The 66,332-nt window shown below is 35.2% G+C and overlaps 5 protein-coding genes and 1 non-coding gene across 6 annotated transcripts; 4 read left to right on the top strand and 2 right to left on the bottom strand.

Annotated features, from left to right (window-relative positions):
* The first annotated feature begins 11,205 nt into the window (after nucleotides 1-11,205).
* LOC143645170 (olfactory receptor 51G2-like) lies at nucleotides 11,206-12,153 on the top strand. The gene has a single exon (XM_077114743.1). The coding sequence runs from the start codon at nucleotides 11,206-11,208 to the stop codon at nucleotides 12,151-12,153; it is 948 nt and encodes a 315-aa protein (XP_076970858.1).
* Nucleotides 12,154-16,615: 4,462 nt separating this feature from the next.
* Nucleotides 16,616-16,806, bottom strand: LOC143645433 (U2 spliceosomal RNA). The gene has a single exon (XR_013157142.1). It is a non-coding gene; the product is annotated as a U2 spliceosomal RNA (small nuclear RNA).
* Nucleotides 16,807-23,726: 6,920 nt separating this feature from the next.
* On the top strand, nucleotides 23,727-24,686 carry LOC143645169 (olfactory receptor 51G2-like). The gene has a single exon (XM_077114741.1). The coding sequence runs from the start codon at nucleotides 23,727-23,729 to the stop codon at nucleotides 24,684-24,686; it is 960 nt and encodes a 319-aa protein (XP_076970856.1).
* A 17,179-nt stretch (nucleotides 24,687-41,865) lies between these two features.
* Nucleotides 41,866-42,807, top strand: LOC143643543 (olfactory receptor 51L1-like). Its single transcript, XM_077112160.1, has one exon. The coding sequence runs from the start codon at nucleotides 41,866-41,868 to the stop codon at nucleotides 42,805-42,807; it is 942 nt and encodes a 313-aa protein (XP_076968275.1).
* An 11,541-nt stretch (nucleotides 42,808-54,348) lies between these two features.
* On the top strand, nucleotides 54,349-55,293 carry LOC143645168 (olfactory receptor 52B2-like). Its single transcript, XM_077114740.1, has one exon. It carries the CDS (start codon nucleotides 54,349-54,351, stop codon nucleotides 55,291-55,293), a length of 945 nt encoding a protein of 314 aa, XP_076970855.1.
* A 4,200-nt stretch (nucleotides 55,294-59,493) lies between these two features.
* Nucleotides 59,494-60,453, bottom strand: LOC143645167 (olfactory receptor 51L1-like). The gene has a single exon (XM_077114739.1). It carries the CDS (start codon nucleotides 60,451-60,453, stop codon nucleotides 59,494-59,496), a length of 960 nt encoding a protein of 319 aa, XP_076970854.1.
* Nucleotides 60,454-66,332: the final 5,879 nt, after the last annotated feature.

Raw genomic sequence — 66,332 nt, 5'->3', positions numbered from 1 at the left:
TAAAATAAATGGCATATTATTGGTTTGAATGAAACTAGAGCTCAGATAATAGAAAAATGATTTTCTAAAGTGCTAATAAAGCCAAGCAATTATTTTATGCTGAATCTTATCAATGTATCTGAGTAAAACTGGCATCCTTGATCTGCTCTTAGAAGGACCCCTTAAATTTTGTATTTATAAAAGTAAAACTACTTGACATCGTGCAAATAATTGAAGGTTCTTGAATTATTTATACCACAACTGAACTCTCATTTGTAAAGCAGGAATTAGGTAGATACTTACCTTTACTAAATTAGATGGTTCATGTGATACCAAAAATGCATAGATGACTTAAACTAAATCCAACACAATGATACAGTGCTGAGTTTAAAATGTAACTTTCATTCATGAATTGATTTTCCCATTCCCCTCGAATTACGCATACATTTATATAGCACTTTAAAATATGCACACAATACTTCTCCATGTTCTCATTTTCTTATGTGCCTCATTGCCATTTTACTTGTATCTATCATAACCATTATGTTTTCTATCTATCAATTGATATATTTGAAAGCTATTGGTTAGACAAACTTCTTTGAGATTTTCTCGTTCAAAACACTGCCCGTTACCATTCATTACTCCCATATGTTATTAACCCACTATATATAAATACTTGAAGATAAATGGTTGACACTCTTTGGCTGCAAAGAAAAAGAATAAAACTTCCTGGTTTACATTGCAATATAGATTGGAGGCAAAAGGAAATTTCAGGTGAAATTCCTAGCAAGGTTTTCATTACCCCACTTAATTGTCATATATATATTGCCAACCTTTTCATCTTTGTTATCATATTCATAATCATGAACATGTTCAGAATCACCACTATCATCATTGCAACTAACTTCACCCTTGATAAAAATCATCCTTAAATTACTTATTTTCAATATTGAATGTCATGGATAATATATGGAAGAGCTGCCAAAAATATAATAAATAATTTTGGCGTCCCAGATTTTTTTCATGTTTGAAGTTTACTAAAAGTGATCAGTTTCAAAATGAAGACTTTTGAAACAGACATAGAATGGTTCATGAAACAAGGGGCTCACTGATACTCTAAATATTCACAAAGACTCTGTCTGGCCACTTGCTTTTCTGAATTACATGGGATGTTAGGCTGGATAAAGTTTAAAATGACTTCTATTTTATGATTTGAATGAATATATATTGAAAAATGGAAACACTCCAGTACATTTAAATGGTTAAAAATGGACTATTTTTTTCCTTTGTCTATGGGAGCAAATGTTTTGGTTAGGGAAGTTTAGAGTTTTGTATTTCATCTTGGAATGGGTGAGAAAATGTTTATTTATCTCATTTTTATTCATCATGAAATTATATCGGTAATTTCTATCTGAATCCATTGTAGCTACATTTCTATTGCTAGACCTAAAAATCATTATTATCAGAATTACTATAATCTCTAAATCATCTATATTAGCATGTAGCATAATGCCCTAACTTTCAACCTGGTGTCTCACTGACTTCTCAGCATCTTGAACTCGTTCTTGCGATCTCTAGTCCTAACCCTTCAAACTCTCACCTTTCTCTAAGTCTATGTGTCTCATATTCATAAAGCACCACTCATACTACATAAAAATCACCAACAATATTAATGATTTCTTGATTTTTGTACCTTTTAACTCTAAACTTAACTTTGGAATCAGTTTAAATATTTTTAACTTTTATAATCTTACACTTGTATTTTTGAGTTCTAAATAAGAATACAGCTAGACTTTTTTATATTGAAATGACTACAAATTAATGACCTCTAATTCATTTGACCTGTCAGTGGCAGCAATATATTGCTAAAACCTTGATGACTGTCTTTAATCCACAGCTATAATTTCAAACTTTAACATATCTCTCGAAATCACCTTTTCTACCTTGTGTCTGATGCTGCTTCTTTTATCTACCTTATAACAGATGAGTAAAACATGTGGATTAAAAATAAATAAATTTTAAATAAATAATAGGGGGAACAAATGTTAAAATAAATTTAGTAGATTGAAATGCTGGTGATCGGTAAGGGGAGGGAAAGGGGATATGGTATGTACAAATTGTTTTCTTTTTTCTTTTTATTTCTTTTTCAGGATTGATGCAAATGTTCTGAGAGGTGATCACAATGATGAATATTCAACTATGTGATGATATTGTGAGTTATTGTTTATATACCAAGAATGGAATGATCATATGGTAAGAATGTTCATGTTTGTATGTTGTTATGTTTAAAAATAAAAAATAAAATATATATACAGTGTCAGTGATTGATCCAGGAGACATTAGACTCAAAAACATATTTTTTTCAATTAAAGATATCCTTTATATTTAAAAAAAAATCACCTTTTCTTACCACCATTCCCTCTCTTTACTTTCAAAGAAATAAATGTCAATGATGATTATTTGGAGAAGACATGACTTCCCTTCCTGCTCCCATCTCATCTATTTCTGGATGTGTAATCAAATTCTTTCTTTCTTCCCATTTCAAAGAGAGAATTTTAATCACCTTTATTCAAAGGGCGATAATTAAGTTACTTCTAAAATCATGATACTTTTTTGATCTTTCCCTCCACCTCTCTCTCCTTTTGTTCATATTATTATTACCTTTATTAGAAAATATTTCAAGCACTCGAAAGATACAATATACAAATCAATAGTCATGTGTTGTTCCACCTGGTTCTATTGAATTGTAATGTTTTTGTTCACTTGAGTCCTATTTTTATAAGTAAAACACACTATAATAAATGAGAAAATTTCTTCATAATTCATTGAACCATGGACTTCAAATTCAATCCCTGAAGGTAAGTACACAAATTTAAATTTATTGTATAATTTCTTGTGATGGTTAAGTCCTGGTGTCAACCTCGACAGATGATGCCCATTTGTCTGGTCAGGCAAGTATTGGCCTAACCATTACAGCAAAGATCTTTTGTGGCTGGTTAATAAACTGGAAGGCTGGTGTATTAAATTATCAGTCTGTTAATTGCAGCTGTGGCTGATTACATCTATAAGAAACTAAGGTTGTGTCCCCCACAAATGTGATAATTCATCTTTGATCCAATCAGTTGAAGACTTTTAAGGGAGAAGAGGGAATTTTTCAGTGTTTCTTCTTCAGCCGCGAGCCTCTTCTGTGTAGTTCGTCCACACCCTTCATTGGAGTTGCCAGCTTCACAGCCTACCCTATGGTTGTGTGAGACACCTTTATAAATCTCATATTTACAGATATCTCCTGCTGGTTCTGTTAATCTAGAGAACCCTAACTAGCACATTTTTCTTCTTTGTTTTATGTCACATATATATATTATTAAACATATATATAATAAACATGTGATATGTAACAATGCTTTAAATGCTTTCTAAAACACCATTAATTCTTTTTTCTAAAATGTGCATTTTTGAAATTACACATATGCTAGATAAAGCTTAAGGATAATTATTTCCATTGCTGTAAATCATTTCATTGCTGTCTAGACAATAAGAAGAACCTTTGGATTCTGTTCCTTAGGCAATACTTCCCTCTTTGCTCTGCCCTATTCATCACCATCAATAGGAATAAAAGAACGTTCCAGACTCCACATATTTTTTCCTTCCCAAATTCTATGGACTCAGCCACACACTCTGAGATCTTGTAGAATAATTTCATCATATCTTCTATTCCTTCGGATATGAGACTCTCAGCTCATCCCCTGACTATACTCCTCATGTGACTGAATAATATCCATTTTGACCTGTATTCTACTGCTCTTACCACCTTTTTAAACTTATCCTTCTTAAGTTTTAATTTCTTCCTCTAGTAGGCTGAATAATTGCCCATAAAAATGTCCACATCTTAATCTCCATTACATGTAACTATGTTACCTTGTATGGCAGAAGGAACTTTGTAGGTGGGAATTAAGTTAAGGATTTTAAAATATGGAGATTATCCAGGAGGACTTGATATAATCACAAGGGCCCTTTTAAAAGGGAGGCAGGAGTCAGAGAAGAGAAGATGCATGCTGTTGTCATTGAGGATGGAGGAATGGGGCCATGAACCAAGGATTACAGATGACCTCTAGAGACTGAAAAAGGCAAGAAAAAATATTCTTCCTCAGAGCTTCCAGAAGGAATTCAAACTCCTGACACTTTGATTTTAGCCCCAGAAGACTCCTTTTTAACATTTTACTCCAGAATTGTATGATAATAAATTTCTGTTGTTTTAAGCCACAAAGTTTGTAGTAATTTGTTATGGCAGCAATAGAAAACAGCTTTCTTAGAAGCATGAACTTACTATATTCCTTGCCTAGAATGAATTTTCTTCAGTCACTCCTACTCTACTAGCTGTTCTGCAAGAGTTTAAAATATGTTTAAGGTGCTCATTTCATAAAATAAGCTCTGATTTATCATACGGCCAATTACTTGGTACTTATTCTATGCTTTTCCTTTGGCTCATAATCAAGCTATTAGAAAAATAATGTGCACTCATTGTTTTAAATTTCTCTCTGTTTTCAAGTTTCCTTTTTGAGCTTTTCATAGTGGGTTTTTAAACATATGCAAAATCTACATGGGCGTGAATGTGTAGCTAAATACATTTTTGCAAAACGAGCATCCATGTAAATATTACCCAGGCAAAAAAAAATAGTAAATTATCAGAACGCACAATTCCCCAGACAGAAGTCTTTCCTGAACACAATTTCATCATTCCCACCACCTCAAACCACTCATCTGAATTTTACATGTATCACTTCCTTGATTTTCTTTACAATGTTTTTACTTAATTATGCATTCCCAAACAGCAAAGTTTAGTTTCAATTCAAGTAAAATGAAAATTCTTTTTCTTCAAACTCAATGAAATCAAAGTATGTCCCTACAATTCCATTGACATTGTGTGGGTAAAAGTCACCAATGAACTATTAATTACCAAATTCAAAAGCCTATATTCTGTATTCTTATTACAGGACTTCTCATTAATATATGAAACAGTTTACCACTTAACCTTAAGCATCTGTTCTTCTTTGGCTTTTCTTATACCTCTTTATTCTGGTTATCCTCAGGTATCTCTGACTAGTTATATTCATGGCATTTGTTGGATTGACTTCCTATACCAAGCCTCTGAAAAATGGCTTTTGCCCTCTTTTCCTCTTTCCCTGATGATAATTATCTAATCTATATTCCAAACTCAACCTCTCTACCAAAGTCCAGAAAGGTTCACATTTCACTCCTGGATAATTCCCTTTGCATTCTGCATGGAAACCTTAAACTTAACAGTTCAAAATAAAGCTTATTGATTCCCAGTCCATCCTTAACTACTACTCACTCCTGTTCCCACTTTTGTGCTGCTCATTTTTATGAACGGTACTTCCAGTTATTTCCTCATCCCAAACAGAAATCTGAAAAATGTGTCAGGTATATTTCTTACTCTCCCTAATTCCCAATTCCTAATCATTGCCTAATATTATAGATTCTACTTCTTAAATATTTTTCCTATCATTCACCTCTTTTACATTAACTATTGTCCCTGACTGAATTTTGACCTTATTAAGTGTAATATTTTGCATTTTGCTAAACGGCATCATCTTTATTCCCAAACCAACTCCAAACAGAATGGAAAATAACTTGCAAATTCTAAGCCTGGTTATGCTGCACACTCGTGCAAGCTTTCCCATTCTTTCTCTTCACCTTTAAGTTAACATCTATGCTCCTACCTATCACTATTATTCCTTATTGCTGTTTTATTTCTGTCTCAAATATCCATCTATAGTTATAGTCTTTCATGCATGCTTAATGAAAAGATTTCTAATGCATGTCAAGTGAGGATATTACATTCTCTAAAAATGCACAAGAACCTGCAATAAAAAGGAGTTAATGCAACAGATATGTTTTACTTTGCTCTTGCTTATCTTTATGGCCATGTTGATGACACTTGATGAAGCTTTGAGAACTAAGCTCTTGGATGGTTCACATAGTTACTGAAATTTTATGTTATATGTATGTCCAAAGCAGAGGATCAAGATGAATCAGGTCGGTAGTATGTGTAGAGAGAATATGAAACATATGATGTGTACCTGGTGCTTGGTTTGTGGTCTGCACCAGGGCTGGTCACATGACAGATTTGTGCTTATGTGACCAACTCTGGACTTCAGAATTCAAGTGTTTTCCTTGTATGGAGACATCTCCTGTGTCTCTGAGGTTTGCAACTATGGAAATAATTGAATCTTGTGTGACCCTTGCAGAGAGAGAGGAAATACTTAGAAGTCTAAATTCGCTCTCTTGAAACTTAACCTATATATACCCTTTTCCTGCTTCCTGTGCACAGTTGCCCTTTGATACATTAAATCTTAGTCATATGTATAAATTTATATTAAGTTGTATGAGTACTGCTAATGAAACACTGAATTAGTAGAGGCTCATTGTAACCCTCAGAGGACTCCAATGCCTCATTCTTAACTTGGTCCCTATTCAACTTCTCCAGGCCATTCCTGTACATCTCCACACCTACTGTAGCCAGAATGGGTATCTTATATCACTATCTCCTCTGCTTCAAAACAAAATTCAAGTTCAATTTATGTGCTCCAGGTGAAGCCTTTTTAATCTCCCTTATAATCATTACTCAGAAAACATGAAGAATTTACCTTAAGGAGGATGGAAGAAGATAAGGGAGAGCACCAGTGAACAGGTGGGAATTGGCTGCATTTGAAGGAGGTGAGAATTGGCTGTATTAGGAGGAGATAAAGGATTATATGCCATAGAAATATAAACGCAATGCAGGATGCCAGGTGTTTGGGGTGATGTCTATCTGCAAGAATCTGAGAAGTTCCCAGGTTGGAAACAGAGGAAAAGAAACTTGAATCAAAACTAGTTCCTTGTTCTAAACATATACCATGTGTCCCTATAGAGATTTGGCAAAGACCTACAATAATTAGTAACAGTCAGATCTCTCTGGGACATATTACTTAATGCTGTTCTGAGAGTCTCTACCACAGGAACTGGGTGTGGGCCTCTAGGGAAAGACAGGAGTAGTTCTTTATAAACCTGCTCACTTGGCATTATGCTCAAGGCAGGGAGCCCCACAAGGCCCCAGCTCACAGCCATCCATAGAGCTTTTGTCCCTGTCCTAGCGTCTGGTGAGTGCTGAACATCTTAGGCTAGGCTAGATCAATTCACAGAGACTTTTCCTTGGTCTTTGTGGAATATGATGTACCTGGGGTAGAAGGCAAGAAGAGTCATGTGTTGTTCCATATAAAGATTCATACTCTATGAAGATCTCTGAGACAGTAAGAATTTTTGATGGAGGTATATATATCACCTTTACTCCTTTGGTGTGATATATTCCATAGTTTTGAGAAACAATACCTGGCCTTTCTTTACTCACTTAACAATCAATTCTTGGTCTTAAATTTTAAGATCAACTGCACGTCCAACTACATTTATTTATGACACATATAAAGGGAAGAAGGGAGTAAGGAAAAAAGAAGGGAAGGCAGGAAAGAAGGAAGAAGGGAAGGTAAGAATGCAGGAAGGAAGGAAGAAAGGGTCAGTGTGATATGATTTCTAATTTCCACAGGCCATTGTAGCAAAGGCAATATCAAATATTTATTTACAAATGAGGACCCCAGGATAAAGTGCTATATGAAATTCTTGTCTTGAAATGAATTATTTAAGGGGAGTTTAAGTTATAGAATTAATTTTAAAAGCATAATGTCTGCATTAATCTCTAAAGAAATGATATGACTTAGCTTATGTAGTGTTTCCCAAGGCAGTGTAAGAAACTCTGGGGCTCCATTTTTGTAACCTTGGCACATGACATAGCCTTAAAAAGTTTAAGGAAAAGCATAGCCAAGAAGATACTGAGATGGACAACATAGTGACTTAAATCTTAGAAAGCTGTACGTTTTCAAAATAAGACTCCTATAATTCATAAAAATTAAAGTTTTCTACAAATATCTGTCACTGTTCAACACAATGTCACATATGCAAAGAGCATATGATGACGAGGCAGTCAGAGGGGAAACTGTGGAGGGATCATTATCAAGGGAGAAACATGCATGGTCTTGCATTGCAAACTCTGCCCTTTGTACAAAGAGGTCTCCTGCCTTCCATTTACCTGCCATTTTACTTTTAGCATTTCTGTGCAAGCAAATCCAGACAGTTTGTAATGTGGGTCTCTTCTCCATGTATGGATGAATACACCTATAAAGTTGTATAGCTGTTTTATTACTAAGTATTAAACATTTTATAAAATTTCTTTCAGGACCAAAGGAAAAGATGAAATTTCCAGATGGCTTATTTTATAAAACAAAGTAGGCTAGAGGTCTTTAAGGCAGTAAAGACTCCTGACACTGAGTCCTTAAGTAGGAACTTAGAACACCTGTCCAGCACGCACAAAATGCATTGCAGGAGGGTAAAGTTCTTAATAATCTAAGTGTCACAATAAAATGAGCTACCTCCTAAATCATGACGTTGCCCATTCTTTTCAGGGATGTTGCAGGGTTATCAGCAGGAGTTGGAGAAAATAACCTTGAAGAAAGTCAACATTTTCTCTGGGAAAGCTCAAATACAGCAAATTAACAGGGTTTTCTCTGCTTACTCTGACTGAAAATATCATGTCTAAGTTTTATATGGGAGGAATAATTCTCCCATCTGTTCACTCTTGGCCCTGGAAAGCATCAGGGAAATAGCCAGGCAAATACATGTTTCTACCTCTATTTGATTTATTTACCAAGTCCCTAAACACTGAACACCATGAATAGGCCTCCTGGGAATACCCTATCCCTATCATTATTCCCAATAGCTAACACAGTTAATATCCTATGTTTTGTTAGAATTTGCCTTTATATTCACCATTTCCTCTCTCCAGAGTCTATCAGTGAGTCTGGCATGTAGTAGGCATTTCTATTTTGTGGAAAGAATTAGTTTTCACAATTCACAGAATACAGTGGTCTCTGCTATATTTCTGTCGCCCCTGCTTTCCTAACTCCGTTAATTCCCCACATCATTAGTACCCCTACTTCTGTCACCCAAGTTCAGATTTTGTGGGACTCCTTCCCCTTGTGAAGATGGCAGTTCTCTTTCCTGGTGTGACTAGTATGTAATATATGTGTTATAGCTCAGGACACATTCTCATACAAATTCAGGCATGGAGGATGAATTTCTACCCTGTGTTGATGTTTAAGAGTTTGATGGTAACAGGTGCTCTTTTCTGACTTCCCTAGGAAGTAGAGTCAAAACAGTGACTTCCAAGTGATCCCTAAGGCTTTTCTCATTTGTGAATTGATCACCAATTTGTCACATGTCACTTTAGGCAAGTCTTTGGCTTTGCCTTCTAAATATCAAATTGTCTTCTTTCCTACTCTTGTCATACTTCAAAAATGGGTGTGATATTTATTCATACAAATTTGTTACTGTAGTATCCAAGGAACTGTAATGCTTAACTTTTCAGAGTTTTTATTAATGCATTGGAAGATTTTCTACACTCATGAGGATTTCAGTCTATTGGAAAATTTTTTATGGAAATTGGTTTTCCCTTGCTTTTGAAATCACACTGTGGTTAATAGCTTAGAGGCAGACCTTTTGAAAGGAAGGTTGATAGGTATGAAGTCTACTCATTTCTCACCTCTACCTCCGTAACCAATATTCAGAGAGAATTCTTGTCAAAGCAACACAGATAACTTCTGAAAATCATCTGCCTTTGCCCTCTTCAAAGATAGACCCACAAAGAAAACTCAATTTTCCTAGTCTTATACTCCCCTTTTCTATTGTTTCCTTTCTAAAATCCCAAAGGCCTGCCTCTACTTTTTTTTCTTGGAAGTGATTATGATTTTTCTTTCTCCACCACTTGTTCTATAATCACTGTCAATATTTGCTTACTGTTTGATAACTCTACTTGCTTAAATTCTGACATCTTTGTTCACCCTTTACAGAATTTCTATGGATTTTCCTTAGACCAATGATTTGACCAACATGTGAAGTGGGGACTGCAGATATTCATGACTTAAAAAGCCACACACAGCAGAAGGTAGAAAAATATTAGAATATAATGAAGATTGTTCTTCATCATATTCATGTAAGTCACATAATGGTCTTCCTTGGAAGATATTGAAATTTCCACTGTTAAGAAAATTTCCCTAAGATGCTGAGAAAGGAATATAAACATTTAATATTAACTATACATATATAAAAATAGGTAATATATATGACCAAATAGATCATATATATATGTATGCCAGATTTCTCACATCTCTATGTACTCAAATTTCACACTTCCCTCTATAACGTGTCCTTGAGGTATCCAGGACCGTTCATAGAGAAGAGGAGTTGCATAGGTCAGAAAGCAAATGACTGTTGAGATCTTTTATCAGTTTCATGGTCAATGCTGTCCTGAAATACATTATGGATCTATTCTATGTTTACTAGTGCATTACAAAGGCAAATGCTATATATTACCTGTCATTGTCCCTAACATTGATTATATAGCAAAAGCTCAGTAAATGTGTGATGCCATTGAGAATATAATATTGTTTCCAATACAAGTTCTGTGTAGTCTTCACTTTCTTCCTCTCACTTATCCATACCATCTCTGCCAGCAGTTTGTAGACCACAGCTTCTTCCAAAAATTGAGAAGGAATTTAAATTCAGTAAAGGCACTCGTCATCCCAAATGCACCTTGATATCCTTCCCCAGTTTTCACTTTTGATGTTCTTGGCCCTTTTCAGAACAGAAGATCAATCTAGCAAAATCAGGAATTCAGGGTCAGTGATTATGATTTTATACTTTGCGTTCTAACTCCCAAACCGCTGCATACAATCTCCTTATCCAGTTTTCTTTAGAAATCTTATATTTTGTAAGCAAAAGTAGTCTAACTTATGCACATGGGTCCTATGCTCTCAACATGGAGTTGTCTTTTGTATTTTTAAATGCATGCACTGTCTTCAGGATGAGGAATGTATTTTCTCTATCTGAATGGCTCAAATATGCTGCTGAAACCTAAGGAAAACCACCACTAGTATCAATATCATCCTCCAGTGGAATTCTTAAAAGAGAGGAGGTTCAGTACCATGAGAAGAGGTAAAGAGGAAGGGCAATTTTATTCTGTAGGCTTTGCCCTATGGTATGGCATGATTGAAAAATGCTGTGAATGAATAACTCTTTGCTTTATTCTCAATTTGTCCAGAGCAAGCCCTTCCCACAATTACTATGACAACTCCTAACAACATCAATACCAGCAGCTTCTACTTTATACTGATGGATCTCCCAGGCCTGGAAAGTGCACATTGCTGGACAGCTATTCCTATCTGTTCAATCTTTATTCTTTCTGTGATTGGAAACATCACCATCATATACATTGTCAAGACTCTGCCTAGCCTTCACACACCTATGTATCTCTTCCTGTCCATGCTCTCAATGGCGGACCTGGGACTCTCAGCATCTACACTGCCTTCCATGGCAGCTGTCTTTCTCCTAGGCCAGAGGAAGGTGGAAGCCTCAACCTGCTTTGTGCAACTCTTCTTCATTCATACTTTTTCAGTCATTGAGTCAGCTGTGCTGTTGGCCATGGCTTTTGACCGCTGTGTGGCTATCCGAGAGCCATTGCGTTATGCCACTATTCTCACAACCAAGTGCATTGGGACCATTGGGCTGGCCATCATTGCCCGTAGTGCTGTCCTCCATCTGCCCTTACCTGTGCTTCTAGGACGACTGCAATTCCAGCCTGTGAGTGCTCTGTCTCATTCCTATTGTGTTCACCCTGATGTTCTAAGACTGGCCAGTTCCAACACTCATGTGAACAGTGGCTTTGGCCTCTTCGTCATGCTCACCACCCTGGGGCTGGATGCTATTCTCATACTTCTCTCCTATGTGCTGATCCTGAAGACAGTGTTGAGCATTGCTTCCAATGCTGAGCGCCTGAAGGCCTTCAACACCTGCATTTCCCACATCTGTGCTGTCCTGTTATTCTATACACCACTAGTCAGCCTGTCCATGATCCATCGCTTTAGAAAAAAGAAACTACCGGCTCAGGTATACATGCTTCTCTCCTATCTGCACTTTCTTGTGCCTCCAATGCTCAACCCAATTGTCTACACTGTCAAAACTAAAGAGATTCGAGTACGTATCCTGAAGATGCTTCACCGCAAAATGCTCTGAGCTACAGGGACAAAATACTAGTGATAACATCTTGATCCAGAGCATAGCTTCTATCTGATCTGTGTCAATTAATTATCCAAAAACACTGACTGAAGGACAATGTGGTCTTTCCCAAGTCATCAAGGCAGTCCCTGTTCAAAGGGGAAAAACATTTTGATTGTTCTGCAAAAGTCAATCTCAATCTGTAAAGGACTGAAATTATGTTTTGCTTTGTTAAGGCTGCCAAAATGCAATATATCAGAAACGGACTGGCTTTGAACAATGGAAACTTATTAGATTACAAGTTACGTTTCTAAGTCCATGAAGATTTTCACATTAAGGCATCAGCAGGAGGATACCTGCTCTGAAGAAAGGCTGCTGGCATGTGGGACCTTTGTCACATGGGAAGGCAAATGTCTGCCATCTTCTAGTCCTTCTTTTTGTTGCATTTAGCTTTTAGCTTCAGAGGCTCTCTAACTCTCAGCTCCTCTGGAGGCTTTTTCTCTGTGAGCTTTTCTTTCTTCCTTTTATTTTTTTTCTGTCCTGTATGCTCTCATAAAGGACTTTAGTAAAAGGATTAAGATTCACCTTGAATGGAGTGAGTCACATCTCAATTGAAATAACCTAACCAAAGTTTCACACCTACAATAGAACATAGCCTTTTCTGGGGTATGTAACAGATTCAAACTAGCACAGGTTATTCTAGGGGAAACTGACAGTCTTGTAAGAGAATATAATTTACAGGTAAAAATAAGATCACAAGAGTAGGACTCAGTGATATCTAAAATGTCTTCTAACTAAAAACCTAGAATCCTACAAAAATTAAGTAAAAAGGGTCTCACTTTGTTCTAGTTCCTGAAAATTTGGCAAATATATAAAATCAGAATGTTTTCCTTCTGACCTGCATAATAAATGTGGATTCCACTGGAAAAATATAAACCAAATAATAATAAACTTCAGAATATTTAGATACATTTAAGAAAATAAAAGTTGTAATAACTGCAGTGCAATGACTTCTGATATAAATCTTACGCAGCTCATTATTTCTTTAAGCTACGGTATACACAAGAGGTGGACATATCCTGCAATATTCTCTAGGCCTTTGGATGAAGTTAAAGCAGTTTTCTTCACTTTCTGATAAATATATGTAAAATTCTGTGTCTTTGTTAAACACCATGAGTAGCCGTACTTTTTGAATGTGAGATTTTTAAATACAACTCAATGTCCCTTAACTCTTTAGGGAAGATTTAAAAAATAATCTTGGTACATAACTTGGGAGGTCAATTTTGTGAAAATTTTCTAGGATCTCTTGAACAAGGTCAGACTAGAGAAACTGATTTCAACACTCTGTCATGACTTTCCTTCTGAACTGAATGTTCATGTAGCTTCTCTGAAGAAATCACTCTATTAAAAATATAACCAAGAAAAGGTCAAGTAAATCTTTCACTTAAATGGAAATACTCTGGGTCAAATTGTATTGTAAGATTATTTACAACGTTGGCATGAAAAGAAGAAAGAAAAGGCATTGTCAGTCTTTGATTCCCCCCCTAAGTAATCGTTCATTGAAAACATATTTGTTCAACTACCCTAGACCACCTCTTATTAAAAATATAAATAAAACAAAATAGAATATAACTTCCTCAGGGTGAAGAGTTTAAATCGATTAGCAGAGTAGGAATGTAAACATAATTCTCCATTGTGTGACAGGTATTTTGGTGGCAGGTGGCACTGTTTACAGGGAGGATCCATTTGAATTGTGGGATTTCTAGAGACACATTGAAATGATCAGTTTTAAGATGAGACAAGAAAGTAAAATTATTTAAACACAGCAAATAAAGCCTTCCTTGAATGGTTCATCTCTCAACAGAGCCTGCCTTAATTTTTGCATTCCAGAAGCACAAAAATAGTTGAAATGCCTTGCAGTTTTTGGTATCTGACCATTAGTTTATCCTATGACTCTGCTTGCAATGCCTGATACTTTTCTTTCTTTGACACCTTCCCAATACCCCCACCCAAAATATGCATTTAGCATTGCCACACTGAAAATGCCTCTTGTTACTCTACCACCACACTCGCTGTTGAACTAGGTGACTATCCTTCATGCTCTAATAATATCTCAATCACACCTCTTTTACTAAGATCTTTCACTCAAGATGATTATATTGAGATTCAACCACGTTTCAATAGTTTATTCCTTTTTATTACTGAATATATTTAATTGCATAAATATAACACAATTCATATTATATATCAAATTTTCATATGGTTAAATGATTAAAAGTTAAAAAATATATCTACCTCCATATTTATCTCATGTAATACTCTGTATTCTTAACATAGGTCCAAATTTATACTGGATAATATTTCCTTCACCTTGAAGATCTTTAAAATTATTTCTAGTGTAGCTTTGGTAATTATGAATTCTACTATTTCATCTTCAATTTTGAAATGATTTTTACTTGATTATAATTATACCTTGGAAGCTTTTCTTCTTATAATAATTTTGAAATATCATTTCTTGGTTATAACTTCTTTATCTGACAGTAAGAAATCTGAATCCTATTATCTACAATTTATTTTTGAATCCATTCTTCTCTAGTACAATATTAAATAATTATTAAGAAATTAAATAACATTATTATTCTATTATAACCCAAAGCAAAAAATAAATGTCTGTGCATGAGCCCATACTGATATAAAAAAGCAACTAAAGAAATAAATGGAGAGAAGGAATAACTCTTCCTTGTAGAAAAAAATCCAAATAATAAAAATGAGGGAAATATAAAATTAATATTACAACACCACAATAATAATTGCTGCAGACATGATTTACTGAGGAAGGCTAAACTAATAGGTGAAACTTTAAGAAGAAATAGGATATTTGCATCGTTCAATTTACCTTACTGAAAAATTTAGTAATTACTGTACCATATCAAATTCTTTGATCCTTCCGGAGGTGGACTTAAATTCTCCTCCTCTTGATTATAAGTGGGACTCAATGACTCTTTTCTAACCAACAGAGCACAGAGGTAAGACAAACAAACAAACAAAAACTTTGTAATGAATAAACCTGGCAGTTACCAATTTAACCAAATAATCAAGTTTGCATCACCTGTAATATGTCATGTTGACATCATGTAGTCACTGATATAATGTGATGAGTAATATCCTTGTCCTAAATTCATACTCCAGGTTATTATGAAAAATATTAGATAAACCCAAATGCAGAGATATTCTACAGGATAACTGATAAGTATTTGTTTTTTCAAAATGTCAAAGTCATGAAAGAATGAGGAAAGAGCAAGAAACCATACCGAAGGAGACAAAAGTAACATGATGAAAAAAATGAAAGTTAGTATTCTGGATTGAGTTGTGGAAGAGAAAAAAAGATATTATTGGAAACCCTCGTGAGATTAGAAGATAGTCTGTAGTTTAGTTAATGGTTTTGTACCAGTGTTAATTTCTTAGTTTTAGTAAGTTTATTATGGCTAATTTCTTAGTTTTAATAAGTTTATTGTGGTAATCAAAAGTGTTAACAGGATAAACTGGGTGATGGGTGTACAACTCTCATGTAAATTTAAAATATTTCAAAATAAAAATTAAAAAATATAAGAGAAAAAGCATTCCACCATTTGAAGCCATGCATTATTTTTGTCATGAAAATACAGAGTCCATTCTTATCACTGTTCTCTAGTCCATAGTATATATTTACTCTCTAGCTGCTTTCAAGATGTTTATATTAGTCTTTGATTTTTAGCTGTTTAAATTTGATGTGTCTAGGTGGAATTTTTTCATTGCTAATGACCCTTGGGAGCATTATTATTTCTTGTGTATTCTTGTGTATTCAATGACCTTGAATTTGTGTATTATTTCTGTTTGTGGAATAATGGAAGCTATTCAACTATTATTTCTAAAACTTCTTTCCTGCCACAATTCTCCATTTTTTTCCTTCTCTGACTATACTCACATTATTGTTTGATTTAATATTAGTATATAGTTCATTGAGTACCTGTCAATATATTTTTCAGTGCTTTCTTTCTTTGCCTTGGTTTGGAATGTTTCTCTTGACCTGTCTCCATACGTCACTGAAATTTGTTTATTTTTCTTCAGTTCCCAACACGTTGATAACATATTATAATCTTATGAAGTGATTTTTTTCTTTTAATTCAGGTATTATATTTTTCATTCTGTAATTACCATTGGCTTCATTTATATAGTTTTCATTTCTCTATTTCCTATCTGGTAACTATGTCTATATTTGTATTTAAGTGTCTAAATATATCTATCATATCTGTTTTGAAGTAATTTTCTTCTAATTCAAAAATTTTGTGTTCATCCTGGATCTCCTTCTATGGCTGTTTTGTTTTATTTTGACTCTGAGCAATGTTTTTACTTCTTTATTTGTCTATTTTGTGTGTGTGTGTATTGGGTATCATTGATACCATTTATTGGTAGTCTGGATCATACTATCTTTTTCTTTTTTTTTTTGTGCACTGTTCCTGAAAGTACTGCAATACCAGGTCAATACATGGAGTGGACGGAGCGAGCTCCTATTCCACCTCCCTGCTCCAAAAATTCATTCAATACATTCTCCTTGGACAGAGGACGCATCAGTTACCAAACTGATAAGAACAGATACTACACTTGATCTTAGCCAAAAGGCAGAGAAGCAATGGCTCATATTATCTTATATAAAGGGAGTCAAGATTTGTTCTGGCAGTCAGTAAACTTACTGGAGGATCATTTTGATGCTTTTGCATTTGGTTTTTAAGTGTTATAAGGGTGGATAATTATTAGTCCTTACTCTAAGTTTCAATAGTCTTACTCTTACGATGTGGCGTTTCTAGGATTTCAAATCAAAACCTACAGTATTCAAAGACATCTGTCCTTGGGATGCAAGGGTAGTTCAGTGGTAAAATTTTCGCTTGCTATGCAGGAGACCCAGGTTCAATTCCTGGCCCATGAACTCCCTCCTCCCTCCCAAAAAAGACCAAAAAAAGTCTGTTCACTCTCTCTGCAAAAATTCCAGTGTTCCTCCTGTATTGTATAAAATCTAGACTCTCCATTCAATTTATAGCCCATCCTTGCCTGCCAGTAGTTGTTCTCTGCCAAGTCTTCTGGAGTCATGCCCTATGGATTTGCATCTTAGCATTTTGTCAAAAATGCAAGTGAATATCTAAGTAGGGCTCCTTCTTCTGCAGTGACTTCCTATCCAGTAGTTGCTCCAAATTTTAATTCATCTTACTGTATCTGAGATCTGATCTCTGTCCTCTGTGTCTTCAGCAAAGGGAGATTGCTCTCTATTGCATCCAGATTTCCTTTTTAGGCTAGTAAAATGCTGATAGGCAGAAAATTGGGGTGACTATTGAGTTCTTATTGTTGAAAGCATTCTCAGGTCTCTGTATAGTATCACATTCATCCTTTTGTTTTACAAAGGACTGTGTCCACAAAAACAGAAACTGTTATTTTAGTTTTGCTTTACAACTATATGGTGAAACAGGTAATTTTTACAATACATTATTTTGGAGGGCATGAATTGTCTGCCTTGGTAGTCAATGCTGTGGTTAGTATTTTGTTATCTATTAAACTACAGAAACATGTCTTAAAAGCTGGAAAGTCCTTAATTTTACTAAGCTTTTATTATTTCTGATGCAACCAGAGGAATTTTATTTATTAGTACTTGTATGAAAGTTGTAATAATTATTATGGAATAAATAAACAATGTGTACTTTTTGAACTATGGTAAATGATTTACATATATTAGTGTGTGAAACACAATATTATTGTTTCATATAATTTTATTGCATATGAATTATATTTCACATAAATATTAAACATTAGAGATAACTATGTAAGTATTGCCAGATATTGTTCCAAATTCTTTAATGAATTATTCCATCTAATCCTCACAATAGTCCTATGCATTGGTTTCTCTCATCCAAATCTCAAAGATGGGGAAACTTGTGTCATTGAGACGTTAAATAGCATATTCAAAATCTCAGAGTTCTTAAGTGACAGAGTTGAGATTCAAGCCCACACAATTTACCCAAGGCCAATATTCTTTTTTTTTTTTAATTTTTTATTAATTAAAAAAATTATAAGAAACAAACATTCCCAACATATACACTTAGCAATTCACAATATCATCACGTAGTTGCATATTCATCATCATGATCATTTCCCAGAACATTAGCATCAATTCCAAAAAAGAAATAAAAAGACAACAGAAAAATATAACAAACAGAAAAAAAATTTTTTTGCAGGCCATACCTCTACTGATCCCTTTCATTGATCACTAGCATTTCAAATTAAATCTATTTTAACATTTGTTCCCCCTATTATTTATTTTTATTCCATATGTTCCTCTCATCTGTCGACAAGGTAGATAAAAGGAGCATCAGACACAAGGTTTTCACAATCACACAGTCCCATTGTGAAAGCTATATCATTATACAATCATCAGCAAGAAACATGACTACTGGAATACAGCTCTACATTTTCAAGCAGTTCCCTCCACCCTCTCCATTACATCTTGGATAACAAGGTAATATCTACTTAATGCATAAGAATAACCTCCAGGATAACCTCTCAACTTTGTTTGGAATCTCTCAGCCATTGACACTTTGTCTCGTTTCACTCTTCCTCCTTTTGGTCGAGAAGGTTTTCTCAATCCCTTGATGCTGGGTCTCAGCTCATTCTAGAGTTTTTCTCAATCCCTTGATGCTGAATCTCAGCTCATTCTGGGATTTCTTTCCCACGTTGCCAGGAAGATCCACACCCCTGGTAGTCATGTTCCATGTAGACAGGGGGAGGGTGGTGAGTCTGCTTGCTGTGTTGGCTGGAGAGAGAAGCAGGGCCAATATTCTTAACTATTACATCCATTTCCTCCCAATGCTTATACTAGGATATTTTATATCCATGAAACATGAAGCTCAGAGAGCTTATTCAACCTGTATAACTGCAAGTGGTAGAGACCATCTTCAACTCAGGTCTCTCTAGTATTGTACTTTATATTCCCAAACACACCAGTTCTTTTTAACTATAAAGGAAGGAAACTTAGCAACCAAAGAATTCAGACTTGTACTGGGCCCAAGGATTTCCCAATCACAGTGGGTGTCTTTATAATTTGTTTGGCAGAGACATGGTTAAAGTCAGTTTCTGCCCCAAAGCCCATGGTGCCTGTTAAGCTCTTCAGGGGATGATGCCCGGGACGACTGGTTTACTGTAAAATTATTCCCCATTGAGGAATCCCTGCAGTTGGACTCCTGAGAAGGGAGAGAAGTGTTTTCAGCCTTTATCTCTGCGTGGGTGAGTCAATAAGGTGGGTTGCAAAGTAAAGAGCAAAAGCCATCTGCCAAAGTTCTTGTTAGTACACTTTTAAGAAGAGTGTTAATATGTTTTCAATTAGGACCCTGAGAAAGGATGGTACAGCAAACATTTAGAGGGAAAAAAGTATCTCTTCACCTTCAGGTGTTCTCAGAGTTTAAATTTTCTGAAGACTTCATCAAATATGCATCATGACAGGGGACACAAGTAAATGTTGAAGTGGGAGATGGACTGTTAACTCACCATTAAAAGTTTTCCACGTCTTAAATACATCCTGATATATGAGTACTTGACTCTCTGGGCAAACTGATTCTTTGCCACTGAAGGGAAAAAAGTTGAGATGAAGTAAAGTTTGAGTAACAAATGGCATAGGGAGTTGCTGGTTTGTTTCAGCAAATTTTTGTTTCAAAATTTGTTTCAGCAAATATTTGAAAAGATATTACCTTTCTTCTTGCAAGAAGGAAGGTGCGAAAGATATAATCTTAATTAATAAACCTAAGGTGATTAACCTTAAATATAATTATTTGTAAGTCTTTGAGGAATCGTCCTTGAAACAGCTCTTAACATGTTGATCATGGTAAGTACATTTAAGAATAATTAAAGAACAGACAAACATTGACAATTGCCATTACTTTTCTAAGTGCTTTACAGGATACTAGAAATTCTCCACCCACTGTTATAGTGTATCATAAAATAAATCTGTGATATTGACGCGCTATAAAAATTAGTACAACTACCTCACTCCCCTTTTTTAGAAGATGAGAAAACTGAAATCAATGTGGTATATGTGAGTGTATGTACATAATGTGAGAAGAGAATCTTTTGTGAATGAAACCCAGTGTCTTATCACTATCACAACTTTCTATGAGCTCTTTATACTGTTGATTGAATCTTAATGCGATTTCACAAGAAAACAGACATTGACATCAGAAAATCCAGGACAGCTTCCTTCTTTCTCTGCTCCATGAACCCAGATATTTGTAGAAATGTTTGAAAAATCTGTTTACCAGCCAAAAGAAACAGCTATTGTATGCCAGAAGCTTAGAGTATGTTGTGAAATAACTCATGCTTAATCCTCTGTCACTGATGTTCAACTGTTCTTAGCAGATTGGATATGAATATGTGAATAAATTAAGGATAAAAATATATTTGAAGTTGATATTTTACTGTATGCCAATTTATGGAAGTTCTGAGTTAAGGAATTTGTCCAAGAACCCTCCACCATACACACACTGAATGGTGTAGTTAGGACTAGCAGGTGCCTGCCTTATCAACCACACTATTACACTTATTATCATTAAATTCCTTCATTCAACAAGTATTTCTTAAAAATTAAAACAAGGAAAAGTGTCACATCAATACCACAAACACAAGCTCACCAAGATGAGTATGAAATATAAAAAAATGATAATTGAGACATATTTCAAATTTATGAACATCTCAATACTTTTTTAGCATATTTCTTTTTCTTGAAGCCTTAGTAAATGCAATAAATTAGAAGTCCTGATTCTGCTCACACTAAGAGCATTTGCTCTGCGTGTAATATCTCTGCATGTGATATCTTTGGGTGAAGCAAGGAACATTTCACTTTATTAAAGAAATGTTAAAGATTTTCTCTGGGTTTGAAAAAACTAAAAATTGAATGTAGGATGGGAAATTCATAAAGAGCATTCACAGACTTAATTTAATTTGAGTGTATAATTCTCAACCAAAGTCTCAAGTTATTTCTTTACCTTGTTTCAGATTTTTTCCATCTGTCAGTAACTAGAGATTCATAAAGCTATATTGAGGGTAAGACAACTTGCCCCACTTCCTAGAGCAGAAGAGGTTAGCCAGCATATTTATTAACTTAGTCCTTTGCCCCAACAAACTACCAGCTACAAAAAAAAAATGTAGTCCTGGTATTTTACAACTGCCATGTATTTTCAGTTCTTTAACCATCTGTGATTACATACTTTGGGGCATCCCAAAGAACATGTTTTTGCATCTAGCTATGCTTGCACCATGTCACAGCTGAGCACTGAAGAGTGAGGTTTCTTCTTTGTCTGAGACATTCAGAGTCACTAGATATATATTCAGTACAGCAATGAATTATGGTATTTTTGTTTTGTTTTGTTGTGTTTGTTTTCTTAATAAGTGAAATGCAATTTTCTTAAGTGATTTTGTTGGTTCTAGTTCTCTCTGTTCTCTAATCTCTTATACTTCTATCACAAATTCAGTTATAGCTATAGCTTATTAACTCAAGCGCTAATAATTTGAGTTTTTACTAACACTTCCCTACAAATCTCTTACCAATCATTGACACACTCATACATGCACACACATCTGCATTTTTCTGGCTCCTTCTTGCTGTTAATGTTTATCCCAAATGCCATTTCCTCAGAGACCTATCTCCTAAACTCTTAGTCTAATATAATATCACCTTCTCTTTCTACATTGTTTTATTTCCTCACATATATAAAATAAACTTGACTCTAATACTTCCTTTATTATTGGTGCCTTAATACTCTTTCAAATCTTCTATTTATACTTGCAGAACAGTGCCTGTGACCGCTTAATTATTCAATGAAAATACAGACATCTAATATGGATATAATATGGTAAATTGATAGAGGAAAAACCAAAAGGGACCAACGTACAAGATATGACAAATTAAGAATTATTGGCAGTCTTCAGTTTTTACTTTTATATAAGGATGAGGTCTGTGAACCCTTCATCAAGAACCAGTTTTGTCTTAGCTACAGGCAACAATATCCAGAGTGCAAAGCTCTGAGTCAGCTGGAATTAGGTTTCCCTTTATGACCCCTGTAGCTTTGGGAAAGTTATATACTGGAGTTCTTATAGACTAAGTTTCTTATTCTTGACATTAGATATAAAAACAAAAAAACCTCTGTCAATTTCTGAGTGTTGAGATTTTTTAATTATCTTCATAAAGTGCTTTAAGTGAAATCCAAATGTAATGCATTGTGCTTAAGACATTGTTACCTGCAGAAGAGAAGTGGCAGGATCGACTATGTCAGCCTACTTTTAAAGACAGGAAAACTGGACTGTGTATCTTAAAACAGATTGCCAGAAAGGGAATAAAACAGAGAAAACCAGTGTCACCTCAAACAAACAAAAAACACAAAAATCTTCCAAATATGTATTTAAAATCCCTCAAAATTAAATCTTCCTTACTATTTATTCATTAATATTCCTAGAAAACTCCAGAAATCTTCTGTGTTTATGATTAGGAGGAAAGAGGAAAAGCTTTCTCATGGAATTCTCCTATACTGTGTCGTCAAAAGAGAAAACTCATACTTGATTAAACCTCAGGGAGGTGGCTGAGACAGCAGGAGATGAAATAGTATCCAATGAACAAGAGAGCAAACATATAGAGGCAAGAATATCAAACCCCAGATTGTGGTATTATAAGTGAATCAAAACCACGATGCATTGGCAAGTAATTGTCCATTTCTAATTTCTGGATTCTTATTAGTAGAATCCTGGATAGTTCAAGATTAGCTTTAAGGCACCCACTTTGCCATTCTATGAGTTAGGAATTATTTATTTTACTCATGTACCACATAAAGAGATCCACTCAGAGAATTAGAAATACTTAGATAATGTATAAAATATTTGTTATTGGTTGACTTTCCGATTGTGTATGTGTATTTGTGTGCTCATTTCCAATTGTGTACATGTATTTGTGTGCTCGTACAAGAATGTTGTATTGGTGTGCTCTCACAAAAATGTTGACATACTAAAAGAATTATTTTTTAATTATGACAATGTCTGCAAATTTCTCTTATTTGCCACATGGTATGAATACCTATTGAAAGGCAGTGTAAAATGATGAAAGGAGAACATGACAGGAAGCGAGGACTCCTGGATTCTTACCCCAAGTTTGAAGTTTTGTGTCTGAATTTAAAATTCATTTCCCAATATGTATAATGAACAGTGGAAACCAAGTCTGTCTCAGTCACTTTATAGAACCATGTTGCAAACTCTGTGATGTGGGGTATGTTTTTTTGTGTGGCTCCTGAGCCAGGCTTACCATGTATAATACAAGATTTCATCTAGCTGTACAAACATGCCTTTATTTAAGGACCTCATCTATGGACCAGGAAGACTTCTTGGGCAAATTATAAGGGCATGGATTTTCAAAGAGCTATTTTGGGGAGTTTTGTAAAGAATGGGCTGCTACTACATGTCATGACTCAACAATTCATTTCATTGTAGGATCTGTGAATACACTAAAGTTTGGAGTTCTGCCCCTCCAGATCAATATGTCATCTTCCAACCACACCGGCAGCTACTTCTTTCTCACAGGCCTCCCAGGCCTTGAGGCTGTGCACACCTGGCTCTCCATCCCTCTGTGTGCCATGTATGTGGCATCTCTGACAGGGAACAGCCTGATCCTGTGGGTGGTGAGGTCAGAGCCCTCCCTACACCAGCCCATGTATTACTTCCTGTCCATGCTAGCAGTGACCGACCTGGGCCTGTCTGCTTCCACACTGCCCTCCATGCTCACCATCTACATGCTGGGCCTAAGGGAGGTGGCAGTGGATGCGTGCTTGGCTCAGCTCTTCTTCATACACACCTTCTCCATCATGGAATCCTCTGTGCTGCTGACAATGGCCATGGACCGTTTTGTGGCCATCAGCAACCCGCTGCACTATGGCACCATCCTTACGAGCTCCAGGATCACCAGCTTGGGCCTGGCCATCATGGTGCGCAGTATCGGTCTCCACATCCCAGCCCCCATCATGCTCAAGAAGCTGCCTTACTGCCGGAATCACCAACTGTCCCATTCCTACTGTCTACACCCAGACGTTATGAAGTTGGCCTGTGCTGACACCCACATCAATAGTGCCTATGGTCTCTTTGTCGTGCTTTCCACTCTGGGCATGGACTCAGTGCTCATTGTGCTCTCCTATGGGCTGATCTTACAAACAGTGCTGTCCATTGCCTCCAAGGCTGAGCGCCTCAAAGCCCTCAACACCTGTGTCTCCCACATCTGTGCTGTGCTGCTCTTCTACACACCTATGATTGGCCTGTCCATGATGCACAGATTTAGGAAGCAGGCTTCCCCATGCAGTCACATAGTGCTCTCCTATCTTCACTTTCTCACACCTCCAGTACTCAATCCAGTTGTTTACACCATCAAGACCAAACAGATCCGATTAAGGATGCGGCGCCTCTTTCAATTGGGTGGCGTTGGTATCAGAGTCAGCCAGCATCATTAAATCTTTGATGTACTGAGAAAAGGCTGGATAGTCTCTAGTCATAATTGCTGTGTACTGAGCCACTGAGACACAGCAAGCCACGTAGTGATGAAGAGACTGTAAAGAGGTGACACCATCCTTTTCCATGTGAAGTCATCTCACTCTTGGTAAAAAAATGATCTGCCTTCTCATTTATTTAGTCTTTCATTAAACAAAGTTTAATTGAGCATCTGTCATGCTCAATACATTATTACAGGCCTTGGAAATAGAAATATAACTAAGATATGTTATGAAAATTACAGATACATATATATGAAAATATATATATGAAAATATATATATATATATATATATATATATATATATATATATATATATGTAGGATAGGCTCACTTAACTTAAATTTCCATAAAGGAAGCTACTATACTAAGTAGAGATGACCCATTAAACATTTTACTTAGGATCTTTACAAATGTGTAAATATACACATAGTGTTTTGCCTTAGAGCTGAAGAGAAAGAATTTTTGGCAAAGGGAGATGATTGGCAGGTTTGAGATTCAATAACAAAAGAAGCATTTTGGAAAACTCCCACTAAAATATACTTCCCAAGCAGACAGGGATTCTTTCTCTCTTGTTCACCATTTCACCCCCTCTTCTGGATGAAATACTTTGCATATATTAGGGTTTACGGTTGTATTTTTTGGATGAAAGAATGAATAGAAAAATGAATTATATTTAAATTTTTTTTATTAGATAAGATTCAGTCTTACAGAAAAATCATGCAGAAAATGCAGAGTTCCCATATACCCCCATCATGAATGCAGTTTTCCATATTATTAATACTTTGCTTTAGTGTGGTAACTTTGTTACAATTAATGAAACAATATGATAGTTATTATACTATTAACTGTAGTCTATAGTTTACATTAGGGTTCACTATTTGTGGCCTATAATCCTGTGTGTTTTTTATTTTTAAATTTTTATTCTGATAACATGTGTACAACCTAAAATTTACCCTTTTAACAAAATGTAAATATATAATTCATTATTGTGAGTTATATAGTTTGAATTATATATTGTGTATTATATATATTCGTAATTCATTAGTCACAATGTTGTGCTACCTTCCCCATTAGCCATACCAAAACTTTTCCACCACCCCTAACAGAAACTCTGTATCAATTAAGCATTAACTCCTTATTCCCTTGCCTTACCCTGCCCTTGGCAACCTGTATTCTACTTTCTGATTCTTTGAATTTGCTTATACCATTATATTATGAAAAATGCAAAATTATATTATGAAAATGATCAGTGCGATCATACAATCTTTTTGTTTTTGGCTTATTTCACTCGGCATGATGATTTCAAGTTTCATCCACATTGTTGCATGTATCAGGACTAGATTCCCTTTTATGGCAGGACAATAAGACATTGCATATATACATCCCATTTGTTTATCCATTAGTCTATTGATGGACACCGAGGTTGCTACTATCTTTTGTCATTTATGCATGATGCTTCTATGAAAATGGTATGCAAATATCTGTTTAAATCCCTGCTTTTGATTCATTTGGGTATATACCTAGAAGTATGATTGAAAAGGCACATGGCAACTCTGTACTTAACTTTCTAAGGAACTGCTAAACTCTTTTCCAGAGCACCTGCAACATTTTATATTCACACCCAGAAAAATGAGTGCTTCTATTTCTCTACATCTTCTGTAACACTTCCTTTTCATTTTTTAATAGTAGCCATTGTGTGGGTGTGAAATGGTATCTCATTGTGGTTGTGATTGAATTACTAATGATGAAGAGCATGTTTATGGTGCTTATGGGCCATTGGTATATTTTCTTTGAAGAAATTTCTATTTAAGTCTTTTGCCCATTTTCTAATCGAGTTGTTTGTTTCTTTTTGTTGAGTTGTATGATTTCTTTGTAAAATCTGGATTTTTAACCCCTATTGGATTATGAGGTTTACAGATATTTTCTCCCATTATATAGATCGTCTTTTTATTTTCATACTGAAGTCCTTTGATGGGCAGTTCTTTTTTTTTTTTATTTTGATAAAGCCCTTTTTAAATTATGTTTTATTTTTGTTTTTTTCTGCATTTGGTGTAGTATTTAAGAAACCACTGCTTTAAAAAAGGTCCTGAAGATGCTTCTCTGTATTTTCCTTTAGAAGTTAATAGTTTTAGTTCCCACACTAATGACATGGTAGGCATGATCATGATTGTGTCTTCACGTTTTAAAGCCAACTCAGGACATGACTCCCACAAATCTCAAAATAATGGGGAATTTCTATGTCTCCTGTACACAGTATTTTAAGTAAATGGCCATATGACCCTTTTCAGGAGTACTGTGCATAGGTGTGAACCACTATAATTTTCTTCCTCCTGGGAATTCAACTTCTTCTTTGCTCAGTGAGTGCCAGGTCCAAAAGCTGGTTGAAATCTAAAAACCAAGCAAAATACTATGCTTTGTCTGGGGGACATTATCCTCAGCCATCCTAATTCTCTACTTTGATACAAATTGGAGATGTTACAAATTGAGTAGCATTCTTTTGGAAAGCCCATTCATTTGTCTCCTTGGGGCACTATGTTATATTAACAATTTGCACAATTCTCTCTGAACCCAACTCCCCTGGGTGCTTGCCCTTTATTATATAATTATATCTACCTATGTCCTGATGGATTAGTACTAGCAACTGGCACTGTTTCTGTCCTATCATTACCACACAGCCTACATCTGCATCAACCCTATACATAAAATCTACCACTGAAGTCCTTAGAATATTTGTATTTCCCTCTGCAGAGCATTTATTATGTACTTGGTTATAGGGAACACTCCAATTCTTAACATTGGATAGAAACTTATAGCAAGTTTACTAGCAGTACCTACATGTCTACTTCTATAAACTTTTTCATTGTTTGTTCCAACTCATGCCCCAGAAGTTCAAGCATTTCAACCTTGTTTAGTATGAGCCATCACATTCCCCTGCTCCAATGAGTCATCATATAATTGTGTTTGCACCATCTTCTGAGGTCCTTGCCCTCTAATATATGAATCTAGGGAGATTGAGCTCAGTTCAATAAACTCTCTCTTTCTAATTGTAGATCCTTCATCATTTGGTCAAACACCTCAGCATACAATCCCTTACATAACCTGTGGTTCTCACCAGGAGATGTTCCCTAGGTCTTCAGCAGGTAATTGGCTGGATTACAGTGTGACTTAACTATAGTACAGATCTAGAGACCAAGAAGGACATTGGTGGAATCAGGGCAAGATGGCCACACAGTGAGGTGTGGAATTCAGTTTGTCCTCCAGAGCAGCTATTAAATATTGAAGAACTGTATGGAACAACTGCTGGGGGGGCATCAGTAACTGGACACACATCATACAACAGTCTGGAATGTGGGGAACAGGTGAGATCTCAAGAAAAGGGGGTATATAGAGCCTGGGGATACATAGAGCTGCACACTAAACCAAGCTTATGATTGGCAAACTTGGAGTTCAGGCATCTGGCTCTCAAAGCCTTTTCCCTTTTTTTTTGTTTTTTTTTAAATATCTTAACAGCTCATTAAATTTCAGGCTCCAGAATTTCTCTAGGCAAGGGCCTAACTAAGGCATGTCTGAGAGACAGGGTAACTCATCAGATGAAAAAGAGTTATTTCCCTAAATTAACAATTGGAATGGAGGCCCTCCTTCAGGAAATTTAGGCTCCAGGTACTGGGAAAACAGAAGAAATAAAAGCTCACCTACTACTACTCGAAAACATTCCTGGCAGGGAAAGTCTGCTGAAATTAAAGGCACTGAATCACTTTACACTGGTGGAAAGCTGTGGACAGAGAAGCACAACATGCTAGGCAGGATAGGAAAAGCATAGAGTCTAGAGGTTTCATAGGAAAGTTTGACAAGCTGCTGGATCTCACCTTCAGGGAAAACTGATGCTGGCTATTCTCTCTTCTTGAGATGTGGGACTGTCTGGTCTGGGAAAATCTGATTGAGTTTGATAACATCTAATGAGACTCTAAAAAAAAAAGAGCCTCCCTATAGGCAAGGCAAGAAACAGAAAAACAAGAACTAAAAAATTCTGATCAGTTAAAGAGAATGTATGCTAGAGGTCCAGAACAAGTTCAACTGAATGTCAAAGAACAGATAGAAAACAAAGCCATCCAGCAAGAAAATCTTAGGTAAAAGAGTGAAAGCAATGCCCCAAATAAACTAAGAAGATCAAATGCCTAGACACCAGCAGAAAATAACAAGTCATACTAGGAAAATCACAGATATGGCTCAACAGTGGAACAGACCAAAACTCCAAATGAGATTCAAGAGTTGAAACAACTAATTCATGACGTTTCAACAGACTTGCAAAATCTCATCAAAAATCAAATCTATGAGTTGAAGGAGGTTATAAAGAAGACATTCGGTGATCATAAAGAAAAACTCAAATTTTTAAAAAAACAAATCACATAACTTATGAGAATGAGAATGAAAGGCACAATAGAAGAGATGAAAAAGAAAAAGGAAAACTACAACAATAGGTTTGAAGAGGCAGAAAAAAGGATTAGTGAACAAGAGGATTGGACATCTGAAATCTGACCACAAAACAAAATATAGGGAAATGAATGGAAAAAAATATGAACAGAGTCTCAGGGAATTGAATGAAAACATGAAGTGCATGAATATACATGCTGTGGGTGTTCCAGAAGGAGAAGAGAAGGGAAAAGCAATAGAAATACTTTTGAAGGAAATAATCAATGAAAATTACTCATCTCTTATGAAACATAAAAAATTACAGATACAAGAAGTACAGCATAGTCTGAACAGAATAAATACAAATAGACCTACTCCAAGACATTTATCACTCAGATTTTCAAATGTCAAAGACAGTGAGAGAATTTTGAAAGCAGAAAGAGAAAAGAAATCCATCACTTACAAAGGAAGCTAATAAGTCTATAGGTACATTTCTCAGCAGAAGCCATGGAGGTGAGAAGGCAGTGGTATAATGTATTTAAGGTTCTGAAAGAGAGAAACTGCCAAACAAGTATGCTATACCCAGCAAAACTGTCCTTCAAAAATGAGGGGGAGTTGGTATGAGGGCAGTTCAGTGGTAGAATTCTCAACTGCCATGTGGAGGACTCAGGTTCAATTAATGGCCCTTGCACTTCTCCAAAAAACAAACAAGAAAACAAAACAAACAAAAATTCGACAAATGGTGCTGCAAAGACAGAATACCCACATGAATAAAGAATCAAATGTGACCCCTGCCATACAGTATACAAAATATAAAATCCCCAATCAGAACACATAGACTAGCAGAATAGATTAAAAAAAAAAAAACAGGAGCTATCTATATACTGTCTACAGAAGACTCACTTTAGATGCAATGACAAAAATAGGTTGAAAATGAAAAGTAAGGAAAACATATTTCATGCAAACAACAATAAGAGAAGAGCAGGGGTAGCTTTATCAATATTTGACAAATTACACTTCAAATGCAAAACAATCAAGAAACAAAGAAGGACACAATGGATTAATTAAAGGACAAATCAACAAGAAGATATAACCATCATACATATTTAGATACTGAGCCAGAGTGCTCCAAAATACATGAAGCAAACACTAACAACATTGAAGCAATAAGTAAATACCTCTTCCATAATAGTTGGAGATTTCAATTCTACACATTCATCAATGGCTAGAACTTCTAGACAGAGGATCAATAAGCAAACAGAAGATTTAAATAATATGATAAATGAGCTAGACTTAACACACATTAACAGAACTCTTATAGACCATATGCCGGTCAAAAAACAGGTCTCAATACATTTTATAATGTTGAAATTATACAAAACTGGTTTTTTGGATCATAATGGAAATGAAGTTGGAAATCAGTAACAGGCAGAGGGCCAGAAAATGCACAAAAAATGTGGAGGCTATAAAGCACACTCTTAAACAACTAGTGGGTCAAGGAAAAAATTACAAGAGAAATCAGTAAATATCTTGAAGCAAAAGAAAATGAAAGCACAACATATCAAAATTTATAGGATGCAGCAAAGGTAGTGCTGAGAGGGAAATTTATTACCTTAAATATTTATGTTAAAACAAGAAGACAGAGGGTGGTGCAATAGTGGCTCAGTGGCAGAATTCTTGCCTGCCATGCCAGAGACCCAAGTTTGATTCCTGGAGCCTACCCATGCCAAAAAAGAGAAGAAAAAAATTTTTTAAAAAAGAAGAAAATGCAAAAATTAAGGAATTAGGTGTTCATTTGGAAGAATTAGAGAAAGAATACCAATAACCCCAAAGCAAACACAAGGAAAGAAATAACAAAGATTAGAGTAGAAATAAATAAAATCAAGAATATGAAAACAATAAAAAAAAAATCAACAAGGCCAGAAATTTGTTGTTTGATAAAATCAATAAAATTCATAAACCTTTAGCTAGGCTTTAAAAAGAAGAAAGATGATGTTAATAAATAAAATTAGAAATGGAAGAGGGGACATAACCAATGACTTGCAGAAATAAAGGAGGAAATGAGAGTATACTGTGAGCAACTATATGCTAATAAACTAGACAATACAGATGAAATTGACAACTTCCTATAAAGGCATGAACAACCAACATTGATGCAAGAAGAAATGGACAACCTCAACAAACCTATTACAAGTGAAGAGATTTAATCAGTCATCAAAAATTTCCCGGAAAAGAAAAGTCCAGGACCAAATGGCTTCACATGTAAAGCTACCAAGCATTCAAGAAAGAATTAGTACCAATCCTGCTCAAACTCTTCAAAAAATGTGAAGAGGAAGTAAAGCTAATCTAACGCATTCTATGATGCCAATATCACACTAAAACCAAAGACAAAGATATCACAAGAAAAGGAAATTACAGACAAATCACTTAAATGAATATATATACAAAATTCCTGAACAGAATATTTGCAAATCGACTCCAGCAGCACATTAAAAGAATTATACACATGACTAAGTGGGATTTATTCCAGGTATGCAAGGCTGGTTCCAAACAAGTAAATCAATTTATATAATATATATCATATCAATAACCAAATGCTCATCTTAATTGATGCAGAAAAGGGATTTGACAAAATTGAACATCTTTCTTCATGAAAACACTTAAAATGACAGGAATAGAAGATAACTTTCTCAAATGATAAAGGGAATATATGAAAAAAGCCACAGCTAACATCCTCAATGTGGAAAGACTGAAAACTTTCCCTCTAAGATCAGGAACAAGGCAAGGATGCCCACTGTCATCATTGTTATTCAACATTGTGCTGGAAGTTCAAGTCAAAGCACGTAGATAAGGAAAAGAAATAAAAGGCACCACCCAAATTGGAAAGAAAGAATTAAAACTTTCCCTGTTACAGGTGATGTGATACTATATTTTGAAAATCCTGACAAATCTAAGGAGAGCTGCTAGAGCAAATAAATGAGTACTGCAAAGTGGTAGGGTTCAAGATCTGTATGCAAATATCAGTAATGTCTTTATGTATCAACAGTGAGCAATCTGAGGAGGAAATCAAGAAAAAAAATCCATTTAGAATAGCAACCAAAAGAATCAAATATTTAGGAATAAATTTAATGAAGAATACAAAAGACCTAATCACAGAAAATGACAAGAAATCATTAAAAGAAATCATGGAAGACTTAATAAATGGAAAGGCATAGTGTGTTCATGGATTGGAAGACTAAATATAGTTAAGATGTCAATTCTACCTAAACTGATTTATAGTTTCAATGTGATACTAATTAAAATCCCAACAATTTACTTGACAGAAATAGAAAAAAAAATAACCAAATTTATTTGGAAGGGCAGGGTGCCATGACTAGCTAAAAATACACTGAAAAAGAAAAATAGTGTGGTAGGTCTCATATTACCTGAATGTAAAACATATTATGAAGCTACAGTGGTCAAAAAAGCATGATACTGGTATAAAATAGATATGCTGACCAATGTAATCAAATTGAGTGTTCAGAAATAGTCCTTCTCATCTATAGACAATTAATCTTTGATAAGAGGTCAAGCCAACGCAACTGGGACAGAGCATCCTCGTCAATAAGCTGTGTTTGAAGAACTGGATATGTATATGTAAAGAATGAAAGATGAACCATATCTTACACACTTTATAAAAATTAACTAACAATGGATCAAAGACCTAAACATTACAGTTAAAGCCACAGTACTTTTAGAAGAAAGTGGAGAGAAATATAAACTTATTACAAAGTTTATATTACAAGGAGGGATATCCTAGACTTACACCCAGAGCACAAGCATTGGAAAAATAAATGGATAAATGGGATTCCCTCAAAATTAAATACTTTTGTGCATCAAATAACTTTCTCAGTAAAGTAACAAGGCAGTCTACACAATGGGAGACAATATTTGGAAACCATATATCAGATAAGAATTTATTATCCAGAATACATAAAGAGATTCTACAATTCAACAACAAAAAGACAAGCAACCCAATTAGAAAATGGGCAAAAGACATGATTAGACACTCATCAGAAGAGAAAATGCAAGTGGCTAAAGGTCACATGAAAAGATTCTCAATTTTGCTGGCTATTAGGGAAATGCTAATCAAAACCACAATGAGATACATCTCCCACCCACTAGAATGGCCATTATCAAAAACAAAAAACAAAAAACAAAGCAGAAAATGACAAGTGCTGGAGAGGATGTGGTGAAAGAGGCACACTTATCCGCTGTTGGTGGGAATGTAAAATGTTACAAATGCTCTGGAAAGTAGTTTGGCAATTCCTCAGGAAGTTAAGTATAGAACTGCCATATGATCCAGCAATCCCATTACTAGACATATATTCAGAGGAACTGAAGGCAAGGACAATTACATAATGATGTAATGTAACATTATTTATAATTGCTAAGAGATGGAAATAGCCAAATATCCATCAATGGACATACGTCTAAGCAATCTGTGGCATGAACATATGATGGAATATTATGCAGTTGTAACAAATAGCAAAGTCATGAAATAACAATGATGATGACACTTGAGGACATTATGCTGAGTTACATTTTAGCCAGACTTTATTGTCTCACTAATAAGGGAATTAACATTAATGAGTGAGCTTTGAGAGTTAATGTTATCAAGAGATAGAGATAGGGTAGAGATTGTGTACTTGTGCTGAAGGAATACAGATTGTGCAACTGGACTGATTGTAAAAATTCAGAAATGAATAGTACAGACTACCTGACAGTGGCACAATAATACAAGTGCACTGAATGAAGCTGACTGGGAGCATGGTTGAGGGAGAGGGCTGGGGACATGTTATAAAACCAGAAGGAAAGATAAAGCCTGAGATGTTGTAATTTAGAAATGCCTAGAGTTGACAATGATGGTGATTAAATGTACAAATATAAAAATGTTCTTGAATAAGAGAGAACAAATGAATGCCAATATTGCAGGTTTTGAAATGGATGGTATACAGGAAAAATTACAATCAATGCAAGCTAGGGTCTATAGTCAAAAGTAACATTGCAATATGCTTTCACTGAACGTAACAAAGGCCTTATGCCAAAAACTAAATGTCAACAAGCAGGAGGTATGGATTCTTTGTGGAAGAAAAAGAAATGCCTTCATATAGATTATGGTGGCAAAAGTAGGTCTTTTTACGTAGGTTGGATTGCATCAAGTGGGAATAAAACTGTGTAAAAATGAACAGACAGAAACAAGAGCTAGAGAAAATGTGGAGAAATAGATGTACCTACTCGTTGTCCGTAGGAAAGCTGAGAGATGCAACCCCTCCAGAGGACAGTTTAGTGGTTCCACAAGAGGCCTGGAGTGGGGTTACCATGTGATCCTGCAAACCCAATGCTAGCTATATACCTGGAGAAACTGAGAGTGGAGACAGGAATGAACATATGCAATGGTGTTTATGGCTGCAATGTCTGTGATTCACAGTGGATAGAGGTAGCCAAAGGGTACAATGACTGAGGGAAGGAAGGCAGAACTGTGGACTACTGAGAGGCTGCAAGAAGGAATGAAGTTGTGAGGTATGCAACTAGGTGAATGAAATTTAAGGACAGTATATTGAATGAAATGGTAGAAACAAAAAGACAAATATTGTCATACCTCACTCATATGAAGTGAACTTAATGTACAAATTGGAGAATTGAAGTCGAGAGTGGAGGTTATCAGATTGGGTTCTGTTCTAGTTCACTAACTGCTGGAATGCAATATACCAGAAGTGGAATGACTTTTAAAAAGGGAATTTAATAAGTTGCTAGTTTACAGTTATAAGGCCATGGAAATGCCCAAATTAAAGTAAGTCTATAAAAATGTCCAAATTAAACCACCAAGAGGTTACCTTCACTCAAGATAGGCTGATGAAGTTTAGGGTTTGTCTCTCAGCTAGAAAGGCACATTTCAAACATGGCAGCATCTGCTAGCTTTCCCTCCATGCTCCTTATTTCATGAGCTCCCCTAGGGATGTCTTCCAAAAGGTCTCTGGATGAGTGGGCTCTCGTGGTTCTTGTGGGTCTAAAAAGGGACTCTCTCTAAAATGGTTCCTCTTTTAAAGGATTGCAGTAAACTAAACAAGAGTGAGTGGAGTCACATCTCCCTCTAATCCAAGGATAATACCCACAATTGGGCAAGTCACATGTCCATGGGGATAATCTAATCAAAAGACCAGAACTAGGATTAAAAGAAAAGAATGCTCCCACAAAATTGGGGCTAAGTCATGACTTTTCCAGGGTGCATAATCCTTTTAGAGCAGCACAGGGCCTATTGCAAAGGTTCCAAGATTGTACACTCTTACAACAGTCACATATACTCAGGAGATATAATTGTTATTTCTAAATTCTGAGATACTGAGCTGTTTCTATATAATCTGGTCGTTCACATAAATTTTAGATAGTTTTGTTATACCTGAGACTCAGAGTTAGAGTTCTGAAGCTGTGAAAGTCAGCAGTACCCCAACAACAACTGTTGAAAAAGCTGAAAAAGTCATCAGATACTGACTAGAGATAGAATGAAGCTGATCTGGATAGGATAAGATAAGTCAGAATACAGGGTAAAAGATGACATAGTCCATATTTTAAAACTTCAATTTCTGGGTAAGACTAAAGGGAGAGATGTTTATTTGGTGCAAAATTTATATTTTGGGTAGCACATTACCTAATTTAATTTGTATGAGCACCATAAGTATACGGAATCTTGAATAGAGCACGAGATCTTGCTGGTTTATACAGGTTGGTGAGATGCCCTGATTATATCTCAGAGTAATTTGGGCAGAGAATAAGAAAGTATTTTAAAACTCCCCTTTGGGAACTAGGGAGGAAGAAGGAAATACTCAATTTTTCCATTTGGGGAATTCCTGATATTCTCGCAAGCAGTGGGAAAAAACAATTCAATAGACTGAGCCCGCGGTCTTGGGATTCACCCCTATGAAACTTATTCCTGCAAAGGAGAAGCTAAAACTACTTCTAAATATACCTAAAAGTCACTGTCAGAGAACATCTTTTGTGACTCGAATGTTCCTCTTTCTCTAAGCCAACTCAGCAGGTAAAATCACTGCTCTCCCCCTTAGATGGGACATGAATCACAGGGGGTGTAAATCTCCCTGATAACATGGGACAGAACTCCTGGGAAACAGAGAAATGAGACATAATAAAGTTTCAGTGGCTGAGAGATTTCAAACAGAGTCAAAAGATTATCCTGGAAATTATTCTTATGCATTACAGAGATATCCATTTTTAGTTTATGGTTGTATGGAGAGACTGGATAGACGTACTTGAAACTGTTGAGCTGTATTCCAGTAACCTTGATTCTTGAAGATGATTGTATAATGATAGAGCTTTAATAATATGACTGTGTGATTGTGAAAACCTTGATTCTGGTGTTCCTTTTATCCAGGGTATGCGCAGATGAGTAAAAACTAAGACTGAAAATAAATAATAGGGAGGGATAAAGGGTAAATATTGGGTAGGTTGCAATACTAATGAGTTTTTCTTTTTATTTCTTTTTCTGGAGTGATGTGAATGCTCTAAAAATGCTCATGATGATGAATACACAGCTGTGTGATGATATTATGAGCCATTGATTGTATACCATGTGTAGACTGCATATGTGTGAAGATTTCTCAATAAAAATATTTTTAAAAACAGGGGCATTGGGTTATATCTGAGAGGACACATGGAAAGAGTCTCTGCATCATCTCTAAAGAAAGCAGTAGTGCTAGCAGTTCATTGAAGAATGGGTTACTTCTGCAGGCTCAGATGGTTTTAGAGAATATGAATGGTCAAGATTTTGGAGTCACAAACACAGAGGTCTTATCTTAGATGTAAGGCTTCCATTTCTCTAAAGCACTCACCTTGGCATTGCAGATCTGATTTGGTTGCAAGATTAACATTTTTATTTTGTAACAAACTTGTCTATTTTATGTTAATTTTAGATGTACATAAAGGTTCACAAACAGTACAGAATGTTTCATCTGTCTCAAATCCAGTTCTCCCTATTTTAACAACTCACATTAATATATTTTCACAGCTCATGAACCAACATAGATATATTATTATTAACTAAAGTTCATATTTTATTTAGATTCCCCAAAATTAAAGAAAAATATTGTCAGATTGAATAATAAAGCAAAGCCCAACTATATGCTATCTTCAAGAAACCCACTTTAAGTATAAAAATAAAGCTAAGTTAAATATTTAAGGAATGAAGAAAATTGACCTGAATAATAAAAATCAAGCAAAATCTAGAGAAATTATATTGATATCAGACTGAGTAGACTTAAGAACAAGTGATATTATTAGGAATAATGAATTTATCTCATAATCAAGAGGTCATTTCATTAAGAGGACATAAGAATCCTAAATGTGCATGTACCTAATGACAGAGCTTCAAAATTCGTGAAGAAAGAAAAAAAGAACTGGAAAGAAACTTAGATAAATCCATTGTTATACTTGCAGACTTCAACAATCTCTCTCATTAATCAATTGAACCAATAGAAAATCAGAAGATCTGAACAAGTCTATAAACTAATTGTAGTTAGTGAGTGCTCTAAAATCTACCTTGTGTGAAACTAATATAGTCACCCCCCTAGCTTTTGGAGAACACTGAGGATCCCCTTTACACCTTTCTCTGCTGTGATGGAGACCAAAGCAATGGGTGCCTCTACTCCATAACTCCATCTCCCAATGGGCAGTCCTTCCCTCTGTGTCTCCAGCTTCCATTTTCTCATTTGACTCTTAGTCTCTCAGAACACTCTCTCTTCCTTTTGTTTCTTCAATAGTAAGTCTTTTCCTGTTTCTGGGTTGCCTGGTTGTCCCTATTTTCAGTTAATCCTATCTTACTAATTATTTAATTAGTCTCTAATTTGCTTCTTGGAAACAGAAGTGATGTAAGAAACCAATCCTCAAACTGGAATTTTGAGATTGAATGACTAATTTCTCTGTAATGTATTCCCTGTGATAAACCGTATCTGTTAAAATAAATTGGCATGAATTATATTTCCTTGACTGGACTCCTAATAATACATTTACCTATGGGTCCTGTGTAGGTATGCATCCACCCCCACACACAAACATGGTCTGCACAATTTATTAATTTATCCAGCCATGAAACATTATCTGAGTGCTTTACTGTAACAGACACCATAATAGCATGGCTATGTAAATGGTGGGGATACCCATAAGAACAAACCAACAAACAAAACTATATACATGTATATTAGTGCCTACATGTATACACCAAGTTGTGTGGAAAGAAAAAATAAGTATACTAATTAAATCAAAGGATGAAGTTTATTAAAAACTTCTAGGAGACTGATGCATCAGCTGACTCTCAGTAGAAAATCAGTTTGCCAACTCTTTCTACCTTGATAATTTCAAATTAGCATAAAATTCCAATGATATTTTCACACTACATAATATGTTATTTTAATGAGGTCATTTTTTTTTTCCTGCCAAAAGTCATGCTTTGAAAGAAAGAAGTCACTAGCCTACTAAAGCTTGGTATGTTATTCCCATATCTTTTTCATGGATCATCTTTTAAGATCCACATTATAAAAGCTGTCATTATTATTGACTATAAGAATTCACATTCAAAGTTTCTTCAGTAATTTCTTTATTCATTACATTTTTGGAGGCATATTTCCCTAAAATTGCATAAGTATAATTAAGTCATCAACCTTTCCCTGCATTACTCTACATATCACAAAGATTTAGCTGGAACTCTTAACTTCTCCATGGCTGCTTTTTCTTTATGCAGTCAAAGATCTCTTCCCTCTACCACAAAACATAGATACAATAAAAATAACCAGAATAAACAGCTTAGACACAAGGTAAAAAGTTTTATTCAAATTCTGTACCTAGTAAAATAATGTAATGAAGACAAGCCTACACATTGAATAAGGTAATATCCACACTATTGGGACTTAGTTGCATAAAAGTTTGCTTAGTTGATATGGATTAAAATCCTAGAGAAATACTAGGAGTAATAAGATCTATTCTTTTATACATTATAAAGAGGCAGAAGACAATGCACACATGAGTTTAACATGAATACAAGAAGACTCAGACAGGAAAACAATTAAAACACATTTAACAATGATGGGCTGTAAGGGACTACTCATAATAACATTGCCTAAGCAAGCAGGATTCTCAAGGAGAAAAACTCAGGGGGATCAACATGCAAGCTGGTAGACTCACACATGCACATATACATAAGCACACAGATATATAACTGCCTTCTCCCAGATATAAAGAACCTTTATGCTGAAGTTCATTGTGGGAAACCAGGTATCTTTTTTGTTACTGATTGAAGTGCCAAGAAAGGGATGGATTAAAAAAGTAGTCATTATCCCTATATTTATCTACTTTTCAAAGTTTGAATATATAAGTTTTTTGACAAAGGCCTATAGAAGGATATTTACTCTTGACGCTTTGGCTCACTATGCGTGTCTAAATATGTAAATTACTCTCTGACACACCAGATTTCCACAATAAGGAATGGAAATGTTAAATGCAAAGGTTATATTGCCAGTAAAATATTAAGGGATGCCATGCTTTTATTTTGGGAAAAATTCTTGGCATTTTATTTAGAAAATGTATATCCTTCAAATATCTCCTAATTGTTACGGCAGCTAACAACCATGGATTCAGGCAAGCTATTTGGTGTTTAAATGTGGCTAAGAAACATGTGAGATTGTTGAAATATTATTAATAACTAATATTTATAAGAAGATACTATGTACCAGGCTGGGTTTAAATGTTTGATAAAAACTACCTAATATAATACTCCTAGCATCCCTTTGCAGTAAATATTACTACTACTTTATTCTTAATTTATAGTATGGCCTGAAGAGGTTAAGTAAATTGTACAAGGAGACAAAATTATTGACCAAGAATATATTGTGCTTTTTCATTTTCATGTAGTGGGTAAGCTAATTCAGGAAATCAACACTATGCATGGCAAAATTCATGGGCAACACGTTTTCTTTTCTCCACTGAGTTGAAGTCTCAGTCCTGAACCTGAATAGCTGTTTCTGGAGAGACACTTTACTTCTCTAAGCCCAATATCTCACCTGAAAAATAAGGATTAGTCAGAAACGTTTACATAGAGCTTTAACACACTTTATGGAGAGGATCTTGTAAAGTGTTGTAGTTCTAGGGACATAGCATTATTTTCTTCAGTAATGCTGTTATTATAAATTACAGTTTCCTTGAGAAAAGGATGGTACAATTGAGATTAATAAAATGCTGCCTTGTAACTAGCAGTATCTTTAAAAAATATGATTTTAACCATACCTTTTGACCATGCTCACCCATGAACACATTCTCAAAATGAACACTCTCACATTTATTTATTTATTTTATTTTATTGTTATTATTATTTTTTGCATGGGCAGGCACCAGGAATCAAATCCGGGTCTCCAGCATGGCAGGTGAGAACTCTGCCTGCTGAGCTACCTTGTCCTGTTCTCTCACATTTATTTTTTATTTGAAAATTAGATAAAACTTCTTAAACATTGCTAATTTCTCCACCCTTATTTCATGCTACCACTCAAGCCAAGAATTTTCCAACATCTAAAATCTATTCCACAGATTATTATATATTCCAAAATGTGTCATCCTTTCATTGGTCTCATGAATTTTCCAAGTGCCTTTCTCCCTTTCTGGTATACTGATTTCCCACTACACAACCTGGGTAGACATTCCCTACTCATCCTAACGATTTCAACTTGAGAATTACCTCCCGGAATGGTCTCCCTGGTGAACCAATTTATTTCCATAGTGTTAGTTTCATTTACTGTAACTTGTTCTAGTTTACATTTTGACTAGGAGTGGGAAAATAATTATATGTAACTCATTAAAAACTAAATTTATAAATTTAACCTATTAGACCCACATGGGAAGGTACTTTAAAAGATCACTTATTTAATCCTGCACCATTTTTTTAAATTAAACTGAAATTCAGAAAGTAAAACCAACTTAGCCAACGTAGCATAGTGAGGGTCAGAGGTAGAGCTACAATACGGATTCCACAAACCTGTCTTGTCTTACGGTCTTTGTCGGTAAGAGTCAGTTACGAGTAAAGATGCAGACAGAAAAATTGGAGTTTGTATTTTATTCTAATGTAGCTCTAGGGTTGTGTATTGGTAGAATAGATTCTAATTTAATCAGCTATGTGAAATGGCTACCCACTTTGAAATGATATGGACCCTGTTTTGGATGATAGTCATGTCTTCCTGTTGTTTCCCTCATTCAGTTTTCTTAATGTGCATGAAGGCAGGTAATAAACACTAAAAATAAAGGAGAGGTTTTTCCCTAGATTGTAGTCTCCTAACAAGTTTTAAGTTGTCTTCTCAGAGCAACAGTAACCACATATTTTATATTGAAAACTGTGAATCAATTTTTTAGAGTTACTGATTACCCACAATATTTATGTCTTGATTAAATTAATCGTATCTGGGGAGATTATAGTTGATATGAGTTTCATATTAAGATTTCTTGTATAAAATTTATTAGGGCCTCTGTGTTTCTCTTTGACTGGAACTTTGAAAAGGTGATAAAAGGCAGTTATGTGGTACCTACCATAAGCTCACGAGATAGACGTTTTCATTTTAAAATGTAATGATGATGATGTGCTAATCCAAATTCTCTTAACATAGGGTTAGAAGACTATTGACCCTGTACACCAAATTATACATATGGTCTTTTACAACAGCAGTGCCTACAGACCCTTCGTTCTGACTGGTTTCCCTGGCTTGGAGGCCTCCTATCCAATGATCTCCGTTTTGTTTTGTGCCCTGTACCTAATTGCCCTTATAGGTAATAGTTCCATTTTAGTAGTAATCTGGGTGGAGCATTCTCTCCATGCACCCATGTACCTTTTTCTTTCCATGCTGGCTATGAGTGACCTAGGGCTCTGTGCTGCCACCCTGCCCACCCTGCTCCAGCTTTTCTGGTTCAATGTCCGTGAAATAGACTTTGATGCCTGCCTCACCCAGATGTTCTTCATCCATGTTTTCTCTCTTATGGAATCAGGCATCCTGCTGACCATGGCCTTTGACCGCTATGTGGCAATCTCCAACCCACTGAGATATACGACAATTTTGACTAATGCCACCATTGTCAAGGTAGGCCTGGGACTTTTGCTACGGGCTGTGGCTGTCATCTTCCCAGGACCCTTTCTCATTAAGCGACTGAATTTTTGTAAGGCCAATCTTCTCTCCCACTCGTACTGCCTGCACCCAGATATCATTAAGCTTGCCTGCTCTGACTACCGCATCAATAGCATTTATGGCCTCATCATCATTCTCCTCACCTTTGGCATGGACTCTGTGTTCATCCTCCTCTCTTATTTGAAGATCCTCATCACTGTGTTATTTATTGCCTCGCGAAAAGAACAACTCAAGGCTTTCAACACTTGTGTCTCCCACATCTGTGCTGTGTTGTTAGTCTATGTCCCCATGCTGGGAGTGTCCATAATTCATCGATTTGGGAAGCATATTCCGCCTGTGGTGCACATTATCATGGGCTATGTATACCTATTAGTCCCTCCTGTTCTCAACCCAGTTGTATACTGTATTAAGACCCGGGAGATACGCACTTGCATTTTGGGTTATCTACTGAAATTAAAGCAGAGATAAGAGTCATTTTCAGAATTCTGGATTAATCCCCATAAAGTCAACTCCTACTTGAACCAAAGGAAAATGATATATCAGTAAGAAGTATTTCTATGGTCACAGCCCTCCTGTACATTTTTGTCTCCCTCATTCTGAGAGATATGGAAGAAAATACTATCTTAGGACTTTTCATTCCCCCAAGTAACTTACATAAAATAATTGTACAAGTAAAGAGTACCCCAACACACATGGAAATCAGTGGCTATATTGATAGATTTGTAATCTAAAAATGAGGCCACCTATTATACAACATTGTATACTTTAAATACGTCTAATCTACAAGTTAACTCCTGATGAATAACTTCTACAAAACTTCTACTACTTTTCTTGTGCTATCCTTCTTTGAGATTCTATTTAATTTTCTCATTTTTCACTTCTGAGAGTTTTACAGGATTTAGACATTGTTTTACAAATGTATTCTTTTATTTTACTATTTACTATGCATATTCTCCAATTTCTTTGATGTCTACTGGCAGGGTACACATATACACCTTAGGAAACTAGGCAGCATATGCATAAAACAGGTTGAAATAAAAAATTAACCAAGTTGTACTCTTTAACTGGGATTTGTATTTGCTGATCAGCATTCTACTTGTTTATGAAATTATGTATACTAAAATGAAATAAAAGTAGCTTGTGGTAGCTACTTGTGGTAGCTGTTGGAGATTATTTCACTAAAATATTTGGTAAAGGAATCATTGAATTTAGGAAGCATCCATTATAGATAGTTTCTTGCTTTCCTGGGATAATTTAAATGACATGAAAATGGAGAAATACCAGCAGTGTTTTAGGTAGGTTGCATGTGCAGCAAGTCTAGCCAGCAATGAGAAAACAGGTACTTCATGAGTCAGGACGTCAATTTCTCAGAGGTTATACACAGCCTTACATATTACTCACTTCTACATTTTAACGATTGACCCAGGCTTTCCTAAACCCATCCAAAAATAACACCAAAATTTCCATGTATTTATAAGCCTACTTTTGCACATGCTTAAGGAATGCATAATATTTCTAAAGGGTTCAACAGTAAAGCAGGAGGTTATAAATGTAACTTGTCTCAGCTGTGCCTCTAAACAATTTGGAGACTTTCCACCTCCACCTCAGTCTTGATGCTCTGGAAAATAGATACTTTTTCTGTCATTGTTATGTTTATTTCCTCATTCATTTTTCTCATATTATTTTTATTACTGCAAAAGTCTCCATTTTTGGAACATGGTGGTCTTATCATACTTGGGAAAAAATCCTTATATATTTTTTCTTTTCTCTGTAGAATGTCTACATTAGGACATTTCCTTAGGACAGGGAACATGCCCATTCTGTTCACAGAGATATCCATATCAACAAAGAGCTCAACAAATAAATGAACATAAAATATGTGCTGAATGAATGAATGAATAAATAAATGGCCACAAATTATTGGAGGCATCAACCACAAAGTGACAAAAATTCAGGACTATAACCCAAAGCAAGAAAAATATCATCTTTTTTTATGGGCACCAGATACCAGCAAATGCATATTTTGGTGAAGCAAAATGGATATTCATTATAAGAGGGTTTTCTTGAAAGATCATCTACAGAGATGACACTGAAATCTGTACTTTGGCACACAGGGTGTGTGTGCTCTAAATTCAGTGAGCTCTAATGTGAATGTATTCCAGTGGAAAGGCAGCTTGCATTTTACATGATTCAATGTTTTCTAACTAATATACAATAAAGTCCCAACACTGGACGTCATGGATGTCAACAGAAGGATTTCAGGATAAATTCAGAAGGGTGAATTGGTGAAGGTGACTGCCCAGAGCTCTTTGAAATGAGGGTGTATAATTTCACATTCCGAGAGGAAACGTAGTCACAAAAATAATTAATTTTGAAACTAAATGTAACATATGAAAACATTCTGCATGAGTTTATGAGTTGCATCACAACTAAGTATTTATAGACATCAAAGTAATCTTCTTTTTTACTATTCTTATCTTTGCCACTGACTTGTCTCATTTCTTTAGCTACTCTGCATTTAATGAGTTTGTGACTCAGTTTGACTACATGGTATATAAAGTCTCACTCCCACATGCATAAACATATACACACACATTCATTAATATATTAATATATCCTTACTACTACTCATAGCTCTTGTCACTACATCTTTATTTAAACAGATAGTTTGTGAGTGAACTTGTTATATCACCAGCTGGTGAAAGAGATATGGAAAAACATATGGCTAAAAGCATATTCAATTTCCTCAAAAGAATACTTTTAGACTGGCTGAGACCACAGCATTAGAAAGAATTTAATAAACATGAAATGCTAATGAGCATTGTAAAAGTACTTTTTATGGACATATATTTACTTAAAATTATCAGAATCAAATGTAGACTTGTTTTTTAATCACTTCACTTTTTATTGATGTAGAAGCTTATTTTAGAGTACTGAGATATTGATCATCTCATTTTTTCTACTATATAAACTTAGTATTTCTTCTTTACTCTCATTACATTAAATAAGCGCTGGCATATTGTGTCCCAGATATGGCTAATTTGACCTCAGTTAATCTAGAAGACTTACCTAAATTATTTTTGTCAGTGAATTTGTTACTTTCCCTCAAATACTGGATGTGTTTTCTACTACCATTTTGTTTTATCATCACCCATAATATTTCCTTTATTATTCATTAAAAGATTCTACATGTTATAATTGCATTCAGGTAAAATTGTGCTAATTTTTTTCCAGATGTCATTGTATTTTACTGTGGAAATTTTATAATATGCTTTTTTTTTTTTTTTGCATGGGCAGGCACTGGGAATCGAACCCAGGTCTCTGGCATGACAAGCAAGAATTCTGCCACTAAACCATCACACTGCCCTGTAATATTATTGCCCTACAATAAATGTGTAACTATTTAACATTTATTGCATTGTTACCAATTGTGGCAGCTTGAAAGTATTACACAGCCTAGGAAAAGCCATATTTTAATCCTGATCCCATCCTGTGGAGGCAGCCTTTTCTTTTAAACCCTATTCATCACTGTAGGTTAGAAACTTGATTAGATTATCCCCATGGAGATGTGACTCACCCAATTGTGGGTATTAACTTTTGATTAGAAGGAGATGTGACCCCACCCATTCCAGGTGGATCTTGATAAGTTTACTGGAATCCTTTAAAAGAGGAAACATTTTAGAGAGAGTCATGAGAACCACAAGAGCCCAGGCAGCCAGAGACATTTGGAGATGAAGAAGGAAGACGCCCCCAAGGAGCTTCATGAAACAAACAACCTAGAGAGAAAGCTAACAGAAATCACCACGCTCACCATAGGCCTTTCCAGTTGAGAGAGAAACCCGGAACTTCATTGGTCTTTCTTGACTGAAGATGACATCTGGATGGGCCCTTAATTTGGACACTTTATAGATTTGCTTTAATTGGGATATTTTCATGGACTTAGAACTGTAAACTTGCAACTTAATAAATTCCTCCTTTTTAAAAGCCATTCTGTTTCTGGTATATTGTATTCCAGCTGTTAGCTAACTAGAACACCAAGCTATCATTTTTTTTTAATTTTGAGGTTGAATTATATACTGAACGATGTTCTCTACTGGAAAGAAGAAAAAAAGCAATTTACTTAGTAGTAGATTATATAGGGTTTAGTTGCTTTGGTTTTTCCTGTTTTCTTTGTGATATTGCAGCAAATTAATCAACTGCAGGGAGGAAAAAGAGCTCTGAATTTTAGGAGAATAAAATATTTTAAGAATATACACACAGAATAAGAATTTTTTAGCAAAAAATAAAACAAAAGAAAATAAATTGGTTTTTGCTGGGAATAATGTGCTTGGAGACTCTGAATGTAGGTATAGACATGGAAAAGATGGCTATTTGGATTTGCATGAGACAAAGGTTTTGTCAATGGATGCCACCAGATATATATTTATGACAAAGTATTTTAGAATACTAAGAAGCTAGACATTTCAATCCATAACGATAGAGCATAAGCCAAATAAAACATATTTGGGAATAAATTACTTCTTCATTATAATATTGTAACTGTTTTTCTCCTAAGATTATAAAATTTATGCATTGATTTAAATTGATGTCATCCAATAAGATAGATATTTTACTCAATGAGATATAATCATTCTCACTGTAGTCATTGTTTCACACCTATGTCTGTAAGAGCCTGGATTTACAAATTAATAAATCACAGTGCAATCATATGGTAATAGCATAGAATATTTAAATATAAACATATGTAATGAATTGGACTAGCCTCCTATTGTTAAGGAGCAAAATCTTACTCCCGATGTGACTGGACAGTATCTAAGGTGACCCCAGGTGCTCCCCTAACTACTGTTGTCCACACTTTTGTGTAACACCCTCTCCTTGAGGGTTCAAGTCTTTGACTTCTCACCAATAGACGAAAATAAATACATAGCAAAGGTGATAAGACGTCACTTCCTCCATTTTAGTAGATTGTAGGCAGACATTTGCCTTCAAAGCTTGATGAAACGAGTCAATTTAAGGAAGCCCATAGAGTGAAAAACTACAAATGACCTCTGCCCTTTACTGGTCTTCACTAAGAAATGAGATTGGCCTCTAATAAAACCCCAGATCCTCAATCATGCAGCCACAGGCTATAAATTTTGACATCAACTTGCAAAATCTCTGAATAATGTTTTTCAATAGAGCATACCAATGAAAATGTACCCTGTCAGACCCCCGGACTGGTAGATCCTGAGAAGAGAACAAATCTAAGGAGTGCCTGAGCACTGTGACAAAATAAATGCTTGTTGTTTGAAGCAGCTAAGTTTGTGGTAATTGCTATGTTTCATATAAAACTAATGCACACACATATACAATATTGGAAAGTATATCTATAAAATTCATTTTTAACTAATGTTTTTGAATTTTTAATTATTTATTTTAACTTATTCTTTTTATTTAAATATTTATCTCCAATATATATCATGTATCTTCTGCTAAATGTTTTAAATATATAATCAAAAAATATATATAGAAAAAATGCAGATATTTTGTTCAGACTGTGAAAGAAATAAGTTTTATATACACATTTACACTCATAAACATAATATTTTAGTCCAGAAGCAATAAAATGTGTTTATAGTTTAAATCTGATTCTGCTTTTTACTTTTCTTCTTCTACATTTACAAATCTTCCATCTCCTTCAAATAATATGTTTGTAAAGTGCAATCAGGAATGTATGTTTAGAAAGCATTAGCAGCATTCACTGATTTTTTATACTACATATTATTTGATAAACTTCACTGATATTCCTCTTGGATTCCTGTGATAATAATTTTAATATTACATTTTTACTCTCCGTATATGTCAATGGAAATGCAGAAAGAAATAATCAAAAGCATTTGCTTGAGAGCACTTTAAAGGCAAAATACAACGTATGTCTATTATGCAAGACGTTAAGCAACAATTTGTTAAAAAGGATCAAATATCCAAAACTAAAAATCATGACTTGTGCTTACAGTCAATGTTTCTAGAATTAGTTTTGAGTTTAGTTAGTCATTCTTTTATTGTATATACCACAGGTAAGAGTATAAGTTGCCGAATTAGTCAAGATAAAGTAGACTGAAAAATTAGAAAGAAAGTTGATGATGCTCATGATATCATTGTAACAATCTGTTTTTTTTGTCACTTTAGGGATAAAACTTTAGTATATAAGCACATTTCTTATGGAGTCTTAAAACAGCAGTTATTTCTAACCGTTGAGGCATTCTGGTTTCTCTGGCTTGGAGGCTTACCATCCACAAATCTCCATCCTCTTCTGTGCCTTACGCCTGATTGCCATCATTGGCAAAAGCACCTTTTTGACAGTGATCTGGTGGAACAATCACTTTTATGAACCCATAAAACCCTTTCCATACTATCTGTCAGTGACCTGGGCCTCTGTGCTACCACTTTTCCTACAATACTTAAGCTTTTCTGGTTTCATGCTTGTGAAATAGATTTTGACACATGCTTTACCCAGATACATTTTATCTACATCTTTTCCATGATGGAGACAGGTATCCTAGTTTCTCTGGCCTTTGACCACTATGTACCATCTCCATTCTTCTCAGATACATTGCCATCATCAACAGTGCTTGCATTGTAAAAATTTCTGTGGGGTTTATATCTTGGGCAATCATTGTTCTCATCCCAGCACACCTGTCTTCATTAAGTAACTAAAATTTTTTGAGGCCAATATTTTTTCCCATCCCTGTTGTCTACAATCAGACATTATTACGCTCTCCTGCTCTCATCACTGCATTAACAGCTTTCTAGGACTCGCTGTCATTATCTTCACATCTGGGGTTGATTCTCTTTTGTTTATTTACTAACCTTTAGTGTGTAAAAGAGTAGTGGTGCACTGCAGATGTTTAATAAATAAACTTCAAATAAGCTGGAAAAGGGACCCATAGCCAACAAATTGAGGTAAGGATAACAGACAGCCCTCAATAAAGTGGCTAGAACCATGAGTTCACCAATTCTGAATGCCTCCTTCTATATTTCTATTATGTCAGTTAATGCAATTTTGTGATTGTTGAAAGCAATTCAATTTGAATTTGCTGTATATAGTTGAAACTATAATTACTGATAGAGTTAACATATAAATAATTTTAAAAGTCAAGGAAACTACATAAGGTTAAAACCATCTACCCACTTAAATATAAATACATTGGGAAAATATTTGCCATAGCAATGATAGGAAATGGTAAAATAATACTTTCAAAATAAAAAAACTCTTTGAAATGGATAAAAATAATACTCCAATTCAATAAGGGAGAAATGTTACATTGACAGTTTCAGAACAGCAAAGTCATGCCACTGACATATGCTAATGGTTGAAGTTTATTCAGTGAAAATCAGAGACTTACATTATCTGTAATATTATACACTGTACTATAATATCAATAATCTATTTATATTGCTTTACTATCCAGACTTTTATGGCCAACTTGTATTGCCCAAGAAATATACGCTGTATAAAATATGTATATAAAAATACTGATATGAAAATACCCACTTTACCATTTTACAAACTGCAACTGAAAGATTAAAGAGTTATAACACTTTGGTTATCAAATTGCAAAAATCTTTCAAAAAATAATCCTTAATAATAACTGGGGATACTGGTGATATTCACTCACATTCCATTTTTGGGATATTGATTTATGCCACCTTTCTGGAAATTAATTTGGTGGAAAAAATAAAATGTTTTAAAGTCCATATTCTTTATATTAGCTGAAACTAGGTTCAGATTCATTGAAGCCAATGTCCATCATTGGCTAGAACTCAAGACCAGACTCACGCGTGTTCCTTATATATGCATTGACCCATTCAGAAGCAGACGATTTTGAGACAGGATAGAATAGTGCATTAAAGCTGTGATTCCCGCTCTTCTATTCAACTTTGAAAGAGTTAATGCAGAGCTTCAAACTTTAACGGACAAAAATTTCCCCTTAAGCCCGAAACCTCCCCAAACTGTTCAAAGTTCCCTGAAACTTAAAAGCTTATAGAATTGTGGGCTGAAAGCAAACTCTTAGCTAATGACAGGCAAGCTTGAATACATGATTTCAGGCCACAAGTTCCAATACTTATCTCTCCCTAGAACACAGAAGACTCCTGGTTAATACAAACTGTGCAAGCCCCTATTATTCAAAGGTTATTGTAGAAACTTGCCACTAGCAAAAACCTTCCTATAAAGCAAGGCAGCCCACTCCCACTCAGTGTGTGTTCCTCCCTTGACAGGTCCACATTAACTCTGTAATGTGTACTCTTTCTCCCTTTCTTTAACAAATTTTACTACTCATTCCTACTGGCCCTCTTGTCTGTAAATTATTTTGGGGTTGAGACTAATGAACCTGGAACAGGGTTCAGCTGGCACTATTGCCAGCTGGACACTGTTTACAGTGTGACTTATAACTTGATAATTTGTCTAAATTGCATACGTATTTTATACAACGTATATTTCTTGGGCAATACAAGTTGGCCATAAAAGTCTGGATAGTAAAGCAATATAAATAGATTATTGATATTACAGTACAGTGTATAATATTACAGATAATGTATGTCTCTGATTTTCACTGAATAAACTTCAACCATTAGCATATGTCAGAAGAAGAGGAGGATTCATTTTGTAAATTATCATCATCATCGTTTGTTTACTGACTCTATAACCACTCTGTAAAATGATTTCAGAAGTGTTAAGTGTGAGTGCCCTGTGTCATAGTAAGGTCAACTTTATCCTATCAGATCTTACCTACAGATACTTTCTTTGGGGACCCTCCACCAATTTTTATAATCCAGAGCCTTTCCAGAGCACAAGGTCCAATATTTAACGTCACAACAATGTATTTTATTACCTTTCTAAATTCTTCCATGCCTCACCTACTCCCCTGTTGGAACCACTTCTTTTGTTATTGTTCTAAATTCTCATTTGTATTATAGTGAACACAGAGCTGTATTATAGTAAACACAGAGTAAACTACTTTGTAAGTCTGAAAGCTGAATTCCTTTCATATTCTCAAGGAGTTGATATTTTTGGGGTGTCATAATAAATTATAGTGAGAATCAAGAAAATTGTATTTCCATGAGAATATACTCTCTTGTTAGCCTAGAATATCCACTTCATCATAAAGGCATAATGACTGAGATTGCGTTCCTTAAGGATATTATCACCACCACCAACGCCACCATTATTACCTTCCTCTTTTGTTTTGAATCCATGATCAATAAGGAACACCAAAACTGTTCATTAAATTTTCTGGACACCAATTTCAGGGAAATTGTTATTTCTGGATTTCAAAGTTATCTATTTTGCCAAGAAAACAAGATTTTCCATTACATATAATAAATCAACATTTTTTCTACATGTATGAAGTCATGGCTATTAGGCATGACTTCTTTTGAGTCCTAATAACTTAGGGGTGGGTTTTAAACCCATAATTTGAATTAGTAGATGCTAAATTGTACCAGTTACTCACAGAAATAGAAAATAGCATGCTGTTATTAATTTCCTTGGTTAGAAATATATTGTTATTGGAACTCTGATCATTCTGAAGACTAAAAAGAAAAAATATATAGTTGCATTTGAAAGTGGAAGTTCTTGAAAGTCCAGTCACACTTTTCTCTCTGTAAAACCTCAAAATATCATACTAAAAGATACTTGGTGATTTTATGGTATTCTCTTAGACCTAAATATTGATCTGGCAAAAAAAAAGTGCAGAATTCTTACTCAGAGACTTGGACTTACATAGAAAATTATCAGATTCAGTTCAAAATTGGAAATCATAATTTCTAAAGTGTAAAAGAGGTGAGTTAGTTTGCTAATCCAAATAAGGACTGTGGATCCTCAGGTGTAAAAGCAACCACTCAGCAGATAAAATAACCTAAAGTCTCCTAGGCCCAGAGCTTATTCCCTGGGTTGTTTTTTTTTTTATAGATATCAACATATCATTTAGATGAATAAATATCCTCCTCTGAATTTTTATAAGCTGGTCATGACTTTTTATCCAAGATCTAGGAAACCTATGGCAGGCACCAGGAGAAAATTCAAGGTCTTCCTTTTCATGTTCCTAGTGGTTTAGAAAACCATGCATCTAAAAGGTAAATTAATATAATTCAGTGGTTTAAACTGGGGGTTTTGGAATTGGTATTGCTTGTAAACAAGGGTTTAAACATTCATTAGTGATTCCATCCTGAGAAAGTTTGTACTTCATTGCCTGCATCTCCTCCTATGAAGAAAAAGGACAGAGTACTTTTCGGAAAATGTTTTCCACATTATAAGTATTGATGTATTTTAGAGATTTTAATATATTTTTCTCTATAAGTGCTATTTTGTTCTTTACTATGTTGGTAGGTTCTATGTCTTCTATTTAAATATGCTGACATTTCCTGCATTGTTTCTGCTGAGCAAAGGCTGGGCACTTCTGGGAGACAACAAGACAAATTAAGCAAAGCCTCAGTCTCAAGAGGCTCCCATAAAATTGTGAACAGACCTCCATATTTTAATAAAATATCCACATAAGCGTTCATTAAAGCTTTCCTTACATCTATTCTATGTTTTTGCTCTTTGAGCAGTTTTGTCTTTTCTTCTCATTCAAATTTGCACAGAAGGAACAAGAAAGAGAAAGAGAAAGGGAGCAAGAAAGAGAGAATAAGATAAATATATATTGACAATGTGATTTTGTGTCTTCCTTATTTGTTAAGGATTGGGATGATCTGGAAAGAAGAATTTTAAATAACAAAGAATGATGTATAGATATCTTGCAGGGTAATTTTAAGTCTACTTAGAGATGTGACAGCTACTCATGAAAAGTGAGCCCTGTGAGAATTGAAGATGTTGGTGATTTTTTTTTAAGATAATAGTGTTTATTATACATAATGAAACTTACAAAGAATTACAGACCAAAAGTATTGATAAACGCATGAAGTGGCTTTGCAAAAACTACTGTTTTGGACTGTAAACTTGGACATGTTTTATAGGCCCCAAAATGCATACTTTTATATTTAAAGCATTTTTTAGAGAAAAACTAGTTGTATTTTATAATGTTATTTGAGATATTAAAATCACAACCCCTGCTATAAAAATTTATAAAATCAGATTTTGTTCTCTTACTGGCAGACATGAAAATGGCAGACGTTCTGCTATGTGTAACACTCTTTCAATGACAGGTCTTGAATACTTATGTGATAGTCTTGCTCTGAATGAGAACATTCTGCCCTCTGAAATTTTCCTTATTTTCTTGGGCTCAATTTCATGGTCCTTGTGAGTCAGCACTTATTAGTGAATGAAAACTATTACAACTTTTGCATGGCACTTTAAATTTCAGTGATTTCAGGCATCATTTTAATGGTCTCAATGAGAAGTAGAGAAGTAGAACTGTTTTCTTTATGTAGAAAAATTAAGCCAAAGGAATATAATTAACACCTTCATAATGAGAAGGAAGCATCTGAAACATCATGCCTCGTCTCCGATTCTTCATACGTCTACCATATAATCCTTTTCTACAATTCAGTTTGGCCACAGAAGGATGCAGTATTAACTTGACCCTCTTTTTATACAGTGTAATAGAGAAAAAGGAGATAAATCATTTTTTTTTGTAATTAAGAGTTGATTTCAGAAGTGAAAAAGTGGAAATTATATAAATGGAATTAGTGAAAAGTAATAATAAAATATACATAAGTTTTATGGCATTACCAAAATAAAAAAACATTCAGCTCTTGATTTTGCTGATGCACACAGCTTTTTTCAGAGAGAACATGCATCCAAGAGAAGGGAAGTGATTTGTCCACAATTTTTCAGTTATCTAGTAACTGGTCTTAGACCAATTTATTTTGGGTCCTCACCCTTTGTGATCTATCATGTCAAAAAGAATGGTTAGAATTTGACTATGGGTAAAAATCCATTTTTTGCTATTGTTCACTTCAGTTCTTTTCTCTGTTTTTTATGTAACAGACTTTGGCAGCATCTCTGTAACAACATCTAACTTTACATCCATGCAACTCACTGCCTTTCTGCTGACTGGCGTCCCAGGATTAGAAGACTTCCACATCTGGATCTCCATTCCTTTCAGCTTCATGTACCTGCTGGCTGTGACAGGCAATAGCCTGGTTCTAGCAGTGGTGGCCTGGGACAGGAAACTCCATGAGCCCATGTATGTCTTCTTGGCCATGCTGGCACTCAATGATGTCCTCCTTTGTACTGTCACAGTGCCCAAAATGCTTCTTATCTTCTGGCAAGGCCCTTCTCCATCAACATTTTCTGCCTGCCTCACGCAGATGTTTTTTGTTCATGCTCTTTTCCTATCTGAATCTGCTGTTCTTCTGGCCATGGCTTTTGATCGCTATGTGGCCATCTGTGCACCCCTCCACTACACGACCCTACTTACAGGCTCTCTCATTGGCAAGGTGGGATTGGCTCTGGTGGCCCGGAGTGTGGCTGTAGTCACCCCTGGTGTCCTCCTCATTCTCCGGCTACATTTTTGCCGGACAAATATCATTCATCATACCTACTGTGAGAACATGGGCATTGCCAAGTTGGCCTGCAACAGCATCACCCTTAATAGCATCTATGGGCTCACAGCTGCTCTCCTCACCACAGGACTGGACTTTATCCTCATCTCACTCTCCTACTGTTTAATCTTGCGGACAGTGTTCCAACTACCTTCAAAGGAGGCCAGGGCAAAGGCCTTTGGAACCTGTGGTGCTCACATATGTATTATATTGATATTCTATATTCTGGCCTTCTTCTCCTTCTTTACCCATCGCTTTGGGTACTACATGCCCAGACATATCCTTATCCTCCTGGCAAACCTCTACTTACTGGTGCCACCTACCATGAACCCCCTTGTTTATGGGGTAAAGACCAAAGAGATAAGAATACGAGTGTTAGGGTTCTGTAGACACACAGATACACATGCAAAAAATGACCCAAATTTATGAAACAGCAAGGTGTAGGGAAATCCAGCCTAAGCCAACAGATTTGAATGTTATCGCTGAATGAATCTGGGCAGATCTGTCCCCAGAATATCTAACCTTTGAATAAAGTTTAAATATTCAGAACCCCTGATATGGGGTAAACAGAAAGATAGCAGGGAACAGTTCAGGTACCACGGAGAAGGAGTGCCTAAATCTATTATGTCATTAATCCATGAAATTCCTCTATAGCAGAGTGGAGGATTTAATTATAGTTTCTTGAATCCACAGCGCCTCTTCTTTGTCAATTTGCACTCAATGGGCCAAAATGTAAATCACGTAAATTAAGGGATTATTTCCAACCTCAGTCTCACCATTACATCCACAGAATCCAGATTATAGAAATAATTTTTTAAATAATTGTTGAACACCTAAATTACTTAATTTATCAAATAATTAATGCTGATGTTTTTATATAACAAACTCACATATATATCCTTTTGTATTATATTGATAGTATTCATGAAATATTTCTTTTCCTTTCTTTTCAAAAATCTTCCCCTTAGTTCCCAGAAAATTTTTTATCTTTTTTAATGACTTAATGTAACAAACATTTTTTGATTACACAATAAAAATTGACTTTAGTTAAATTAAGTAAATAGAAAAGCAGGATATTTCTTGAAAATATTCTGAGTTATACCGTGACATCTAAAAATGAACCAAATACCCAAGGCTCAGGAAAAACGAAAGCTTGGCTGCTATATTACCTGAACAACAGGAGAGCCTGTGTGTCTTTCTAGAATTCTTCACACCAAATATCCTGTCTATAATGACTTTAGAATAAGTATAATTGCCGCAAATTAGGTCAGATTGATAAACAAGGATCTGTTATATCTAGAGAGTAATAACTGTTAGCATTCTGATTAAAAAGGGAAAAAAGTGTTTCTGGGCAGTTCTTGGTAAGAGGAAATCACAAGAATTAGACAGGATCATGAAAGCTGTGTACTTTAGCTCTTAGCTCTTTTTTTATTAGGACATTAAATTTTCTTAGTTTAGCTCTTTTCACACCAAACCTTCCTAATTGCATTCTATAGTACCTCGGACAGACTTCCATATATTTAAAACTTTCTGCCATAATCCCCACAATGTGTAATCTCTTTCTTCCAGTAGAAATCAAATTACCTCTTGCTTTATTAAAGAACTAAAATATTTCCTTGTTATCCAAACAATAAAAATGTATGATGAGCCTTAGGTAAATGCATATGCGATCTAGTGGTTGAGTTAATTAGATTGAGTGCCTCAAGCACTTTATATTGTTTAAATTCTCTTTATAAATGTATATGGCTGCCTCTAGATTCTGTGTATAATCAAGTGATTATCTATAGTATTGTTTTGAAGAAAATGATGTTTTATTTTTCAAGATTTTAGATTGAGTGAGTGACTAACTAAGATAAAAAAGTGTTTTGCAGCAACAATTTATATAGAAGAAAATGCCAGCCACTTGGCTGGTGAAGGAAATAGTGGTCTTTTCTTCTATTTTTTTCTTGATCCTGTTTTGGCACAAAGGACTTTTTGAAGAAAAATCAAGCTTACCAATGCAATAATCTAAAGGATAGCAGTTAGCATTATGGTAACAATTGCATTGCATTTATCCCTAATGACAGGAGATTGATATACAAAATACATATTACTTATTTTGGTTCTGGGTATGGATCCTTTCTAGATTCCCAGAAAAGGAAAAAGAGTTTCAAAAGGATTTTTTGTTTCAATATCCAAACAGTCAATCTTTATTCACTGATTGATTAATTTATTAATCAATTATTCATTCAGTAATTATTATTGATTGCCTCCTTTAAACCAATCCTAGCATTAGTTCAGGTAGCAAATATTTTGAGATCAATTCTTGTTCAATGGCAATTAGATTAAGATAAGATATGTAAAAATGTATTACCTATTATGAAACTATGTAAAATAAAGGGCCATAAAGCATTTGGAAAATAATTGTATTCCCTACTTTATTTTCCTTTGAGGAAATGTAAATATGTGCCCTAAAAAGTTCAATTGAATTTTCAAGTATATTTTTCACAACTTTATGTAAAACGATGTGCTAGATAGTTTCTGAGATATAAGAAGATATAGTTTCATATATTGAAAAGCATTCTGGATAAGAATGAAAAGAACTAGATGTCCCATATCATCTCAGTGAGCTAAATTTTGTTCAAACAGTATTTAAGTGAGCAGTGTAAAATTATGAAGACACATTTAAACCAATGATTTGTAATCTTTGCCTGCACATAACAATATGTCTAGGAACTTTACAAAATTGCCGAGTTTCAATTTTCTATAAAAGATTAATCATATATATGTTTTACAGATAAGAGGATAAAAAACAAAACAAAACAAACCCGTTCTAATTTTTTTTCTGCCACTGAGGAAAGTAGACCCCCTCAGAGGATTGAGAACCTCTGCTGTGCTTTAACATGCCATCATAATGAGATCAGGTTTTTCTAACTTGAGGAAAGACAGAATCAACAAAGCTGCACACATGAAATTTATATAACAAGAAAGGTAATATAAGCAACTGGTAAAAAACTTGAAAAAGTGAGCCAACGTTGACTAGAAATATGAATAAGCTGAATCTGGATAGGACTGAAGTAAATCAGAATACAAGGTAAAGGATGATATTGTCCATATTCCAAAACTTCTTGTGTGAGACCAAAGGGAGAAATGTTTATTTGATGCAAAATTTATATTTTGGGTAGCACATTACCTAATTTAACTTGTATGGGTAGTTTAGTTGAATGCCATAAAGGTATGCAATTTTGAATAAAGAGTGAGATCTTTTTGGTTTGTACAGGTTAGTGTGATGCTCCAATATATTCCAGAGTAATTTGGGTAGCAAATAAAAAAAGTGTTTGCAAAGTCCCGTTGGGGCACTGGGGAGAAAGGAGGAAATATTCAACTTCCCCATTTGGAGAATTTCTGATATTCTCACAGGCAGTGGGAACAACCAAATCAATAGTCTGAGCCCTCCATCTTGGGGTTTGCCCCTGTGAAAGTTATTCCTGCATAGAAGAAGCTAAGCCTACTTATAATTATGCCTAAAAGTCACCCCCAGAGAACCTCTTTTGTTGCTCAAATGTGTGCTTTCTCTCTCTAACCTAACTTGGCAGGTGAATTCACTGCCCTCTCCTCTACTTGGGACATGACCCGGTAAATCTGCCTGGCAATGTGGTACAGAATTCTTGGGATGTGCTGGGACCTCGCATCATGGAATGAGAAAGACTTCTTAACCAAAATGGGGAAGAGGGAACTGAGACAAAATAAAGTTTCAATGGCTGAGAGATTTCAGAGTCAAAAAGTTATCCTGGAGGTTATTCTTGTGTATTATATAGGTATCCCATTTTAGTTTATGGTATATTGAACTGGTTGGAGGGAAGTAACTGAAACTGTTGATGTGTGTTCCAGTTAGCTTTGATTCTTGATGATTGTTATTACTATATAACTTTTACAATGTGACTGCGTGATTGTGAAATATTGTGTCTGGTGCTCCTTTTATCCAGGCTATGGACAGATGAGTGAAAAATAAGGATAAAAATAAATAAATAAATGATGGTGGAGGAGCAAAGGGAAAAAATTGGGTAGACTGAAATACTAGTGGTCAATGAAAGTGAGGGGTAAGAGGTATGGGATGTATCAGTTTTTTTGCTTTTCCTTTTTATTTCTTTTTCTGGAATGTTGCAAATGTACCAAGAATGATCATGATGATGAATACATAATTATATGATGCTATTGTGAGTCATAGATTGTTTACCATGTACAGACTGTATATGTGTGAAGATTTCTCAATAAAAATATTTAAAAAAGAAAGGTAGTATAAGATTCAATGACAAATACTGTAGAATATCAAGAAATAGAGAAATATGAACTTAGTATATTCAAGAAAATCTTCATGGATGAAGTTTTGAATAAAGGTGAGGTTTAGAAATGGAAAAGGTAGAGATGGAAATGATTTCTAGCACATTTCAACATATTCATGGTTAATGGGGTTTTATGATGTATAATGTGAACTCAGGCTATATAGTCCCAGGGGCTGCTTCTGATGGTTTTATTTCTGCTCTCTAAGTAGACTTGTGTTGGCAAAAAATGATACCAACATATACAGAGAAAACAAATCACTGAGTTTACATCATTGGATCTTAAGCTACCATTGTCTTGAGGGCATGCTTATCTCATAGTAGAACTGATTTTGGGGGGAAAAAACAAGTGGAGGACTCCCTGGCGAATCTGTTTGGTCTTCACACTATAGATGATTGGGTTGAGCACAGGTGGAATCAGTAAGTAAACATGAGCCATAAAAATATGAATGAGGGGGGAGGAGTGCTTGGCAAAACGATGGACAATAGACAATCCAATCATGGGCACATATAGAATAAGCACAGCACAGATATGGGATGCACAGGTATTGAGAGCCTTAAGCCTCCCCTCCTGGGAAGCAATTCTCAACACTGAGTGGAGGATGAAAACATAAGACACAAAAATACCCAAAGAATCCATGCCCCATAACACAGTTATGAGAACTAACCCATATACAACATTAAACGTGGTATCAGCACAGGCAAGGCGGATCATATCCTGGTGCAGACAGTAAGAATGAGAGAGGATGTGGGAGTGGCAGAAGGGAAAGTACACCAGCCGGGCCAGAAGTGGAGTCATGGCAAAGGCACTCCTGAGCAGGGCTGCAACTCCAATCTTGGTGATGAGTTTTGGTGTGAGAATGGTAGCATATTGCAGAGGGTGGCAGATGGCCACATACCGGTCAAGGGTCATGGCCAAGAGCACAGATGATTCGGTAAAGGAGAAAGTATGAATGAAAAACATTTGAACCACACAGGTATTAAACTGGATTTCTCTGGAGATGGACCACAACACCCTGAAAAGTGATAACATTGTGGGCATGGACATGCCCATGTCAGTGAGGGAAAGCATGGCCAGGAAGTAGTACATGGGCTCATGAAGCTTGGGGTCTCTCCAGACAATATGTAGGATGGTGCAGTTGCCCATTATTCCAACAATATAGAGGAGACAGAATGGGATGGAAATCCAGTGGTGAAATTCCTCATAACCAGGGATGCCTGTAAGGTAGAAAGTGGAGGAAAGAGCACTGCTGGAATTGGAGACTGCCATACAGCCAGCCTGTTGATCCACAGTCCTATTCCACAATCACAGTCCTATGGGTAGGATAATGACAAGAGGAGGATCTGTCGGCAGGAGGGTGGGAATCAGTGCTTACCATTAACCCCTAAACCCAGACCCACATTCCTGCTTTGCCTTTCTCCACTTTTGAATATTGCGAGTTAAATAAAACATCTACCTTATCACACATGGACCTTCTCCTGCCTCCCAGATGCAGAATCATCAACATCCTTTCTAAGTATGTGGTCATTTCACAAAGACACTACCCAGACAGAACGTCTCACAACTTCTCCTAGATTACATTCTCAATTTGTATAATCTCCTTTAGGAAATTTCTTGGCCAGAGTTACTATTCCTACTTGATGCATTTTTTTATTATTCCTAAAATAATTTACATGAAATTCCTATAACTATCCGATCTTGAAAGTGTCTTCAATGATGCTAGAACATCATGCAAGTTACCTTTACAGAATTCAGGTGAGTGATGGCCTTCAATATTTTTGTTCTTACTCACTTATCCCTATCTATAACAGATGCCCTAGATTGGTATCCATAGATAGTCGTCTTATATAAATTTTATCTTGGCCTGGCACTTGAGTTTAATCAATGATTTTGTAATAGGCCAGATCCTCCAGTGAGCTCTATTATTGTGCACAAATTAAAAATCCAGAGTTAAATGCAGGTTAAAATAGAATTAATTACAAGAATCAATGTGAATTTTTAAAAATAAATCTAAAGACAATAAAATATGTCATGTAAGGAAAGCCCAAATAATCTTGCTTTGATTTCAAAGATTCAGAATACTCCCCTTGTTATTTTCCAGAAACGATTATTCATTGAAGACGTTTTTTTCTTAGAAAAAAAAGAAAAGAAATTGGCTAGAATAAGCTCATTGGCTTCAAATCTCTTGACACTAAGTGATTCATACTCAGACCAAATGTGAAAATATTTCTTCCCAACTAGTTTCCAGTGATCAAGAAGAATATATCTGAAATAAGAAATATGAGCTGCCTCTCAGAACTGTACTTGTCCATTATTTTTCTAAGAACTCATGTGCAAAAAAATACAGATATAATTTTTAGCCCATGGAAAAATAATATCTCTCATTGTTTTCTGTATGATTGTTCTATAAACCCATAACTTCTCTAGTGAACAAAAAATTTGCAAAGAAAAAAATAATAATTTTAATTGCGACAGAGCTGAAATTTTTCTGACACTCTTAGGGTCAGCAAGAATCATCCTGGTCCAGCTCTATGGTGTGGTTCCAGGATATGTCCCTGGTAATAGGGTTCACAGCACAGATATTCTGTGAAATTCCAATGGGGCTTAAGATCTTGATTTCTGCTTAAAGTAGTTAAGGTAGAATCTGCTGACAGAAACAGATAACCCTGGATAGTAGGGAGGAGTGAGGCATTCTGCAAAGTGGTTGCATATTTAACTGGATTGCAATGTAAGAATGTATTTACATCTTTCCCCAATACTCTGTAAGAGTATATGTTCAGATTAATTGGATTAGTTTTAAAAGTTGAATACCAGCAGGGATGCAAAGGTGATTTGTATATTTTCAAGCTCATTTTACTATAAGAAAGTTATTTCCTCTCTACCAAGGAGAGGTGCATTGTGTATTTTTTTATGTATCCTGTTAGAGTGAAGTGATATAACTTTTAATGCTCACTCGTATATATCAAGCAAAAGAAGCATGATGCAGAGGGGAAAAAATAAACAGAATTTAGTGCTGTAGGCTCAGTACCATCCTTAAGAATCATGAGGAAATGAGGTTTCAGGAGTATACTTTTTTAGGAATTACAAGATTATAAATTCTAATCCCTGCTACATGACTTTGATCATGTCATGTGACTTCTCTGAGCTTCAGTAGGTTCTTCTGTACAATGAGGATAAATAAATTCTTTTTTTTTTCTGTCACATTGGGACATTGTGATGAAAAGTAACTTTTGAAGTATATGGTGCAAAAAGTAATGTAAATTACTCTGTGTTTGAGCAATGGGTCTTCCATACAAGAAAAGTCTATTTCTCAGAAAAAGTAGAAGGATTGTTATAATAGAAAATTTCAGACAACTATCCCATATTGTGTTCTGAAATGTAAAGAATTTTTATAAGGATAAGGGGATATGATATATGTACAATGGAATCTGATTTTTGTTGAAAAGTACTTGAATATAAGTACTAATTGGGGAAATATCAATTAGTCTGAGCAAGCAAAATAAAACTTAACCAAAAAAAAAAAAAAAAAAAACCATAAAGCTAAGGAGTTCTTTGAATACTCCTACATCATTTCAATGTTAAGATCTTGAGTGAAAATAAAAACCTCCAATAAGCAAAACAAAACAAAATAAAATCCCCCTCTCATTGTAAGTTAATAAATTAGGGCATTTCCCTGTCTTGGTTTGTCTATTTTGGCCCTTTGACACACTTAAATCCCCTTCAATTTATCCTAAATGGATAAGTCCTAATTGCTGTACACATTTGTCTTGGGCTTTTAATAATGGCAGTTGTCTAGGAAATGAAAAAACCATGACCAAGGATTCAAGCATGTAAATTCCAGAAACAAATTGTCTTTCTGTTTATCCATATTATAACTAAGTTTCATCTACATATTGTATAAACAGATACTTAAAATCCTTATACTTTCCTCCCTTTGACTGCCTTATCATCATCCCAAATTCTTGCATATCTCCATTCTCCACTTACCTTTCCTGTGGCCGAAGGCAGATATGGGACAGTATGGCTCATGTGGTATCTCCAGGATAAAAATGTAATTGTTTCTCTTATCTTGGGTAACAGTAGTACAAGATAAACCCTTCAGTCAGAGACTCCGCTGTGAAGAGTAACAGATGAGTGTTTCTGTCCCTCCCTGCTCTTCTCCTCAGAACTCTTTTCCAATGTCCTTCACTGACTGTCACTGGTCCATGTGTTAATATTTCTCTTGTCCTTATTATTCCTCTCCTATTTCATGCCAGTTTTCTGAATATAATTTTTAAGTTTGTCTTCACTATCTCCTTACATCCCAACATTTCTAGCTCTTACCTCTTCCTTATTCTTGATACTCCTCAAACTTCTCATTCCTATTCAGAAAAGCTAACTCTTTTGGAAATCTGCTTTCTTTCAGCCTCACCATCTGGTCAGTTCAAACCATTTCTCTCGGCCCCACTGTCAAGAATAAACACAAAGTTTAATTGAAAATCATCTGATCTGAAGGTCATTCTGAAATACCCTTAGTGATTGATCCCGATGGCTTTTTCTAGAGTCTTATGATCACATCTACCTAACATCTCTTTGTTCAGGCACATTTTTTAACCAGCTCTACAATCATGTAGACCTAAGATATATCCTGGTCCAAGTGCATGCTTGCTTTTAATTTTATACAAATTATTTTTCTCTCTGTGTCAGAGGTACCTCTTCTGTAAAGGTAATAACAATTCAACAGGATTGTATTGATTCTTAAGTGAGATATTGCTAGTCAATACTTAGCATAAGTCCTGACACACAGTAACCATAAAATGATGATGATGATGATGATGATGATGATGATGATGATAATGATGATAACAACAGTAATAGCAACCCTGGATTGTATTTCTTTGAAATCAATGGGATGGGAAAGAACTAGGGCCTCTTGGAGTGTCTTCCCGTAGAGAAAACAGCATAATAGCGGGAGACATCTCATAGAAGTGACCTTGTTAAACTGTGGGGTAAGAAGCAGATTACATCAGTTTCTTCTTTGTTTCATTGAGTGAAGACTCAGCACAACCAGAACTATGAACTACTTTCTGAAACTTTACATACCCCAAAATGCCTCTGATAATTATGTTTCACTTGTCGATCAATTTGCTTCTCTTTCTTTTCAGGACCAATTTGGAAAGAACAGAGTCTGGTGTAGATTAGGAAGTATTACCAAGAAGAGGAATAAGATCCTTGGGACCTCAGGCAGCTAGGAATCTGGGCAGCCCTGTGTGCATTCTAAAGTTACCACTGAAGTATTCTATATATGCACTAGCATCTGATCCTCCTGTTATTCCACAGTCCTTGATCTTGTGACATTGTTTCTTGTGGACAGTCTAACTTCTATTTCTCCTGACCCTATAATTCGAAACTTATTCACTGATCATGTGGCATCTCCCACCACTCCTCATAAGAGGAAGAAGCTGATCATTGGAACTAGTTTGTGAATTTGAAAAACTTATGGACTTTGAAAGTGTGATTTAGCTCACTGAGCTATAAAAAAGAGACCCACTTTTACACCTGAGATACTTGGAATTGGAAGGAACTTGAAAGTTACCTGGTATAATGCTAGTCCTAGTATGGTCTTCCACCATGTGTGAGCAACCTGTTCATGGAGAGAGAGGATATCACCTGCCATGGAACTCCAGAGAATCATAAATAACTTCTGCCTAGCTATAAACTCTCCCTTTTATGTTTCTGACTTGTGGGCTACCAGCATAAACCTGAACAACAAATTTACTTATAGTGAAAATTATGTCCCCTGCTGAATTAAGGATCGCTCCCTTCCTGAACCAGACTATATGTCTTCCTCATACACTCGATATCTGCTCTTATCTCATTCTCTATTCTTTTGCCTTTCAAGTTCTTTCTTTGTATCTTCCCATTCCCTCCCACTTTTATTTTTCCCATGTCTCACGCACCAGGTAGAATAGTTCTTCTTGTTAGTAGTAAATGTTCCAATTCTCAAAGCATGAAGGATGAAATAATAAGTCTTCTTATGTTCCTTAGAGATATGAGGCCCCAGGATAATAATAGGACAGTGACAGAAACCTTATCAGTGCCAACAGTTCAGTTTATGGCCATTTCCATGCTCCTCTTTCCACCACTTCTAAATTGCAGAAGGTTGCTACAGTTTGGGAGCACAGTTAAAAGGACATTATAGAGATAACCAAATATTTATTTACTCAAAGTCTGGGACAAATGATATAGTGTGATATGTCATGAGATATTAGTTTGGAGCTAGAATATGATAGGGCAGTAAATAATTGTATACATTGTATAGAAAATAAGGTTTTAACGGCACTGGGCATAGATTCTTTAAAGGGTTAAAAGTGACTCAAATCCAGATCTATTATTATATACCGGATTAAAATGAGACTCAGTTATGTAACTTGCCTTTCTCAAAATCTTACAATAAGTAATAAAATTAATGTCATCACTCATACCTCCTGATTTTCTGGTGCAATAATTATTTCATTGTGCTTTAGAGTTCTTTCTGATGAAACATAAATTAGGTAAATCTGTTCTGACTCTAAATTGAAGCTATTGCTGAATGAATAAAACCCCTTATGTTTGTTAACATATTGACTTCCAAATGTCTACTGATTAATTGAGCCATGAAAGAGTTTTCATGTGCACTGCTGAATGAGTAAATAAAAATCCCTAATGTTTAATCAGAATTTATTACATATATGACATAGCTTACTAATGTTCAGACATTTTTGCATTTAACACACTCAGTTGAGACCTGGTTTTATCAGGAATTGATTACGTTAGTGGACTAATAGTTCTTACGAAAAAATAGTTAATTACTAAAGAATCCACCAAACAACAATGGCTTATGAGAATGAAACATTATTTATATATCTTATCACCAGAAAAGACTTCACATCTCCATTTCCTCAGCTCCCCTCTGAAATAACCAGAAAAAAAAATTATTGGTCCCTATTGCCTTCTCAGATACTGGATGCTCCAGCATTCTCCTTATTCTTTAATTACTTCAATATTAATTTAAATCACTTAGTATCATCTAAATTTTATATGATCAAAAATCTTAAACTTAGAGGAATACTATTAGACTTTGGGTTTTATTCCAAGTAAGCTTTTTGCAAGTGGTTTATACATTTCTA

The sequence above is a fragment of the Tamandua tetradactyla genome, chromosome 8 (assembly GCF_023851605.1).
Source record: "Tamandua tetradactyla isolate mTamTet1 chromosome 8, mTamTet1.pri, whole genome shotgun sequence".
Lineage (NCBI taxonomy): Eukaryota > Metazoa > Chordata > Mammalia > Pilosa > Myrmecophagidae > Tamandua > Tamandua tetradactyla.
This window is presented reverse-complemented; position numbering and strand designations above follow the sequence as displayed.

Coding starts and splice junctions, on each gene's coding strand:
- LOC143645168 (XM_077114740.1), top strand. CDS start 54,349: ATGCAACTCACTGCCTTTCTGCTGACTGGCGTCCCAGGATTAGAAGAC.
- LOC143645169 (XM_077114741.1), top strand. CDS start 23,727: ATGTCATCTTCCAACCACACCGGCAGCTACTTCTTTCTCACAGGCCTC.
- LOC143643543 (XM_077112160.1), top strand. CDS start 41,866: ATGGTCTTTTACAACAGCAGTGCCTACAGACCCTTCGTTCTGACTGGT.
- LOC143645170 (XM_077114743.1), top strand. CDS start 11,206: ATGACAACTCCTAACAACATCAATACCAGCAGCTTCTACTTTATACTG.
- LOC143645167 (XM_077114739.1), bottom strand. CDS start 60,453: ATGGCAGTCTCCAATTCCAGCAGTGCTCTTTCCTCCACTTTCTACCTT.